This window comes from Marmota marmota, unplaced genomic scaffold (genome assembly GCF_001458135.2).
Source record: "Marmota marmota marmota unplaced genomic scaffold, marMar, whole genome shotgun sequence".
In the NCBI taxonomy this organism is placed as follows: Eukaryota; Metazoa; Chordata; class Mammalia; order Rodentia; family Sciuridae; genus Marmota; species Marmota marmota.
In genome coordinates, this window is record NW_026000130.1 from 10,030,254 (window position 1) to 10,101,076 (window position 70,823).

Sequence of the window (70,823 nt, forward strand, 5' to 3'; positions counted from 1 at the left end):
ACAACCAAGTACCTAGGGCCCTCAGTAACCCTATGACAGGGTTGGGGTAGGTGTCACTTGCTCATTTACTCCTTCCACTACACACACACAGACACACAGACACACACACACACACACACACACACACACATATTCTCTCTCTCTGTCTCTGTCTCTGTCTCTGTCTCTCTCTCTCTCTCTCATTCAATGTCTTTTTTCTCCTGACCCTTCTTCCGGATGCACAGACTGAGAACCCCTGAGGAGAAATTCTAGGCCACAGGCCCAGGGCTGCAGGAGGGCTCATTCTGCCTCTCTACCATCCTGGCTTTGCCAGCTGGACCCCTTTTGGTGTGTACTGGCTGCCATAGGCATCCATGCCACAAAGCCAGAATTTCAAGCCAGGGCAGAAGCAAGGGGTGGGGGAGGTGCTCGGGATTGGGCAGTAGAGGGAGGGTGAGCCCAGGGCCTGAACACTTTTGGAAGTTTTGGTTCCACAAGCCCTGACCCTCACAGACAGCTAATCACTTGCATCAAAAAGAGCAACAAACTGTGCCCTTCCTCCAGTTGAGAACTAGCCCCCAGTCTCCTAGGATGGCAGGATCTCCCCCATTCAAGGGCCCCAACCCAGCCTTGTGATGGGGGTTCCTCTACAGATCTTCTACAAGTCTTCTTGCTTGTTGACACCTGCTGGGACAGACTTCACTCCCTCTTCCCTCTCCCCTCTCACTCCTTTGGACCCAGGAAGAGGGCCAGTCCTGATTGAAGAATCCCCAGAATAACAAAACAGGTTCAGTGGTTCTATAGGACCCTCATTGGGAGGGGCAGAGGGACAGAGCTGCCCCGGCTGAGGAAACGTGTTCTGCAGTGTCTTTGCTCCCTAGATGCCCTCCACCTTCTCTGTTACCCCTACTCACTAGTGGCCTCCAGGGGAGTTGTCTGCCTCAATGGGCTTTTATAGCTCCATCTGTAGATGTCTCTCCCTCTCTATCTTTTTTTGTGGTACCAGGAATTGAACTCAGGAATGTTCTGCCTTTGAGGTACATCCCATCCTTCCTTTCTTTCTTTCTTTCTTTCTTTCAGACAGGGTCTTGCTAAGTGGCTCAAGTTAACCTCAACTTGTGATCCTCCTGCCTCAGCCTGTGTACAACCACGCCCCCAGGGTTCCATCTATGAATGGGGAGGAGGGAGGAGCCTGGTTGGTAGTGCAAGGGTTTCAGGCAAACCTCTGTTGACTGATGGGTCAGGGAGAGGTGTCTGAGGAATTTTGAAGGTAGAAAATGGGGGTCAAAATTTCACAGGAAAGCTGGGCCAGCCCCACCAGGCATCAGCCTTGACGTGCCCCCCAAACCACTGATTATTGACCCATGTTACAGACAAGAAAACTGAGGCAGGGAGAGGTGACTTGTTACACCCAAGGTCACACTGCTAATGGATGGCTGAGCCTGGACCCAAATCTAGGCCACTATTCTTCTGCCATGCCATACCCAGGAATCAGGCCCTGTGAGCTCCCCTTTACCAGGTGGAGTCTGGGTGCTGACCACCACCTAGCTCAGCCCCTGGTCTGGGAGCTCGCTTCTTCCTTACCTTGGCTGAAGCAGTACTCACTTTACAGACAGTAAGGCTGAGGCTTAGTAAAGAGTAATGGCCAGTCCTACTGCTCAAACCTCTATTGGCATATTTTACCTTCACACAACCTACAAAGATGACCTACTTGTTCCCAATTTACAGATGAAGATACTGGTTGTGGCTGGGAGACAGGCGTGTGGCTCTGCCTTTCTGAGCCCCCTCTCGGGGTACTATTCACCATAGCAAGTGGATCACTATCACCCTTATCTGTAACCTGCACCAGCCTGGTGTCCATCCCCTCAGCATTTCATACAATACCTGGTGCAGGTGAGACCACCTGAAACCTCTCACCTGAAGGCTGCCACCAAGGAGAAATGGAGATGCTGAAGGCAGGGCCTCCCTGAGGTCATACTGGGTCATCTGCCCTAGCTGGCTGCAGCCACAGTCAAGTACATCCAGGGTTTAACCTGTTTGTCATGATGTTGACCTCGAGGTTTGAAATGGGCGCCCAGGTGGATTCAAGCCCATCATCAGCCACTACTTTGTCCCAGCACTGGTGGGTGGGGAAGTGGTTGGAAGACACTGCACCTCACCCCCTAGGATGGGGACACTGAACAAACCTCCACTTTACTTTTCCTGGGCTTCTGCTCCAGATTTGGGTAAAATTCGGCCATAGTTCTCCTGGTTACCCACACAAGGAGCACCCACACCCCGAGGCAAATCAACACATGCCGATATGCTCACAGGCACACATGGTCATGCGCTCAGACACACACGTGCAGACGCATACCATGTTACACACACACACACACACACACACACACACACCCAAGGGACTTTGAAGGGGAGACTCCAGAATGTACAGATGGACATGGGGCTGAGGCTTTCTCACTCTTCTGTCTGTGTGTCCCTGATACCCTTCCCCCACAATACATGAACATGTAGGTGTGAAAGTGGGTTCTACTTATGGGCCCCAGCATGTGCCAAGCATGGAGAGCATAGCAGGCATGCTGCATGCATCATGTGTGGACGTGGGCGTGAAGATGGGGCAAAGACATGGATATGAACCCTGAATCTGAGTGCACCCATAATGTTTGTACATGTGCACACTGGGGCAGCACTGGCATGCATGTGCATGTGGGGCGTGCAAGTGTGCAGCCCACATAGACATGTGCACGTGCAAGGAAACGTGTGTGCAGCTTGCGGCACAGTGGACGTTAACAGGCCAGCTGGGATGGACACCTGGGACAGGTTGTGTGCCCACCCCAGCTCCCCCAGGCAGGGCATACCCAACCCACATGAAGCCCACCCTCCCTTGCCCCCACTGCGGGATCCTTGCACCCGGTGGGGGGAGGGGTCCCACAGGGCTGTCAGAGAAGACAGCCCCCCAATACCCCTCATACTTCTCAATCAAGTCCTGTAAGGGACCTCAGGCTGCAGACGGTGGGAGGCGTTGCTGCCTCCTCTCACCACCTTCCTTATGAGGGCAACGCTGGAACCTCCCTGTCCCCCACGCCCTCTACTGCCGCCAGCGTCCCCCTTCACCCCCATTTGGCCTGACCCCAAGAAACAGGAGGCTCTGAAGTGAGTCGGGAGGCCAGGAAGATGCCCCCACCTGCACTCAATACCCACGTTTCTGCAAACCCTGCTTATTAACCCCTTCGCGGTCCGGGTGCTCCGAGGCCGGACCCCACCCTTTTTCTGCAGGTGTCCCATCCATCCCTTTCTTGGTATAGGGGCTCCAAACTCTGAAGATTCCCTCCAAATCCACTTGCTTAGTATTCCCCCATCCTCCACCAAACCAGCCCCAGCTGTGGGACCAGAGAACTTAATTGCACCCCTCCCCACATACATTTGCAAGTATCCCATCTCCCATTCCTGCTGGGATCTACCTGCAGACACAGGTGGCTCCTGGGTGCACCCTGGGCATCTTCAGCCAATTGTCACACCAGTGTCTCTGCAGGCTGCATTGCACGATGAGGAATCCTGGGAGCTGGGCCTCTCTGAGCCCAGAGTACTCCTGGCTGACTGAGCTACTGCCGATTTGTAGGTCACTGTGCCTAGACCAGGGTTCAGGCCCCTCCCTGTGGCTGGAGGGTCCTAATTTTGAGAGCGTTTTAGTCCCCTTAGAAGGATGGAGCCCCAGTCAGCATCTTCTGGTGATATGAAGTAGAGAGACTTGGTAACTGGACAGTCCAGTGTTCTCTGCCTCCCCTCAAATGGAGCCACATGACCTCAGAGGTAGCCCTGGGGGAGAAAAGCAGGGCACAGGGCTCCCCAGGGAAAGCAGTGATCTTCCAGAACCATATTGCTCCCATCTGAGCATGTGGAGACTGGCAACCTCGTGGGTGTAGGGACTAGTGGTGGCATCTGTGCTGACCCTCTGGCCTGGTGTGGAGGCTACAGTGTCCAGACCCCTTCACTCCCCTGACCACACTTCTGGCTGGTTTGTCCCTGTTGCCTTTGTCCCAGCCTTGGCTTTCCAGGTCACTATGCAGTGTATTCAATTGCCAGCCACAGGGGAACTCAGACACTCCCAGGCCCTCTGTTCCTGGTCCCCCAAATGGGAGGGATGGACATCCACAATCATCTTTCCAGTGGGTGCTAGTAGCTGAGTTCAACCAGGCTGGACCTTGTGGTGGCTTCGGGGCGGGCGCCCTTCTCCCCGTGAATTCTCCTCCAACCATATGGGAGGTGTGTCACCCATCTTACAGATGGAGAACTCAAGACCAACTTCAGAGACAGTGGGAGTCCATGATTAGTCCTTAGGCCAGCACCCTTCCTCTAGGGTGCCTGCATATAGCAGGTCCCAGACCAGTAACTGAGCTCTGCTTGAAGGGCTACCACAGACCAGAAAACTGGTCATGTGATGCTAGATGACAGACTGAAGACAGGGCTCCAATCCCTATCTGCTATCCTTGGTAAGAGATCCGAAGAGGACATTTCTATGCTGACCACTCATGAATGGTTTTAATTATCCATGACCCAGGGCTTCCCACCATGACTAAAGATTTTGACTCCACCCTCTATAGGTTCAAAGCTTCTGCAGCAGCTGGGACAGTCATTCTGAGCACGCTGTTTCTGGTCCCCCAAATGGGAGGGATGGAGTAGGTGTGGAAGGAACAAGGAACCAGCACTGCAGTGGAGGCTTCTGATTCTGAAACTTTCTCCATCAGCCAAAGCCTGGTTGTCTCTGGATGCTCTGGGTTGGGCTTGGCCCAGCAACCTGCCCACAGGTTGCTGGGAGTAGGGCCAGACCTACAGAAGGAGATGGGCTGCCATGGGCTATGGGCAGTTTACCTGTGTCCCCCCCGTCTTAGTCAGCACCTTCCTTACAGGAAGCTGAACCTGTGGTAAAATCCCTGGTTATGGAATTAAATGCTGAAGGGGCTCATAGGAAGGGAGATGGCCAGAGGGGGAACTGAGCAGAGCTGTGTAGATGGTCAGTTTGCCTCCAAGAGGACACAGCGTCCTACTCAGGCTGTGTAGGAGGGTTTGGTAAGGCATATTTATCAGGGTGTGGGCAGGTGCTGGGCAGCATGGGGAGTGGAACACTCCAAAGAGGCAGACTTAGAGTCATCACCACCCAGGGCCCTAAGGGGGAGAGAGGGATAGGAGCTAACAGCCAGTGGGGAAAGTTAGACAGGGAATGAGCCTCTGGTTAAAGGGCACAACTAGCCCAAGGAAGTGACCTCTGGAGGGAGGAGCCAGAGAACCAGTGGAGAAAGTCTGGCTACTTACTTTCCTTTTTAGCAAAGTCTATACTGATTGGTTCCTGGGAAGACCCAGCAGGGGTGTTGAGATGACAGGCCTTTGGGCTGTGTGGATCTGAGTTCTCTGAGCTTTCTGGATCGATGACCCTGGGGATTGGGAGAAGGCATGGACTGGTGTCTGCAGATAGCTCTGTCCTCAGGGTTGAAATGAATGTCATGACCTGCCTCAGCTGGGCAGGTCATGCAGGACCACATCAGCACCTGTCTGAATGACTTTCTGCTGTCAGACCTGCTACACATGAGGTGCAGCCTCTTGCCAACTCACTCATTTTTCCACATCCCTTCACTGAGATCTGGTATTGCCATGTGATTGGCTCATCACCCACCCTTGCCACAGGACTCAGCTCCATAACCAGCCTGGTATGCATGAAAGGACCTTGCCCTGCTGGCGACCTCAGCCCTGAGTCTTGGCCTCTCTGAATTTAGCAGACACTAATCTTTCTGAGTATGGTCAGCTGATCACTGTCTGTTCTCTATCTACCTTTCTTGTCCACTGAGAGGACCATGTGGGACCCTAGGATAGAATACAGAATTTTCACTCAAATGCATAGTTCCATTCAGAATTCAACTTGGAGTAAGAGGATCCTTTATTGCCCTGGGCTGACAGGGACATAGTTCAGACTCCACAGGAGGTCACTGCTTTCAAGGTCTCCAGGTGCTTGTTTTCTTTCTGAGAGATAGGCTTGTTGTGGCTGTGCTCAGGCATTCCTGTGGGATAACCTCAGGCTTCCAGGTCCTCAGTGACCTCCTGGGGAGGAATGAGAAAGAAAGGGAATTTGCTGCGTGTGATCTGGGCCACTCCAGAAAAGCACAAGGGGAGTCAAGGAAGGAAGCTTGAACAAAGGTCAAGCTGCAAACCCAGACCTGCAGCCCCAGTATGCCAACTTGAGTGGGTGGCTGGGGATATGGTCTCAGTGCCAGGGATCTGGGATGCCAGTCTGCCATCTGCTCTCACAACAGAGAGTTGCTGTGTGCTTGAGGGAACTCTACCACCACCCATTTTACAGATGAGAAATGAAGGTAGAAATGAAGGTCTGGGGATTTAGGTAGATGAACATTTTGGCAGTCCTTCTTTGACCAACTATAGCCCCTGCTTCCTCCAGGAGCCTCTTACCATTCCTCCACCTCAGGGCTGTGGAGGGTTCATTGGCCTTTTGCTGTCATTAGACTGTATCCCATGAGGAATCCCACCCCTACCAGTCCCTCTGCTCAACTTTGGTGCATGTTAAGCCATAATTAATCAGCTTCCTCATCTCTTATTCATCAAAGTCCCACAAAGCAGCAACCACGCTGGCACAGGAAAAGGGCCAACAAACCAACCCTTGGCAGCATTTTTAAGAATCCCGCTGGGCCTGCTGATCTCTGAATCCCTCTGACCTCTACACCAAGTCAATGCCTCTCTATCAGATGCTATCATAGGTTCTGCCAAGCTGCACCCTGCCAGGTCACACATCCTTCAGACCCTTAGGAGAATTGTTGGGATTGTCAATGGGGTATGTGCATTACAGTGTTGGTCCTCACCTGTGGCCTGTGTGGCTGGTCTCCAGAATGGGTCTGAGCAGGGAGAGGGGAAGAAACTCAGGTTAGGAGGGACACACGGTGCTGACAACTGGACCCCAATGCTGAGTTTGCCCCTTCTCCTGGCTTCTAGAAGGATTGGTGAGTCCCTAGGGCTCCCAGACCTTGGGATGACCTTAGGCCACTCTGGTGCTCGCTCACTGGTGGTGGGTTTACAGCACTCAGAGAGTGTTGTAGAGATGTTGGCTTCTGAGCAGGCAGAGTTAGCCTGAGCCAGGGCTGGAGATAAATGGGATGGTTTGGGTGCCTGTGAACTCAGTCTTCTGCAGGGGTAGAACTCTAGAAGATGAGGTTCCCAAATGGTGCCCAAGGTAATACTGTGGTAATACTGTGGCTTCATGCCCTTTCCCTGTCCCTACAGGGAATGTAGATTCTTCCAGAGCCACCCATTTAGCAGTGACAGCTAAATTGGGAGCCACTCTTCATACAAAGAGTCTAGCAGACAGTCCAAAACAGGCAGTCAAGCTGGGAGCAGTGGTGCACACCTATAATCCCAGTGGTTTGGAGGCTGAGGCAGGGGGATTGTTAGTTCAAATCCAGCCTCAGCAATGGTGAGGTGGTAAGCAACTCAGTGAGACCCTGTCTCTAAATAAAATACAAAAATGGACTGGGGATGTGGCTCAGTGGTTGAGTACCCCTGAGTTCAATCCCTGATACACAAAAGAAAAAAAAAACAGGGTGGGGGCCGGGAGTTGGGGCACCTGCTAAGGGACCCCTAGTGGGGCCAGGAAGGCACACCTAGGGGTGGCCATGGCTGCTCACTGGACTGGATGGGAGTGGAGGACGTCACAAAGCTCTTCTGCAACCTCAGTGAGGGGTCTACTGCTGCCACAACTCAGCTTGTTTTAACCTCTGGCCTTGGATGCCACAGCTGGCCAGTGCCCAGCCTTCTTCTTCCCAGGGCTCCTTGGAAACCAGGGCCACTCTACTGGGTCACTATGATTCATAGAAATGAAGATCTCGGGGCTGGGGATGTGGCTCAAGCGGCAGCGCGCTCGCCTGGCATGCGTGCAGCCCGGGTTCGATCCTCAGTACCAAATACAAACAAAGATGTTGTGTCTGCCGAAAACTAAAAAATAAATATTAAAATTCTCTCTCTCTCTCTCTCTCTCTCTCTCTCTCTCTCTCTCTCTTAAAAAAAAAGAAATGAAGATCTCTTCGTTTTCCAGATGGAGAGCCTGAGGGCTGGCTCCACCGTATCTTGCTGAGACAGAAGGGCCAGCCTGACTCAGAGCTCAGTGGCCCCATACAAAACGTACCACAGAACTCCTCACCTTCATCTACTCCCTGTCTTTATCTGCTTTCTTTCTCAGTCATTTAGGCATCCAACAAATACTCTTGGAGTCTAGGTCCAGAACCCCCATATATCTGGAGGACCTGCCTCCCCTCATGTCTATAGTGTACAAGTAGGAAAACTGAGCTAAAAGGAGGAAGGACTTGACTCAGCTAGTCATTCCAGAACAAAGGATGTGTCCATGTCATGTGGTCACCTGGAAGCTCAAAGGAATGATTAGGATGGAACCTATCTGGCATCTGTATAAGTCATGGGACAGAAGTCTATGCAGATTGGAGACCAATCTGATCCTGGATTGAGCCTCAATTGATCCCTGCTCAGGGTTATGGGTGGTGCCAGAACTGGCCTTTTGGTGAAACAGAGATCAGTGTGGTTGGTACTAGAGCAGAGGCCTGTGGCTAGATCTCACTAGATGTAGGGCTGGAGTTCTCTTATATGTCCAATGATCCCTGTTGCTGGCCTCTTGCAAGAGAGGTTAAGGGGCTATGGTAGCAGGTGGCTTCTGATACTGGGGTATTTTTAACTAGGATTCCCACTTATACTCCAGTTTGGTTGCGGTTTGCTGCTAGTCTTAGATAGGCTTCTCCTAACTAGTATCAAGACACCCAGGATCTGTCCATCCCCTGACTCCTGCCCTTTGTTTAGTGCCCAACCCACCAACCCTCCAGCCATGGCCATTTCCCTCTAGGCAGCTGGCTTTTTCCAGGTAAGTCTCTCCTAGGAAGTTGGCTACTATGTTGAACTGGGGCCCGGGTGTGAAAGTGAAGGAGTGAGGAGAAGTGTAGGCACAGAGCCATGGGCTGCCTATGTCCTGGGTCCCAAGGTATCAGCTGCCACTCTCAATCATCCTGTCTGTGGGTCAAGTTTATGGGTAGGTTCCCACTGATGCTCAGGCTCTGAGCTGAGCATCTGTAGGCTTAGTTTAAAGGTCCATGGACTTCCCACCTTCCAGGTGTATTGCTTTGAATAGTCAGCTCATCAGAAAGGCTAGAGTAATTTTCTCTGGTCCATCTGAACATCCCTATCCAATACTGTTCACTGCTGTGGTCACTGGGCCTTTCCAACTGGTTCTGCAGGGCTGGGCCACCTCTGCTGAGGTGTGTGCATGTATGCAAAGAGGCCCACACTTGGGCTCACAGAACCTCATAGCTTGGCTAGGACCAAGAGAGAACATCCAGAAAGAAGATCCTCTATCTAGGCTATATGCCAAGGCTGTGGGCAGAACCAGAATCCAGCACCCTGGATAGCATCATGACTGTAGTCCACCTGCAGGGCCTGCTAAGTCCCAAAGTGCAAAGCTCAAGGGCTGCTTGTTCTTTGAATGAATGAGGAAGCCCTTCTAAAGCAATTCTGAAGTTCATATGAAACAAAAAAGCATAAGGAGAGAGGCTGACAATGTTGGATCCAAAAGTATGTTATAGTCTAAGACCACAATGATTAACACAATCCAAGAAGAGTCAGATAATGGAAAAGTCCAGAAAGATGCTTGAATTCAAGTATGAGAAGGGGACAGATCAAATCCAGGAAGAAAAGATGGATTATTTGATAAGTTATTCTAAATATGCAGCAAATATAGGGCAACTAAATTGACATTTGGGGAAGAGTTGGATTCCTGCTTCATTCCTTGGCACTAAGATAAGTTTCAAAACAGACCAAAGATTTAAGAAGTAAAAATGAAACTACTAGAAGAAAACAGGAAAAAAAACCACAAAACACTACAGTCTTAAATCATTCTAAGAATTATTAAAAAAAACCCTAGAAGTTATAAAATGAAAGATGGATATAGTCAACCTCTTAAAAATAAAAAAAGTAGATGCATGGGGGGAGAAACAAAATGAAAAGATAAAATGATAAAGTGAAAATATTGGCAATTCGTTTCACAAAGGACTGTTTGGGTTATATAGAGAAATCAGTAAAAACAACAATGCAAAAGAAAAATGGGAAAAGACATGAAATGAATTAATCAAAATAGGAAGATAAGAAAGATGCATATTTAAGTTATAATGAGATGTAGCATATACACAAACCCACTTCGCACACAAGGGCAGCAGGGCTTATCAAAGTAGTGGCTGGCTGAGTTCACCTGGAGGTACAACTGGAGAAGAGTGAGGGAGGGAACACAGTACCTGGGAGGGTGATGAGGGGAGAGCACACACAGATATTACTGTGGGAGGTAAGAAAGGGGCATTTGCAAGTACAGCTGGGGCTGAAGATGGATGTAAAGAGGCAGAACCCATTCAAAACAGAAAATAAAGTAACGTTCAAAAATAAAACAACTGATGCCCAGCTCCTCTTGCTGCTGCCAGTGATACTGCAGTGACATGGGCCATCCTGGCTGTTCTATCTACTCAGAGGTCCATACCAAGTGCTCCTGCTCACCCTCTTTATCTTCATTAGAGCCATATTAGCAGAGTCCTGCTTTAATTAATTTGTCTCTTGTCCTGGTCCTCAGAAGCAGTACCAAGTTCAACAAGGGGGCACAGAGGCCCACTTGGTCCTTTAGCTCAAAGCTCAAGCTCTTGACAGTGAACTTCACTTAAGCTTCTCCTTAAGGTTCCAGTAAACTATTCCCTCCTTACTTTGTCACACCTCTATTGAAACCAAGTATCACAGGTGACCAGCCAATTCCAAGCATTTCACAGACATGGGCTGGCAGTTCCTTTAACTTTCCAGCCTCGTTTTCTCTGATGGTGAAATGAAGTAAGACTTACTTCCTAGGAAGGAGAATTATCAGGAATGGGGAGGGCAGGAGGAGGAATTTAAGGGAAGGGGCATCCTTGGGGGGTGTCCCAGAGTGGGCTGGGGCTACTCAAGACTAAGTTTTTCAGGGCCTGGGTATGTTTGTCCATCAAGAAGGTGCAGGGAAACCAATTACTTGTAGCAGAGGGAAGTGATCCAGGACTCTCTAGAGGAGGGGTTAGATTGCTACTCCTTAAGTGCCTGACCTGTGATGGGCAAGGCCAACTGCCCACCTCTGCAGGAATCTGTTCTACCCAAGACCTGCCCAGCAGTCATCTATTCAGGTCTGAGAAGGGATGTCTGACAGGTCTGAGTTCTGGGTAATCACAAGGATAGCTCCAGGAATTATAGTGAAATAGGAATAACTGTTGCCCCCAAAGCAAGCAGGTATCCCTTTCCTACTGTCTTATCTAGTCCCTGCTGAGCTTTTTTGGGAAAAGATCACATTTTTCTGCTGAGGTTGGAGATGGGAGGATGGTGGTGGGAAGTGAGAACTGGGAGTTGATGACTAGGGTGTTCACCTCTAGAAGTCATTCCACCTGTGGGTCCCTGGTGGAATAGGCCGTATTCCCTGGCCCTACCCATTTGGTTCTAGGACAAGGAAATCCTGTGGCTGTGGCCTCAGTTTTCTGGATGGAAGTTTCTGGCCCAAACAAGCATCTAACCACAAACAAGGAAAGGCCCCATTGTACCCTCTCTGGATGCCAAGTGTGGAGTGGTTGTGGCAGCAGCCCAGGCACATCACAAAGGAGGAAACTGAGGCCCGATGCATAGTGAGTAAGGGTGACAACTAGACCTGTGATGGTTCTCTTGTCCTATTTTGTCAGGCCTGATCCCTGGAAAAGCTCCTTAGGAGGGCTGGGACAGAACATCTAGGGGAGGCCCAGTTGGATAAACACATTTCTGGGTTAACATGGGTTCTTGGGAAGTTTCAATGACCAGAAGTCATATCAGGTTAGAACTAAGAAAATAGGAATAAAGTATGCTTTACTTTTTAAAAAATATATATTTTTTTGAGAGAGAGAGAGAGAGAGAGAGAGAGAGAGAGAGAGAGAGAGAGAGAATTTTAATATTTATTTTTTAGTTATCGGCAGACACAACATCTTTGTTTGTATGTGGTGCTGAGGATCGAACCCGGGCCGCATGCATGCCAGGCGAGCGCGCTACTGCTTGAGCCACATCCCCAGCCCCAAAGTATGCTTTATTTGACAATAACTGGTGATATTAGCTAATTAATGGTAACATACCAGTGTAAGATGTTAACAATAGGGGAAACAGTGTGTGTATTATATGGGAGCTCTCTCTACTGTCTTTTCAACTTTTCTGTAAATATAAAACTGCTCTGAAATAAAAAAAGTTTATTTTTTATTTTATTTTATCCCCCAAAGATGAATTTGTTAGCAAAAATATGGGGTGTGCAAAACTAAGCAGTAGAAACATTCTGAGTTTCTGCCCTGTGTAGACCTGGCCCTGGCTCTGAGAGTCTATGCCCATATCCCTCCTGGTCAGGCCCATCTTGTACCCTTCCTTTCAAGGACAGTGACACTGGCCTGGAACACTTCTGACAGAAGATTTGATGTGTTTAATCTATCTATATGTCCTGCTGTTGAGTGTGGTAGTGAGTTCTGAGTTATGTCAGTTCTTACTTTGCTGAGGGCATCCTTGCACCTAGGACCTGGCTCAGTCCTCTTTCCTATGTGCTGAGGTCAGCCCTACCCCCATGGGTGAACTCATGTACAGACCACAGATGCATGCAGGTGTCCTTGTCTGAGCTTATGGAAGGTCAAGGGCAGTGGATCACAGATGGCCAGGCTCAGAACTGACAGGCCCTCTTCTTTGTGACAATGCTATAGTCTCCTAGGGTCTCTGACTTCATTCTATCTCCTCTGCAGGAAGCAGACCATGGTGGGAGATGCCCAGTCCTGAAGGTCAGATGGTTCAAATTCAAACCCCCTTTCATGTTTTGAATCCTTCCTGGTTTTGTTGCTCTTGGCTCCCTTGATAGAGCAGCCACCACATAACACAGGACAAGGAAGGCAGTAGTGCTCAGCCAACTGTGCCCACCCATGGAGGTGCCAAGTAGGGCTCTGCCTGTTGCAGGGGTTTCCCTTACTGGGCCTTATGCCCAAATTAGCCATGGTGGCATCTGGAAGCTCATCTCCAGGAGTGCAGAGGGTGGAAGAATAGGGAGGGCTCAGCTCTATTAATAGTCTGCTGGGTGCGTTGCCCTGGAATGCAGCCTCCCATCTTCCAGATATGTTCTGGGTCTGGGGCAGGCCTGCTGGAGAATCACACAGCAGAGAACAGGCACCCAGCCAGATGGGCAGAGACTCTAAGGAAGAACGAATGACTCTGCTGAGGCTGGGGATGTGCACTATTTCTCCTGCCAGGGGAGCCAGAGTCCAACCAGCCCAAGGTCTGCATATCCATTAAAGTTGAGTTTTAGAGCTTTATGTGGAGTATGACAGCAATGCCTGCAGATGGATGACATTTCCACTGAAAAGGGACACTAGTCTACCCCAGTGCCCTTTCAGGAGTGAGAATCCACTTCTGAGAGGTTAATGTAAAACGTTAAGGTCATGCTATATATAGTTTCCACAGTGCCCCATCCACTGGTTTGGCCTGCACAACCATATTAATTTGAGTACACACCCCATGTCTACTCCTGGGACTAAAACCAGGGTCATCACCTATGGAGCTGGTGAGAGCAAGGGCTAGCCTGGGCTTGACTGCTGAGGTGGGAGCTACCCTCGCCAGAGTTCCTGGGTTGGAGCACCACAGAGCTCAGTTCCCCAGACATATGTGGACATTGGTAAAAGGCGTGAATGACCACTTTTGTTATGCAGAAGAGAAAACAGGATCCAAGTTGTTCCAGACCTGCCTCAAGGGCCACTGTGAGCAGGTGACATATTCCAAATGGCCACCTCTCCCTCTACCATACTAAGATGGGTGGGAGGGGTCTGGCTGTCACCAGTAAAATTCTGTAGATTTTTCTAGTTGCATGAGTTGGAGGAGATGATTAAAGGATGGATTGTGGGAAGATAAAAAAGTGTGAGTGGTGCATAGGGTGGAGAGGAAGCGGAAGAACCTCAAAGACTCTGCTAGGCTCTTTGTAAGTGACTCACAGCTCCAAACTGCAAGGCACATGGAGTGTAGAGCGGATGGGCTATGGGGATGGATTAGGTGTCCCCTGAAGGTTCAGCTTACCCCAAATCTTGGGGTCAGACACTGGCTCCCTTATGCTGGGGATTGGAGGAAGGCTGAAATCCCCCTAGGCCCACATTCAGGGAACCATGCTAGGTACTCTTGGTGGAAAGCAACATACTTTAAGAGTGGTAAATGAGGCTCAGAAAGGGAAGAGAAAGGAAAAGCATCTCCATAGTTAACTGGATGCTTGCTGGCTGCTTATTCATGTTCTCCATGAGCCAAGAACCTTCCTGGGCTGCAGGGTGACCTAGAGGAGCAGTTTTCCTTAGGAATAGTTTTTCCTGCCTCAGGTTTTTTATTATATTAAACTTTGAATGTAAAAGTACACCTATTTCCAGGGTGGGGCCAGGAGTTATTCACCCACACCAAAGTGTGAACTAGTAGCTACATTTATACCAGTCCTGGTGGGGCCCAGCATTCAGTTAGATGAAGAAAGGAAGCAGTACCTGCTAGGACTTGGGCAACCATCCTGGCTACCTCCACCCTGGCCCTTCAGGAGAGGAGGGAAGCCTTGAAGTGCCAGGCCTTTGAATGGCCCATCTCCATGGCAACGTGTGGGCACAAAGGGCCGGGCCAGCGAGCAGGCATTGGCTGTGAAAGCTGGAAAAAAAAATCTTTTATTTATGGGGAGAGAGCACTGGGAATCTGAGCTGCACCCACGCCTATGGCCAGATCATGGTCTTGAGGTTATGTGTACCCCCTCTGCTTTGTAGCCAAGGATCCTGAGCTGAGGCCCACCCAACACACCACTGACCTACCTGGTCTGGCCAGGAGCACAAAGAATGGAGCATAGCAAAGAGCCCCAGCATGTATCCAGCCTGAGTAGTCATCCCAGAGGGCTCGTGGGGAGTCCTCACCATCTACCACACCCCAGTTTCTAGTGTAATGCCCCTGGGCAGGTGCTACAATGGGAACCTGCTGGACCAGCAGTGAGATGAGACCAAAATTGGATGCTTCAGAAATAGAACTCAGGCAGGGCTGCTTCAGCAGATTCCAAAGAAGAGCCTCAAAGAAATAGAGATCAAAAAGAACCAAACATGGGCAGAAAGAACCACCTGTGTAAAGGTCTTGAGGCAGATAGAGCTAGGAGTATCTAAGGATAGGTGGGAAAGTGGGGTGCTCAAGGGGGCAGACCTTGTCCACCATGGGAGTCTTGCATTCCCATGCCACCTTGGCCACAGGCTCCCTACGTTGGACAGAGGGGGCCCTTGGTCATTGGGCATTTTAGATCCTGCTTATTACAGGTGAGGCTGCCACCTCTCCTGGCTTCCAGTCACTGGCACTACCTTTCCCTCAAGCTCTTCCCTTCAGGACTCATACCCTATTCACTGAGCTACTCAAACATAGGAAAGCACTCCCAGTGGGAAATTTTGACATGAAACTTAGGGAGCAGTGCAGAAACTGCCACTGTGAAGCAGAAAATTTGTTTCGTTTTTAAAAATATTTGATCTAGATTGAAAGGAGAGAGTTCCCCCAGACCCACCTGTCACATCCCTTATCTCTCCCAGCCAGTATGCCCATGTCCTTTGAAAATATCTAAAGTGGGGCAATACTTTGTGATATTGGGAAAACCTCATGGAAAATTCAAAACCAACACATTCAATGAGCAGCACACGCATTTCATGAATTCTCTGGTGTTGAACCAAGAGAAGAAAGAAGGGATGTTGAAGGTCACCCATTCCCAAGGTCCTCAGATTTTAGTGAGGAGCCAAATCACAGGGCTGAAGGGGCTTGTGGGAAATGATGAGTTCCCTCCACCCCAGATCTGGAGTCAGGTGCCTGGGAAGCTACAAGACTCTTGGGAAGCCCCCATATCTGGGAGCCCAAAAGTCACAGTCTGAGTTTTCATTCCCTAGTCCTATATATGGAGGGCAGATGCTAGAGACAGCATTTCCCTCACACTGCCATTCTTTCTGTCAGCATCTGTATGGATACTGTCCCCTGCTAACATCTGTGTGGAAAGACTATTCCTTGGCACAGTTGTGAGTCCAAGGTGCCATACGCATAGGAACCCACAAGAAAACCTTCTCTCTTGGAACTGATGCTAACAGCTGCATGGAGCAGTGGTTCCCAGTGATGCTAAGAGTGCTCCATGACTCTTTTCTACCCTCTCTGCTCCAGAAATTCCCCATGGTTGGAAATGGGGACCACTGTGCAAAAGACCAACGGGAAGGGGAAAAGAAAGCCCCACTGTCCCTTTTTCCCCAAATTAGAGGGCATAATGGGAACTGCTTCCTGGGATAATGGAGACCAGGAGGCTCAGTAAATCTAACAACTGGACAGGAGATCCAGACAGGAGATCTAGCATCTGCCCTCCATATACAGGACTAGGAATGAAAACTCAGACTGTGACTTTTGGGCTCCCAGATATGGGGGCTTCCCAAGAGTCTTGTAGCTTCCCAGGCACCTGACTCCAGATCTGGGACTGGAGGGCACAAACAGCCAGCCAGGGAGAGGCAGGGACAGGGTATGGGGCTTTTTTCCTTGAGCTACAGTGCAATGGCAACTCTAGCAAATTTTTTGCAAGTGAAAGAAAGGTGCTTCTGTTAATGATCCTTCTTTTTCATTACAAGATGCCTGTCCTTGAAAATACTGCTGTTGGGGAAAGCAAAGCAAAACTCATTCAGATTGTCTCTGCAGGACCTGCTGAGATGTCCACCATGACCATCTCTCTCCCTATGGGGACTTCTCTTGGGGAAGGTTCCCAGAACCCAATAGCCCTACCTGAGTATGTTCAGGCTTGCAATCACCAAGGGATCTGGGGAGCCTAAGAGAGGTGCAGGCTCCTTTCTAAGTTGGACTATCATTTACTCAATAGGCACTTGATGTGGGGACTCTGGGTGGGGTGTTAGTTTCATAGCCAGAGGAGGCTCTGGTATATATTAAGTTCCTAAGAGGCAGCTTATAGGTTTCACTAGCTTTCATCTGAGACCCCAAGCCATGAACCCCAGGATCTTGCCTGGCTATGGACACACTGCAACACATGGGTCATGTTGGGCCCTGCCCTGCTTTCCTAAGTTATCCCATAAAGGGTAGGGAGCTTCAGGCTGCTTGTATGGGTTCCTGGAGGCAGGTATGGTGCCTAGAGGCAGTGAGCACCTGAGGATAGGAGTGTGGAACCCAGTGAAGAAGTGGGCAGGGTCAGTACTGCTGGAGCTCCTGGGTATGGGTCCTGAAGTAGTTGTGTGGTCAAGAGTGATAGGTCATGTATGTGTGTGTGTGTGTGTGGGGTGGGGGGAGGGTCTGCAGGGGTCTTTAGCTCCTGTCTCTTCCAAGTATGGACTTTAGGGTCAAAGTTGAGAGCAAATCATTCTGGGGCACAATGATCTCTAGGGAACACCTTCTGGGAAATGTTCTTCCACCTGTCTGCCTCTCTGGATGGACCTCCTTTGTGGGCTAGCATGGGGACCTTAGGGGCCACAGGGTGTGTCTAGAGTTCCATGTACACCAATGTGATTGTTCTGTGCCTATTGCCTGCCTGCTTGCCTGGCCCAGTCCCTACCTACTTCCTCAGGAGACCTGGGGCCTTGTGGAGCTGCAGGGAGCCAATTATCCTCAAGGCAAGGCTGCTACAGATAATTAGGAAGACAGGCTTTTAACGTGGAGCCAAGCTCTGGGGTGCATCCACTGCACCAGAACTTGGGGACTTGGCCACCTGCTGAACCCCGTGCCTAATTGGGAGCCCCCATGTGCTGCCATCTGTTTAAGGAGGTGGCATTTTTCTGACAACAGAGTGAGGAAGTTCAGTACTGAGGTGCGGCTGGGAAGATGAGGAGCAACTGAGTGGATGACTTGGGACCTGGAAGTGAAATTCATGTCCTTGACCTTCCTTCTCTCTCCCAGGAGCCTTTTCTCTTTTCTTTCTCAAAAAACCATAATTGTCTTTAAACCTGAGCTCACTGTAGTCTAGAACAGCCCCTTCTCCTACAGGTTGGGGAAGTGGCCATGCTCTTTCCCAGTCCACCTCCCTCCTAACTAGGTAGAGCAAAAAGAAAAATTAAAATGTTTCCTATTAAAACAGACAAAACTGTCTCATCCATATCTCTGATATCATGCCCCAGAATTGTCAAAACATTCACCACACCCTAGGTGTGACAGAGAGAAAGAAGAGGAGGAAGAGAGAATGTGTACAGGTGGAATATCTGCCCAGATAGAACAAGTGAACCCTGAGTCAGAAGTTTGCTTCTGATGGCCCACAGTGGGGGTTGGGACACATGGGAACCTCTGAGTTCAAACTCAGGACTTTAGCTCGGGGGAGAAGCACTGCAGCTGGCTCTTCCTCTGGGGAGAGCATGGCTCTCTTGGGGCAGCTCAGCCTCCTTCTCACAGGGTTCCCTGGGGAAGGGGTGTCCAGAGGAAGACAAAGCTGAGGATCAGATAGATCCAGCTCTGTTCCTCTTCCAGCTTACTGTGACCAACACTGAAAGGTGCATCACCTACCCTCAATCAAGGCAGATGTGAGGAATAAATAACAAGTGACCAGCACTCAGCAAAGAGCCTAGCTGGGGTGGGGTGGGGGAGAAGGGGTAAAGCCAGCTATGGTGGGGTATTTGGGCACACTCCAAGCAGGGGCAGACAGCAAAGGTGCTAAAACAGTTCTTTCCTCAGTGTCCCATGAAGCAGAGAGAAGCTTTGAGCTGGGATGAGGTGAGGTGGGGTAAACAGAAAGTTTACTGTGACTCTAAGAGACAGACGACTCACTGAAAACTGAGTGAGATCGTGAAGGGGATTTGTGAGGAAATTCTAAGTAAGGTAGATTTCAGGTTCTGCTTGCTCAGGGCTCAGCTCTGCTCCTCATGGTTCTGCTGGCTATGTTGCCTTCTGGGCCTATGTCACATTCTGGGCAGCTCTTCTTCATCTCTCACCCCAGCTATCCATTAGCCACCCTGAGATCCATCCTCATTGAACCAATCTGCACCATCACACAGCCTCAACAGAACCTGTCTGGCCTGGGTTCTGCTTGTTACTGACCAGCCTGTGGTGGGGGAAAAATCTGCAGATGAGCTCAGTCACCCAGGTCTCACTTCTCAGTGGTATAGGATTAGGCACAGATGCTGCAGATAGAAGGGACAGGTGTCAGTAGGGGACAGGGCAGGGCTACTCTTCAGTGTAGCAGGAGCTGCCAAGGGATTTCTCCAGAGCAGGTGGGAGCAGGAGGGTAGTTAGGAACTTCTGAGAAAGATGGATTCTGGGGGTCCACTGGATGGATGAGGAGGCAGAGAAAGGAAGATGGAGGTGGGGCCAGTGAAGGAGATGGAGGGTGATATTCCTGGGACACGTGGGCAGGAGAGGGAGTGCTAGTTTTAGATGGGTCATGTATGTGCATCTGTTGTAGGAACTGGCCACCAAAGCAAGTCCCAAAGAGTGGATGGGTTGGAGCCAGGACCATGAGCCTCACTGGTTATAGATGTGGATCCTAGTTATATATAAGACACTGGATGTGGTCACGAGAGAAAGAAGGTTGATGGTTTGCAGGTGGTCTCTGATAGATTCTGAGATATCCACCCCTGAGGATGAGAGAGTTAACATAGATGAATGTGGGTGGATGGGAAGGGGTGAGCTCTCTGTTACTGGATGCTACCAAGGGACTGACCCCCAGCTGAAGTTATGAGGCCCTGCAGCCCTCAAGGTGCTGACTGAAAGCAGCCTCATATGGGCCTGGCCCTGACCACCTTTATTGGGACCCTCTTAGGAAGAAGTTAACCCCTGAGGAGGCTTACACTTGGATCATCATGCTGCAGGCTTGCATTGGCCACCACTCTGGAGGCGCCATGACACAAATGTTGCTGACGGCCTTGCAAGCCCATTTGCTGAATAGGAGTCTTCATGCTGCACTGTGAGGAGGTGCATTTGGGAGGTGTGGTGCTGGGTGACATAAGTAAGTGCTGGAATCTCACTCGGTCTTCCAGAGTACAGAAGGGAGACCCAACAGTGGGTTCTGCGATGACCAGAAGAACATCCAGTATTGTGTCTCACTGGAGGGGCAGTGGTGGGTGTGCAGAGGGCCCCATGCTAGAGAAGTAGGCAAGAAGAAAGAGGCCTAAAGGGGAGGTGGCCTCCAGGCTGACAGCTGGGCTAGGTTTGCAAGTGGGAGAGGTGAAGCCTGATATCTTCCTGCAGTAGCCAGGCCAGGTTCTGGGGTGTCCTAAGGGATCTGACAAGGTCCCAGGGGCAGTAGGAAGAGCTGCTTAGAGAGATGTAGGTGAACTGCAGTTGGTACCAGCCAGACAAGTGTGATTTCCTCAACTTGGCAACTCTATGGACCTTTACTGCTCTCTGCTGGCCACCTGAGTCACTGCAGGCCTGTTGGGGCCTGTCTCATCCCGCCTGCTCACCAACTAGCCCAGTCAGGGTTCTTGATAAAGTTGAATCCCATCTGAGGGTGTCTGAAGGGGCCAAGAGCTTATGTTGACCCCTGTGTCTATTCTTTTCCAGGCCAGCATCTCCCAGGGGATCCTTTCCGGTGGATAGCCTGGGGGACTCCAGTGGTTAAAGAGGAAAGAGGGGCCCAGGGAAGCTGAGCTGCCATCTAAGGTCACACAGTTAGTGAGGCAGAATGCTCCCTGTTGGGGGAGAGATAGCAGCAGGAGAATCCTTTTCGTGGCCATGGCCCAGGGGACAGGAAACCTGCTGGATGCCCAACTGAGGCTCCTCATTCTGGCCCTTGGGAGAGGTGTCTGAGGTGAGGCCAAGGGCAGGATCACCACCTGCTTCCTGACTTCTGCCCTCCAATTGCATCCTGAATAGGGCTTTGTCTGCACTCCCTCCTACCATGGGGCTTGTCACCCAGACTGAGGGAAAGTTCCTTTATGGTGCACTTTTTCTGTGTGTCACAGAGCTTTGGACATTAAAAATTAACTCCATCCACCTTAATGGCATTTAATATATACAGTTAAAATTGGGCAGCAATAGCCAAGGGACACAGAAGCATGCTTAAAGTGAGATTGACACTAGGGATGTGTCCAGGCTCAGACCCAGGCTTAGCCTCCTGGGTCCTGGAAGAGATTGTGACTGGGGAGGCTGGTATTAAAATTGAGGGTCTGGCACACATTTGAGTTGGAGCCCCAGCCTGTTGCTGACATTGTTGCATGTGAAGAGCTTCTTGTACTCCCTGAACTCATTCCTGCTCTGTAGTGATTATTTGGTGGTTTTAATGGATACTGACCCTGACACCAACCTTGCAAGCATTCAGTGGAGGGTGGCTGCTGTCAGGAAGTATGACTGCTCTCCTTTGTAGTCTCTGGGGCTTGCTGACTCCCACAGTGTTATGATCGAATGCGGGACCCCCAAAAGACCACCAGAGACCAAGATCGATGTAAGCAGCAAAGAGGTGTTTATTGCGAGCTAGCTCAGTCCTCCGCGCACACACAGCAACTGGTGACTCTGAGAGGCCCCGAACCCAGGGTTTGCAGCAGTTTTATACACTCTCTGGGGAAGGCAGGGACTTCACATACATCATAGCATCTCTTAGCAAATCATCACACACCACGGGAAAATCATAAAACAACCCTAAAACATGATTAGCACATTCACTGGCGGGAACAAGTTGGGTAGGGGTGATTGGTTACTACAAGAGGGGGATTCATTTGAACTGATTGGTTTAAGCCAAGAGGGGTGTTCGTGCTGAACTACATGGTTTCCCAACACCATAAACTACTGGGAGGGTCATCTGGCATCCCAGGTATTTCCCTGTCTCATGATGATTGGTGGCTGTTAGGGGATTGCTAGGTGGTCCCCACCTAGCCTGACTGAGTCTGGGACACCTGGTGCAGCAGATCTCTCCTGTTATTTATAGATAAACAACTTAGCAGGGTGGGAATGTGCCTAGGAGTGCTCTGTGAGTCTTTCCAAGGACAAAGGTCATGTCCCTTCCTTGGACAGGCTTTGCTCTGAGGTAGAGGCTGGTTTTTCAACAGGACGCTCCTACCCTGACTGTGTGCTGCCAGGACAAATGCTGTCCAATTGTCTCTGGGCTCCTTAGTGCCGGATGGATGGATGGATGGATGGGATAGGACCATTGCATTCAGGGAGCAGTGGTTGGAGCTAAGCTGAGGCTGGATCTTTAACTGTGATGGACTTGGGGGTTGGAGGAAGCACTGTGGATTCAATAGGTCTTGTTGGATGAGAAGCCCTTTGTGATCTAAGCCTTCATCTCTGCTCCTGCCCCTGGTCTTTAGTAGGGGTGTCAGTGAAGCCAGAATTAGACAGGTAGTCAGTAAATCAACTCAGGTTGGATCAAGGTAGCCAATTTTGAGTGAGAGAGGGAAGTTGGAGACTGTCCCCTGAGGGATTGAAATGTTAATTCCTCAGAGGCCTTCCTCTACCCTTATCAAGAACCTGCCTCTGCTCCAACCTGTTGCTAAGGTAACCTGTTTCAGGAATTGCCCCTCCTTACAGGGAGGTTGTTAATTAATGTGTCCTTATTTGCTCCATCCAGCCCTTCCCCCTTCAGCCCACCTTTTGGCCAACCCACGGAGCATTCCTAGGGCTAGTCACCTATTCAGGAAGGAGAGAGATAAGGGGAAGAGAGCAGGAGAACCAAGGAAACCTAGGACAGATTAAAAAGGGCTTATCCTGGCTTCTGGAGGTACCAGGACACCGGCTATGGCCCTCTTCTTCCTCCCAGGAGAAGTCTATGTTACCCTTTTAAAAATAAACCCTGCTTTATATGCTTGCCTCGGTGTGCTTCTCTAATGTTCAAACGTCAACATTTGGGGGAGCAGAACTGGTATCATCAGAAGTTTCCTGGTTACTGCTGCTCCTGGGCCCACCTACTGGTTGCTGGCTGAGGGTGGGTGCAAGTGCTGAAATCTCTGGGTTAACCCTTGGGCCTCTTAGTTAATGGAGAGCCATATGCCTGGTGTGGCTTGTTCAATGTCTAGAGAATGCATCCTGCCACTTGGGGCCATCCCAGGGCTAATTCCTGGATCTTTAGTCTCCAGTAAAGACACAGATGGACCCTGGGAGGAAGCACCAAGAACACAGAACTAGGACAGGTGAAAATTTCCAGAAAAGAGGGAGGACATGACCCATGGAAGGGAGGCAAAGCCCAGTATAAATGCACCAAGGAGAATGTATAATAAAATGCAGGGTAATGCACAGGGGTCTGCAGTGACAGAGTAGCCTCAGGGGTGTGCACAAGTTTTAAAAGTGGGCACACATGCATACCTCCTTTCCCCACAGGATAGCGGGTGTTCTCATTCCTCACACACACACACAAGGATCTAAGAACATGTCCCACAAGTGCATGAGTTTGTGCACATATTTTTGTGTGTATACACATGTGTATGTGCATGTGCATGTGCATCACACCAAAGAAAAAAGACTGGAAATATACCCAAATGTCCTTTCTGGCTTTTGTCCTGGGTGCTGATATTTCAGATCAGGTCATTCTCTGCATTACTATTCCCTGTATTTTATCACATTGTCTCCTGAAGCATGCCTTAGCTTTATGATCAGAAACAAAATGAGCTTTTTCAAAACATCAGCCTGTGTTAAGAGCATGCAAAGACCTCTGGGAGGCTGAGAGAGAGGGGTTTGGGTGGTCTGGAGCCAGGTTCCTGGAATCTAGGAGTGGAAAGGGTTAAGGTGGAAGATGGTAGTTGCAGTAGGATGTGAGGGACAGGGGCAGGGCTCTGCTTTATTTGCTTTCTATTTTTTAAGTTTTGTTTTAATTGACAAAATAATTGTATATATTTACTGGGCACAATGTAATCTTTTGATACATGTATACATTGTGTAATGATCAAATTGGTAATTAGCATGTCCATCAACTAAAATATTTATCATTTCTTTGCGAGAACATTCAAAAATCCTCTCTTTTGAAATACATGCTACAATGTTGTTAACCATAATATGCAATAGAACACTAGAATTCATTCCTTTTATCTAACTGTAATTAGTACTCATTGACCAAAATCTCTCCATTCCTCCTCCCTCCTATCCTTCCTCTGGTAACTGCTGTTCTGCTCTCTTACTTCTAGGAGATGAACATTTTTAGCTTTCACATATGAGTGAGATCATGTGGTATTTTCTTTCTGTGCCTGACTTACTTCACATAATATAATGTTTTCCAGGTTTATCCAAGTTGTTTCAAGTGACAGGATTTCATTATAGTAGTTGAGCAGGATTCCATTGTGTGTGTGTGTGTGTGTGTGTGATATTTTATTATATATATATATATATATATATATATATATATATATAGTCTATTCATTTGTTGATAGACAGTTGGATTGACTATATCTTGGCTATTTGTGAATAGTGCTGCAATAAATATTGGAGTGCAGATGTCTCTTCAACATACTAATTTCATTTCTTCTCTATATAAACTGGTAGTTGGATTGCTGAATCTAAAATTCCTATGGATCTACAAATGACCCAGAATAGCCAAATCAATCTTAAGCAAAAAGAACAAAACTGAAGGCATCACACTGTCTGTTTTCAAAATATACTACAAAGCTATAGTAGCCAAAACAGCATGGTTCTGGCATGAAAAGAGACACATAGACGAATGGAATAGAATTGAGAACCCAGAAATAAATCCACATATCTACAGCCAAATGATTTTTCACAAAGTTGCCAACAACACACATTGGGAACACTCTACAATAAATGGTGCTGAGAAACTTGGATATCCAGAGCTCCAATATAGAAATGTGTGTTTGTATATAACACATCTCTTAAGGACACCCCACAGCCTGAGTGAGACCATCTCCACCCACCCTGCCCTGGCTTCTTCTGGGCTGACTTCATTATGGCTCCATTGGTGGGCTCAGGAGCCCTGCTCTGCCCTCTGACACCCACTCCAGCATCTTCAGACCCACCACTTCCCCCATACTCTCCAGGGCTTGCCTAGGATAGCCAAATTTAAACCAGGTTTAGATCCCCAGAGAGGGCACAGGGACTCCAAATGCTGTGTTCTCTTGTTTCTCTGGCAGGCCCTCCAGATGGGAGCATCTGGATAGGTAGGGGACATAGCACCCCTGCACTTTCATCCTTGCCCTGACCTAGCCTGCTGCTCCTTCCTGGGTGCAGGAGTAAGAAGTAGTTTCTTGGCTGGGTGTGGTGGTGTACTCCTATAGCCCCAGCAGCTTGGGAGGCTGAGGCAGGAGGATTGCAAGTTCAAAGCTAGCCTCAGCAATTTAGTGAGGCCCCAAGCAACTAAATGAGGACCTGTCTCAAAAACAAAAAATAAAAAGGGCTGAGATGTGGCTTAATGCACCTCTGGGTTCAAAGCCCTATACCAAAAAAAAAAAAAAAGTACTTGGTTCTCTGGTTCCTGTGGTGGTTGTACACTAGTCTATCTCTTTGAGGTATTAGAGGATTCCTCTGGCTTCCTATGTCACTCATATACAGATGGGATTAAACGTTAATCAGAGGCAGGGAAAAGTTTCCCTATATACTGTTGTCTGTGATGACAGGGTCTGTCACAGCCCAAAGCCATTTCTCAGCCCTAATCCAGCAAGGCAGGACTTAACTCAGTGATGACCGGAGCCAATGGCATTTGCACATGATGACCCTTGGGTTAGGCAGTGCTTTTTGTCTACATGGTGGTGACTCCAGCAGGGGCAGGATACACAGGAGGATGACAGCCTCAGGTGCCATATAGGGATAGGGAAGCCAAGGTCAGCATTACTCAGAGCTTAGCAGTACAGTAAGTTTACCAACAAAAAAGGATAACTTTACTGAGGAGGGAAATCCATGTTGGGCAGAAAGACTAACCACAAATGCCCAAGGGCTCAAGGGCCAGGCACATCTTGGGCTTCACATGTTAGGAGCACATTCCCATCTGTGTTAGAACCCACTTAAAGGATGGCCAGGTGAGTGGCACTCAGCTGTTAGTCTACCTAGTCTCTGAACATCCCCCGGTGGAAGAGAATTAAACGCCACTCAACTCAGAACCCCACTCAACTCACTTCAGGGAGAAGACAAAGGCCAATATCAGCCAGGCCTCGCCATGTAATAAATAAATCCCAGAAAGCTTAATAAATCCTAGAAAGCCTGGCTTGAAATCTGCTCGCGACAGCAGGACACATTTCTGACAGCCCTGATTATTACATATTACAAAATAAGTTATGGGGTTATTTCAGGGCATTATTACTTTTATAAAAAATGATAGAGATCTTTATAAAAGAACAATCAATGAAAACAATTACTATAAAAACTAGAGTCATCTTGAGTTGGCTTGCCATGTCCTGGCTCCCTCTCACATGTGTCCTGTGTAGATAGGCTTTACCCACAAAGGTTCTTCCCTCCCAATTTATCAGGGATGGGTGTCCATGTCGCTGTCCATCATCTTGGGACACCTCATGGTATTCTGAGCCCACTGCCCCCTGGTAGTAGACATTTAAGGAAACTTGTGTAAACTTCCTTGCCAGAAGCCTTGGCTCTGGCCACTACCTGGAAGGTTAAGATCAGAGGCTATGGGAGAGCCCAGCCATGTCAATCTGGACCAAGCATGCCAGTATAGGGAACGAGGCAGGCCAGGCTCTGACTGTGTCACTGGGTACTAACTACTGGCTATGACCTGGAGATGATGTGCCTCCTTCCGGGGCCCCAGGAGATGGCCCCTACAGGAGAGGCTCTGGGATAGCAAGAGAGAGGACAATTCAGTTGTTGTGTGTGAAGCTCCTGTTGACCCTATCCCCCCACACAAGGGACCTTCTCTTGGTGACCTGGTTGAAGGCACTGGTTCCTGATGTTGTGACACACCTTGTTGTGGGGGGACACTGGGCAGAGATCCCCTGACATTTTCCCATGTCAAGACATCCAGTAAAGACTGTGATTTGGCACTCCTGATTTTGCTTAAAATCTTGCTATAAGCCCTAGGGGGAAAGTGTACCTCCTCTCTAAGCCTTAGTTTCCCATATATAAAATGGAACAGTAGTTGTAGTTCCTGCATGGGAAGATTGTGAATACCATGCATATCAATAGACAGTACACCTTGATTTTACAAGAATCTGGGGTGGTACTTTTCTTCATACATACATTGAAAGTGATTATATAAAGTGGCTAAATGTGATTGTATTCAGGAAACACAGTGGTGTGTTGGGGGATCTAGAAGACAATCTTAACCTAACATAATGCATTAATATTCTACTAGCTCTGAAAAAATGCATAAAATGACATAGCTAAATAGAACTCAAGTAGGATCTATAAATGCCAGCATGAAGTGGATAATGGGATAATGTGCTGGTGAGGGGATTTACAGTGTTCAGGGGGAGCAAATAGGGACCTGAGTTTGACGTAGGCTGGTAACAGAAAGACAAGCCCCAAATTAAACAATTGTGAATGAATTCCTCTTCCTACAGACAGAATACATATACCAGTAGAAGCAGGTACAGAGGAAGCAGCAAAATGCCACAAATCAGAATATGTGCGGGAAGCCATGACAGACAAATATTTTCAGGAAATATGGGTAAGAGGCACGTGGCAAAAGAACAACTTTGAAAGCTCCAATGTCATGCTCGAGGCTGAAGTAGAACCATATTTCACTGTACTGTACCTATACAAGAAAGAAAACGGGCGTGGTTTTAAGTGGGCTGACTGTCTGCACAAAAGGGGGGTCCATAAATGTCCTGAGTGGCTGGGCTGGCTGCACAAAGGTCTTTCTGCTAAGATCTATCCCCTGGCTGCTTCCTTCTCTGGAATTCCTGGTCCTGACTCAATCTTAGGGGGCAATCTGTGGCCATGCTGCCACTATGCACTGAGTCTGGATCTTGGATCTGCCACAGCTGGAGGACAGAAGCCCATTTTCTTGATTCCAATGCTTGCCCTACCTAGTCGGCCTCCTGGAGGACCCTCCTCCCCACTCCCACCAGAATTCTCTGGACCTGGGGTCCATCCTTCTAATATGAGCCAGCAACTGGCATAGAGTGGGGTTACCTGCCAAGAGTTCCCAGCAGAGGGCAGAACCTGCCCCTCAGCCTTTATGGAGTGTTTGTAAAACTCAACTGTTTCATTTATTGTCATGTTCAGTTGGCCCACCCTGGCTATAAACTTTCTTGAAGCAAATACTGTAACTTTGAACTCTTTGCTTAAAAGCACACGTGCACGCTGTCGTACACACACACACACACACACACACACACACACAGCAAAACAGCTTTACTGAAATTCAAATCACATACCATATGGTTCTCCCATTTCAAGGGCACAATTGAGTGGTTTTTATTGTACAGTCAGCCTTCTACATCCATGGGTTCAGAATCTGTGGATTCAACCAACCAAGGATTAAACGTATCTGAAAAAAATTGCATCTGCACTGAACATGTACAGACTTTATTTTTCTTGTCATGATTCCCTAAACAGTATAGCATAAAAATATTTATATAATATTACATTATATTAGGTATTTTAAGCAATCTAGAGGTGATTTGAAATCTACAGGAGCATATGCATAGGTTATATGCAAATTCTATGCCATTTCAAATAAGGGATTTGAGCATATGCCAATTTTGGTATCCATGGAGAGTTCTGGAACCAATCCCTTAAGCATACTGAGGGATGGTATAACTGTATTCACAAGGTTGAACAAATGTTATTGCTATCTGGACCCAGAATATTTTCATACCATTAACCATCTCTCCCTCTCTTTCCATTCCCCCCCATTTTCAGGCAATCACCAATCTATTTTTATGGATTTGCCTTAATGAGATTTTTGTCTCTATAGATTTCCTCATTTTGAACACTTAATATATATGGAATCACATAACATATGACCTTTCATCTTTTGCTTAACTTAGTGCAATATTTTTAAGGTTCATGCCACTCCACTCATTTTTCATGACTATGTAATATTCCTTTATGTCAATTGACTACTTTTATTTACCCATCATTTGTTGATGGACTTTTGGGTTGTTTCCACCTTTTGGCTACTGCGAATAGAGCTTCTATCCCCAAAGCTGCTTGTGTTGGCCTGTGGGGACAGGAGATAATAATTACTCCTGGTAAAGGTGGAGATTAACCAATATTCACTAAAATTGACAGAGCATCTTCAACAAACTGTCCTGCTGTGAGTCTATTAGATTTTAGAATTACAAAAATACAGTTGTCCTTTGATACTTGCAGGGTTTTAAAATCCACAGATGCTCAAGTCTCTTCTTTAAAGTGGCATAGTATTTGCCTATAACTTATGCACATCCTCCTGTATACTTTAAATCATCACTACATTATGTATTGTGCTTAAAACAATGCTGACTGTAGTTCTGCCTCATGTAGGTAGGAGAGTCATACTAGGTGTCTCACCTCATGTCTTATTCTAAAGCTTCCTACCTGTAGATGAGGCTCAAACACCAAGAATTCTAGAGTGATACCAGGGAAGTAGGCAGAGCAAGAAGCTCCAGGAACCCCTGCTTCCTCTAGAAAACAGTTGAACTAAAACAAACATTTTTTTTTTTTTGGTACTGGGGATTGAACCCAGGGGTGCTTTACCACTGAGCTTCATCTCCATCCCCCCCCCTTTTTTTATCTGGGGACAAGGTCTCCCTAAATTGCTCAGGCTGACCTCAAACTTGTGATCCTCCCACCTCAGCCTCTCTACTTTCTGGGATTACAAGAGTGAAACACCACACCCAGCTAAAATGAACTATCTTAAGGTACAGTCAGCCCTCCATATTCACAGGTTCCTTCTCAGATTTAACAAACTAAGAATCATATATTTTCAGGAAAAAAATGTGTCTATACTAAATATGTACAGACTTTTTGTTGTTGTTGTTCTCATTCCCTAAACAACACAGCATAACAACTACATAGCATTAATATTGAACACTCCTGGGGATTGTTCCAGGTGGCTGTGGTGCTGGATCCAGTCTGAGTGCAACCAATGACCACTTTGTGACATTGCCCTTTGTTTTAGTCAGTTTTTTAGGGGCTCATGGTTTCAGAGGTCTTAGTCCACAGACTGCTGACTTAAGTCTATGGGGGGCCTTACAGGGAGGTATTCCTTAAGCTGAGCTGAGTAAGAGGAGGAACAAGGGTGCAGGATCAGTGATTATATTAAAGTGAGGTTCCTGGGGTGGTTTAGATGAGATCAACAGGATCATCTAGAAAATGGGCTAAGCATGGTGTTTGCTCTTGGTGGGGAAGGTCAGGGTCAGGGTAAGCTTCTCCCACCTTCTCAAGCATGTCCCTTGTATTAATGGACACATGCACCTGCCGAAACAGTGTTGTTTTTCTTGACACATGATACTAGGGTGGAGCTGAGGCTCAGAATCTTGGGGTCTAATACTGGTTACCAGAAACAGACACTCTGGAAAAACAAGGCAGCCCAGGCTGGCATGGCTAGTCCTACCACAGGAGAGGAAATGGCATGGAAGGGGTGTCTGTGTAGAATCAGAGTTATTAGGAAGCTAATGGGCCCTGGCTCCAACCCTGCCTACAGAGGGTCCTGACCATCTAACTCAGGCCTGGGTACTGGGTGAAGACCAGGTATAATCCAGAGCAATTCAGGGACCAGGGCAGGCCCTGGAGAAGTCTTGAACACATAGTTACCAGCCTAGATCCTGGGACCTAGGCTGGTCAATAAGGACACATCAAGATATCAGTGAGTGTGACTGGGACCCAGCAAGTCACTACCAACAAGTGTAAGAAGAGAAGGGGAAAGTGCCTAAACCACCCTAGAGATCAGGGCCTTATAGGCAGGTGTTCCTCAAGTTGAGCTGAGTAAGAGGAGTAATCAGGTTGCAGGGAGAGGGATCAGTGCTCTAGAGTAGCATGCTAACAGCATGAAGCTCTGAGGAGTGACTGGCAGAATGACAAGCATATGCAAAAAACTTATGGCGGGTGTGGACAGGGGTCTCCAGGAGTCAGGGTGATCACCTTGAAAGGAAAATGGAGGAGACTCTGGTGGCCCAAGCTGCTCGGCGGGCGGGGCCTGCCTTTGGACGCGCACCATTCCGGAGCGCGCGGGGCGGGGCCTCTGGAGGAAAGGACCCGGCTCGGAACTGGGGGTGGGGTGGGGGGCAGGCGGAAGCAAGACCTNGGGGGGCGGGCGGAAGCAAGACCTCCGAAGTGAGGGCGTGGCTCCAGGGCGGAGCCTCCTTGTCTGGGTGTACTTAAGCTGTTCGGGATCGTAGAGACTGCCCGCCATGGCTTTGAGGCGTGTGTTTTCCCTTCGATCCTGCTCTCCCCGCACACCTCATCTCGCCCCGCTGTCCACTTCGCCCGCTACCCGCGAGCAGCCCGCCGCGGGTCCCAGGGCTGTACCGGGATGCAGGCCGGTTGAGGCCGCGAGGCCGCCAGTTCCCGTGGTGGACTTCAGCAACGCGCAAAAGGCATACCGCAGCCTGCGTACTTGGGAGCTAGCGCGCAATCTTCTGGTGCTACGGCTGTGTGCCTCACCCACGCTGCTGGAGCGCCATCAGCAGGTGTGCGAGTGGGCGGATGGGTGGGCTTGCAGGTGGCTAGGGGCGGTGCTGGGGGCTTTTGCTGTCCCGGGAGCCGTTATGGAGTTAAGCTGGGGCCACTGAAATATCGCCTGAAGCGATGATTTGAAGCCAGGAAGGGAGGCGTTTCCTGCATTCCTTTTCGGACCTTGTGAATTTCCCTACTCATCATTTAAAATTAAAAACAAAGACCAATGAATGTTTAAGATATGTACCACTTGCAGGAATACAAAGTTATCACCCTGGAATTTAAAATCAAGTATCTTTCATTTTGCTCAAAGGGAATTCTGGCAGAGTTCCACAAGCTGTGACCAGTCACTTCCCAGACACCGTCATTCTGAACAACGCTGAAGAAAATAGAAAATCACCTAAACACCCAAATTTAAACTTTAAGAAGTGTGGGAGTCTTGGGGAATTAACCAGTTTAGAGGTATTAGAGATGACAGTTATTTCAAGGTGACCCTGGGAACAATTTGTAGGGGTCTGGTTGTTGGCCCCCGGAGTCTGGAAGGCTGTGTAGGTAGTGGTGGCTTTTTCGGGTGAGACTTTGAGTGCATCGTGTTGCCCTCAACTCCACTGGGAGGCAGGAGGAGTAAAAGAAACACTAAGTCACACTTACAGCTTAGCCCAGGCCATAGCAGGTGGGATGTGAGGGCAACACCCTTGAAGTTAGAGTCAGGTGCTCATCAGAGGTTTTGGCTTGGATCCTTGGGGGAGCTTCACAGTCACACTTGGAGCCAAGGTGGCAGGAATGGGAGTGTGGTAGAGGAAGAAGGGGTGGAACTTGGAACTGGTCTCCTCTAGGAGACCCAGTATGTTTGTGGCAGATGGTAATGTCCTGAAGTAAAGCCCACCTGGGGAGGAGGGTGAGAATGGACATTGGAGGTAAAGGATTTGGTAGAGCAGGTGGGGAGGACCAGCATTATAAGGGGCAACTGGAAAGGAGCAGGAAGTGCTGTTGGCACTGTAATCAGGAGGAGGCAGCCTTCTGGGGCAGGAATGACGGGAGGGAGTGGTCAATCACAGGGACTCTGTGACAGGGCAAAAGCTATATCCAGGTCTCTCAGTGGTATCACAAGTGACTGGTTGTGGGATAGGGTCAAACAGTACAGAAGCCATGCCTGCCTGTGACTAAAAGGGAGTGAGAGAGGGATAGAAACTGTCTTCCCAGAGATGCGCCATGCTTCTCTTTACCTATCAAGCAGTGGTCAGGCACCCCTTTGTGCCTTGGGGTGGACTCTGAGCTGGCCCCCTCAAAGGTGGGGTCCAGAAAGGAACAATGTGCTCATAGTCATAGGGAGACCAGAGTAGATGGAAGACTAAAGGGGTACTTTAGTACCCACTGTTCTGCTCTAAATGAAGATTGACTTATGGTTGCTGTAAGTGAATAAGCAAGCTGCTCTTAATGATCTTCCTTATAAAATTGATAGTGGCCTAGGTGACCTAGTGAGACCATGTCTCAAAATAAAAATAAAAAAAAGGGCTGAGGATGTAGCTCAGTGGTAAAATGCTTACCTAGCATGCTCAAGGTCCTGGTTTCAATATCTAATACTAAAACAACAATGACAGCAAAACCCCCAAAACCCACCCTAAACAACCTGATGCTGTTAGGCCCACTTTGGCCCTAAGTGGTTGAAGTTTATAGGGAGGTATAAAGAAGATTTCTCTGCTGAGAAGGGATAGGCTGGATGGCCCAGTCAGCTTCTTCCCTTTGCCTTCCAGCTGCTTCAGATAGCCAGAAAACTTCTTGGGCAGAAACTGTTTGACAAGCTAATGAAGATGACCTTCTATGGGCAGTTTGTGGCTGGCGAGGACCAGGAGTCCATTCAGCCCCTGATCCGGCACAACAAGACCTTTGGTGTTGGCTCCATCCTGGACTACGGAGTGGAGGAAGATCTGAGCTCCAAGGAGGCAGAGTGCAAGGAGATGGCGTAAGGCTTACCTATCTAGAGTTACACAGGCATCTGGTAGTAACCCCAAAGAACACTGGGTTTTTTGGGAGCCATGTTCAGCTGCTGAACTTCAGCCTTGTCTAGGTAGAGGCCAATGCTAGATGAGCCATCAGCTTGATTACAAGTGGCCCTCTTGGGTTCTGCCAGTAGTTCTTGTGTTTTTACTTTCTGCAGATGACAACTCTGGGCTTCCATGGAAAGGCTGGTGTAAGTAAAGCCCACCTGGGGAGGAGGGTGAGAATGGACACCAGTATGCCTGAACCCAGAGGTGGTTAAGGACTGGGGACTGAACACTATGGATCTTGAGCCCAGTCTAGCCCAACACTTGGTCTTATATAGTTTGCAAGTTATGAATGGCTTTTGCATTTTTAAGTGGTTGAAAAAAAATCAAAACAAGAATCATGTTTTGTGACATGTAAAGTTTTATGAAATTAACATTGCTTTTGCCCTACAGGGGCAGAGTTGTGTAAATGTGTGGCCTCCAATACTGAGAATATGTGCTGCCTGGTTGTTCACACAAACATTTGTCCGACACCCCCTCCCCCGCTCGCAGGAGGCTGCTCTGGTTTCCTGCTCTGCTACAGTCTCTCTTCCCAGGAATTCCTGATTGGCTAGTGGGTCCACCATTCCACCCTTGCCTGGCCTCAGCTGGTCTTGAAATAGTTTCCTAATCTGCAGGTGACTCTGCCTAGAGGGTGTGGAGTCTCCCAGGGTTGGCCTCTGCCCAGGCATCCATGGTGAAGGGAATCACAGCCAGGAACACTGTGGTTAGGCAGGCCTGGAGTCCCCTCCTGTTGTCACTAAACTTGTTGCAAGGCCCATGCCCTGGGCAGGGAGTGTAGGGGGCATATCTCACTGACCTGCCCACTTGGGCAGTAGGATGGAATGTCAGGATGATGTTGCCCTCTACTTCTTGAGGTAATAGCAGACACACCAGAGGCTAGCTTTTTTTTTTTTTTTTTTCTCCCAAAGTGCTGGTGCCTGTGACTCTCCAGGACAGGCTTGGATTCTGGGCCTGACCCATGTAAGGCTCAGGACATGCCCTCTGTGGAGCAAATCAGGCCTCACATTTGTTTTGTCCCGCCCCAGGTAGCTGCAGGGAAGTAGGGTGGGAAAGGCAGTCACATGAGGCCTCTTTCCCTGGGAACAGAATGTATCTGCCTTGTCTCAGCATGCTGGCCTCTGGCTCATTGGCCTGGGGAGCCCAGCCCCTTGCCTTGCAACTGGCTGTTTTGAAGGCAGGGTGCTCTAGTCCAGCATCCCCTGCGAGCCTCCCTTCCCCCTGGGGACTTGGCTGCAGCCTTTACTGAAGCTGCCTGTTGAATAACTAATGGGCTCTGTGGCCTTGGTCCCAGACAGGGTGATTTCACAACCGCAGTTTCTCAGGCGCCTTTGATATGAAAAGAATCCTTTCCTAGAGTTGCCCCTCTGGCTTCCTCCATGCTTGGCAGTAGTTGGAGCATTTGGAGGTGGGCTGGCCTGTGCCTTGCCTGGGGACTGTCCACCCCACTTGTAAATCCACTTCCCTCACTCTGCAAAGGCTGTGCCTCTGTTAGGTTGCCTGCTGTTGATGGCTACTTGTCTGCTTGGGCTCTGAGACCTAAGTGGTAGTCGCTTCTTGACCTGACAGTGTTGATACAAAAGCTCAGTCCTTGTCCCTGATGTTGACCCAGTACTGGGACAAGGTTTTGAGAAAAAGGTTTTATTGCTTTTTTAGCAAAGTAGAGTACACAGGGGATTTTTGCCTCAGACACTGGAATTCTAACTGCCTGGGGGACAGTAGGCTTTTAAAAAGGGATACAGAGGCTAAATTCCTCAAGTGCCCTATCAGGAGTCATAATGTATTTGTAGCCTTGAGAGTTAACCAATTCTCAGACCCATTGGTGCCAGCCCAGAAGTCTGAATTTCTTGATTGCTTTGGCCAATGAGCTGAAGAACAGATAATTTGTCAACTTGTGACAGGAAGAAGGTCAGTCTTGCTTTCCTCATGGTTAGGAATGGGGAAAGGAAGAAGAAGAAGGAAAAAAACCCATGTCAGTTTTAAAATAAGCCACCAGTAGTCAAGCAGAGAGGTTTACATTTTAAGCATAAAGGTTTATATTTAAAGCCTAAAGTGGAGCCATTATAGGGTGACCACCATCTAATGCCAATGGTAGATAACAAAGATATACACCCAATTCTGCTGCTTGTTGCTTTGCCTTCAGAGGAACCCAGGCTGTAGGGAAGGACTAGATTTTCAGGCACCACTCCATACCATCACATGGCCTGCAGGACTCAGTGGGTAGTCCTGGTCAGGAGTGACTAGCAGTACGGATCTGCTTCAGTGTCCTTGTGATAACAGGTGGTGGTGGAGGAATATCAACCTTCCTTGTCTTGTAACAAGGCCCATAGATTGTACTCTGGGAGAGAAGCAGAGGCCACTACCATGAATTAAGACTGTGGTAAGGAGGGGACAGTAGTGGTGGTTCTGGGCCTGCCCCTGGACTAACCATGAGAAGAATTGAGTCAAGGTCCAGCAGTTGTGTATGCTAGTTAAAACACATGCTATATAAATTGTGGGCTGTGCAGTTTCAGAACCAGATCTTCCTGTTGGGGGTCACCCAGGTCCAGAGGCCCAAGGTCAGCTGTCCCTTGCCATGAGACTTTCTACTCTAGGCAGTACTCAGGCTGCCTCCTCTGCCTTAGCATATAAGGCATGGGAGTGTGTGGCTTTTGTCTTGTTCCTGGGCCTTGATTTAAAGGGCTAGGGGTTTGACCCTGCCAGTTCATGCCAGAAGCCTTACAAGGAGGCCAGGAAGCTTCCTGTCACAGACAGGAGGTCTTTGTGGGACCTGACTACTCCCTTGTTACAGAGTTAGAACATTGTCACACAGTCACAATTTACCCTCTTCTTTTCTGTTACATCTTGTCAGCAGGAGGCGCAAGAGCAGTAGCTGCTTGCCTACCTCCTGATCCTGGATTGTGGCTTCATGGACTGTGGTGTCATGAGGAGTCCCATTCCTCTAAGGGCTTGGGTCCACCACGATTTTTGGGTTTTGACCTGGATATTCTGGCTCAAAGTCCACGGATAAAGGTCCTGGGTTAGGAGCCAGGGCCAATGGGGAGGGCTCGTCATGTGGCTTAGTGGCCCAGGCCTTGCTCTGTGATCAGTAAGGTTAAAAGCCACTAATGGTGAGACCCTTTGATACAAGAGGCCTTCTGAAGGTGCAATTACCAAAGGTGCAGTTAACTGTCATCTGTCCTTGCTTTCCTGGTTTGACCTTTCCATGGCTTTACTTTTGCTTCAAAAGATGGTAGGGGTATGGGTTGGGCCATAGGCCCTGGAGACCCTGTATGGTGCTGGCTATGAGGTTGAGTTCTCTCTTCATTAATTAATGAATAAGTAATGAATAATTAATATATAACAGCTTTAAATACAAAATCTGAGATGTAAAAAGCCCAGTGTTTTAGGATTAAGGTTAAGGTGAGCATCCCCATTATTTATAACAGCCCAAACTCTTGCTATCCCAATGGCATAGCATTGGAACTGAGCACTAGAAACTGGTTGCCACATTAGGGGGGAGAATGGTTAATGGGGGGGGGGAATGACATCAGAAGGGGGTACAGTGGAGAAGGGAAGGACAAGTGGCAATAGGGTAGGGAAGTTACAGTGAGGCTAGTTGAAAGACTGTGGGGAGGACTGTAGGCCTGACTGAGCCTTAGTAGAAGGGCAAATGAGCTGGGCCAAGGGCAGCCAGTGTCTTGACCTCAATGTCCTGTCTTATTGAAGACTTTGGGTGTTCTGGGATACCTTGTGAACCTGGGAGGCTTTTTAAACAAGGGGATAGTGAGATTTGATTTGCATTTTAAAAGAAAATTCCTGGTTGCTGCTTGGAAAATAAGTCTAAGGGGCAAGAATAAAGCAGGGAGGCTGGCCCTGCAGGTTGTGGTTGTGCCTGCAATGGGGGAAGGATCCCAGAGCTCTGCCCAGGTGTCCTCAGAGGAACTCAGAGGCTATGGACATGGAGGTAGAAGCCAGAGCAAGGGGATTTCACTGTTGGAGTTGGGCTTCCTGCCTCCATTCCTCTGTGCCCTCTGTGGCTCTGTGTTCCCATTTTTCCTGGGAAGAAGCATCACCTCCTTGCTAGCTTTTTTTCAAGACAAAGCTGCATGTCCTGGGCTGTTCTGAGAATCTCAGTGGATAGTTTTCTTACTCTTTCTCAGTAGGGAGGAGCTCTATCCACATGGTTTCATGTGGGCTTCAAGGGCTCCAGAGGTCACTGTCCCTCCTTGGCCCAGTGGTCACACCCAAGTTGAGCTGTGCTTTGGAGCCAGCCCTCAGTCAAGATCATGATCAGGATCAGGCCCACAGCTCAGCCCCAGCCTCCTCTCCCTCTTCTGCCTCCTGTTACCTGCAGGCCTAGGTATTATGACCCTGACCTTTGCCTCTTTCTCTTTTCTGCAGGTCCTATGCCTCTTCAACAGAAAGGAATGGCAGCAGTGAGTAAGAGGCCACTGTTTATGAACAGATGCTCTCCCCCACCCCATGCACCCTGGTGGCCCAGGAGACATATGGGTTCATGGCCTGAGTAAACGCTGGGGTAAAGATTAAGTCCTGAGGCTCCTCCCTGTACCGGGGCTCCTGGCCTGGCTCTGTGTATCCTCACACATTGGCAAGTGACAGGCCCTGAGTATTTCTCATAGCCCTTTCATATGGACTTAGTCTTCTTGGCTTTTAGTGTGTGACAATCCAGGTCTTTGTGATGGAGGCTTGGCCTTCCTGACCTGGTTTGCCCCATGATGAGGCTTGCCAGGTGGAAATGTATTATAGCTAAAAGAACAGCAAGGGAAGGGGTATATGACCAGCTGAGAGAAAAAGGCAGCTTTGAGGAGTAGAGAGCTGCAGGGCCCATAGCACAGGAGTGCTGATTGAGTCCATCTGAGGGTGCCAAGGACAAAGTCATTGGATTGTTCATGCTGGGTATAGGGGGTTTGAGCTATACCTTCTAGTAGAGCTGGTGGCTGTTTTTAGGCCATGTGTCCACTTTTCTAGGCATGAGTAAGAGTGAGAAGCAATATCAGGCCCATCTAACCTTTGGAGACCAAAGGGACAGCGTCATCAGTGGTGCCCATACTTACTTCTGTGCCAGTGAAACCAAGTATGATAGCCGCATGGAGACCCTGTTGCACTGCATAGAGGCCTCAGGTAGGGTGATTTGGCTACATACTTGCCTGATCCCAGCTTGGGAAGATCTTTGGGCAAGTGGAGATGAGATACTGGTTGGTGAAGAAGGCTGGGTCTGCAGTGAGAGGGCTTGGCTGTCACACTCAGTTTGTGCTGCATCTAGCCCTTTCCTGAGACAGTGCTTCTTTCTCTACCTCATGTTCCTGCCCTTTCTTTGGGAAGTGCCTGAATGTGGAGCACTGGGAGATGGTCCATGATGGTGGACTGAATTACCCTCTGCCCTGGGTCAGTATTTGGTTCGGCTAACGATGCCATATCCTCTGTGACAGGGAATCCCTCCCTGGTACAGCCTACTGGGGGCTGGGAATGGGGGTGGTGAGTTAAGCCATGAGGTCACTGAGCCCCAATGTCCTTAATTCACACGAGATCCCAGCATAGTCCCCATGCCATCCCTAGCAGTCTTGTGTATAATGGCAGCAGGTCTTATGCCTTCTGAACCTTTTAAGTTCAGGAGTGAGTGATGCTTCAAAGTTTCTGCTTAATGGGCTGGGGGGATCCCTAGTGGTCAGGTCAATGCTCAGTCATTTTGGTGAGGGACATCTTCTTGCCTCCTGCCTCTTTTCTCTGGGGGCAAAATGAGGTAGGGGGAGGGCAAACAGAAGCAAAGATGACCTGAGTGCCCCACCCTCTTCTCTACTTGGTATGTCTGTGTCCTGTGACCCATACATGGATATCCTGTGGTGCTGATAGCATTAGGGAAGGAAACTGAGGCAGGGAGAAGCAGGGACACCTTTGGGGCTTCATAGCAGTGTGTAGGTCTTGCTGCTTCCTTTGGCCACCATCTTTCTGCATTATGTGGCAAACAAAAATGTTACCAAGTCACCCCTTCCCACCTCTGTGGTAGGGTCTCTGGAGCAGCCAAGTGCAAATGTGTTTAGGGGACTGGATAGCAACATGATTAGGGAACTGGCTGCAGAGTCAGCAGGGCACAGATTCCTGGTGCTCCTTCTCCCATCTATGTATCTGTTTCTTCATAGTTCTTCCTTTGGCTTCTGACAGGTAAAGCCAGTGATGATGGCTTCATAGCAATTAAGCTCACTTCCCTGGGTAGACCCCAGTTTCTGGTAAGTGCTAGAACCTTCTATCTCCAGAGAATTTGTAAGACATTTGGGCTGCTGTGGGCATTAAATGATAGCATATGTGTCCATATTCTTGAGTATATAAGGATTAATACAGGATACAAGTCCTGTCTTTAGGGTATCAGAGCTTTAAAGGGTCTGGGAGAACTGGGTGTGTGCTATGGATACTGACTCAGGCTTGTGTTTGCAGCTGCATTTCTCAGATGTACTGACCAAGTGGAGACATTTTTTTCACCAAATGGCTGCAGAGCAAGGGCAGGCTGGGCACGCTGCCATGGACACAAAACTGGAGGTGGTAGCACTACAGGTGGAGTGTGAGGGGATGGTCACCATGGGGTCTTGGGGAAGAACCTCATCCAGTGGTAAGTGGCTGTGGTCCAAGGTGGATCCCTGGAGCAATTCTGAGAGATAGCCCATTCTACTGCTACTGTCAGCTGGGGAGGATGGAAGAAAAAGAGGACCTGCCATGGGCTCTATTTCTGAACAAATACAGGAAGTACTGGCAGAGGGTTGGGGAGGTAGCAAGAGTGTGGAGGAGCTGAGGGATGAGAACAGGCATCAGTAGACAGATGTGAATAGACTCATCTGTGGCATAGTAACAAGTCCAAAATGGATTCCATTCTGCTAATGATGTAATAAAGTCAAAAGAGGGGGACATTAGTGGATAGGGCTCGGAGACATCAGTGCTGACTCCTCCTTCTTACTTCTAAAGGAAAGCATTGCTAAGATGGGCATTGCATCCAGGGCTGAGATTGAGAACTGGTTTACACCAGAGACCCTGGGAGCATCTGGGTAAGAGCAGCATCCCTGACTGAGAATAAGGGGGACTACTTAACTACCCTGGGGGTAGCCTTGGTTCCAGCTGAGTTTTAGCAGCTTCTCCAAATCCTGGTTGCTCCTTTAAGAGGTGATAGTGCTGAAGGGACCACTTCTCTAAGATGTACTAAGTAGGAGTGATGGGAACCTGGGAAATCCCTGGGGATAGGGCTGGGCAGCATGGACACAGGGCTTCTTCTGGAATTATCTGAGTCCCAGAAAAAGGGTATTGGCCCTTCCTGAGACTTGCACTGGTAGGCAATGAATCAGAGTCCCATATCCCATCCTCAGGGCCAAAGACTGAGACAGAAGTCACCAGGGGATCCCATTCATATGTAGTGCTCAGCCATCCCTATCCATTGTAGCTTACCTAGTCCCTCTAAAGCTGCATCTGCCTCCTACCTGGTCTCCTACCTTTGGCTTTTCCCTGAACCTAATCTGTTAGGGCATCAGCTATAAAAATGCCGATGCCCTAATTCAGGAATGTTCACATTTTGGTTTTAATTTTTTAAATAGAGAACAATATTTATATTTTAACTTCAAGACTGAAAACAGAAGTGAGTTTTATGGTAGCTGGGTTTGGGAGTGCTCTTTTGGGGAATGGGTTGGCTTTGGCCTGATACGTCCAACAATCTGAGCACCCATGGGTAAAGCTGTGTGGCTGGATCAAGAAATATCTTTTGGCCTCCTTTGTTGATGTGTGTTTTCCCACAGCACCATGGACCTGCTGGAGTGGAAAAGCCTCATTCGCTGCAGGACTCAGCTTTCCAAGCACCTGCTGATCCCCAATGTGCAGGTAATGTTTCCCTCTCACTGGGTCCTGGCTGAGAAGAGAATTAAGCTCATCACATATCTCCTGTTTTCCACCCTGGGGACACAGTGTGACTGAGACTACCATTTTCTCTGGCCCCACAGGGGAGAGAACAAACCCACTAGTGTCCTCAGAGTGCTGAACAGAGACCAACATGGAGCCTTGAGGAGCCACAAGCAGAGGATATCTGGGTGTTGGGGGGGCACTTCTTCAAGTCATCTAACTTTGTTTGTTAGGTCACCCAAACCTCTTTGGCCAGAAATGGCAACAATCATTTTATTCTCTCTCATAATTCTAGGTTTATATGGCTCAGCTGGGTGGTTCTTGTTTGAGGTCTTCCATACATTTGTATTCAGAGGGTCATGGATCTAGTCATTGTGGAGGTACCCCACCTACATGTCCAAAGGCTGATGCTGGCTGTTGATTGGGTTTCCTCCCAAAATGGTGACTGGGTTCCAAGGGCAAATGTTTTCTAAGATGAGGGCCAGGTAGAAGCCATGTTGCCTTTTCCAGCCTAGTTTCAGAAGTCATATGGTGTCACTTCCTGTCAAGTTTAGTTTGTTAAAAGCAAATCATTAGGCTAGCTTACATTCACAGGGAGAGGAATGAGACTGTTTGAAGCCCCTCCTATGCTGGGATTTGAAGGTGGAACATTTTCTTGGGAACATGTTCTGCAGACATTCCTTCCATGCTGTTCAGCCCTGGCCAGTTGAGGGCCCAGCCCCCAAACTTTGAGTCACTGACCTAGAGCCTAGAGGTGTGGCATGTTCAGTGCGGTTCTACTTAAGAGTCACTGACACCTGGAGACTTAATCATACATATGGCCAGGGATAAAGTGTTTGTGTTGAGTGAGGTGAAGCTGCTGGGGGCCTACAGAGGGACATGCTTGTCAGCACTACCAAGAACTTCTCTGCCACATTAGCAGGAAAGTGGCAGGCCCTGGTGCTGCATTGTCCCCCCAGGTTGGGTCTTGCCACTTCCAATTTCCAGCCCACTGCTTACCTGCCTGACTTCTTGAGGGCCACCATCTTGGTACCCCTGCTGCAAGTCAGTCTGTTCCCCATAGCTATCCTGTCTGCCTGTAATCATGGGTTTTTCCTTTGGAGTCCTCCCTGTTCCTGACTGAGCCTTTCCAATTGATTGGCTGGTCAAGGTTCACATCCTTTGCCTTGAGTGGGAGCAGAAAGGGTTCTCCCCACAGCTATGGGACCCCCCTGAGGGTCCTGGGGAAGCCATAGAAGCAAACACTTTGGGCCTAGCTAGGGCCTGGAGCTAGCTGGCACGAGCACTAAACTCCCTTCTGGTACAACCAGGCTCCAGGTATAGGACAAAGAGCTGGCTAGCTGTGAGATTCCAGGGCATCATATCACTGTGTCTGGTTGGCCTAGGGCAAGGTGCTGACCTTCACATGCAAAGGTAGTTGGGGGAAGGCAAGATAAAGAAGGCTGTCTGATTCTAGGGCAGGCACCAAGGTTTTGGCTGGCTCAGGTGGTCCTTCTGGCCTTGTATGAGAGGGTAAGGTGGTACTGGTGGGCTGAGTGTAGCACTGCTGACACAGGTGTGATCTGGGTCTCTAAGTGTAGCCTCCCTGGCTCTACAGTGTAGTTTGACCATATGCTGTACTCTCAGACAGGACAGCTGGAACCCCTGATGTCACAGTTCACTGAGAAGGAGGAGCTGCAGATGATGAGGATACTGCAGAGAATGGATGTCCTGGCCACGGTGGGGCGGTGTGAGCCAGCCCCACGTGGGGTGGGGGCTGGGGCTTCAAGGACCCTGGGACTTGTGCTGAGGAAGGGCATCTGTCTCACTTGAGCCATGAAGTCTCTCCTGCCCTTTGCACCTCTTAGAAAGCCATGGAAGCAGGGGTACGGCTGATGGTGGATGCTGAGCAGACCTATTTCCAGCCAGCAATCAGCCACCTGACACTGGAAATACAACGCAAATTCAATGTGGAGAAGCCTCTCATCTTCAACACCTACCAATGCTACCTCAAGGTATGGGCCCCTGCCTCCCCACTTCCCTGTCTACCTCTAGGCCTTGACTATAAATCCTCTGGTGTGCAGCATGACCAACTACCCTGCAAGAGGTATGGTTTTCTGAGCTCTGTGGCATCTGCCTGGCCCTACTCTGAGCAGAGGCTGGGTGCAGAGGAAAGAGAGGAGAGAGCAGGCTATGTTCCCAAGGGGAGGTCCCTCTGTAGCAGTTATCCTGGTCTGGGCCCTACTGTCCAAGAAAGAAAACCCTGCCCAGTGGCTATGTCCAACCCTGCAGAGGTAGCGAGATTGGGGTGATTGCTTCAGAGTAGTAGTAAGCAAGACCTCTGAGACCTGTCGCCAGTCCCTGTTCTGGGCTTTGGGACTCAGACAAGAGTGTTGGCAGGGATGAGAATGGGGAAGGCAGAAGAGCTTTTTAAGAATCCATCTGATGTACTTTAAACCCCCTTTATGGATGATCATTTCTTTTTGTCTGCTTTTAGCACAGGCCTCTTTAAGAATTTGATAAAAGGTCTGGGATCCTCTGTAGAAAAAGACTTGTGCAGAATTTCGCATGTCTTGAGGAAGCCCAGAGGTACTTTAGGATAGGACCCCAAACTGAACCTTAAGCCTGAGGGTGCTAAGTTGCTGGGGGCCTGTGTAGATCCAGAGCTTATAAGGATGAGCCAAGTATCCAGACATAGGATGGTGTGGAGGTCCAGTCAGGTGGCCCCAGCATGCACCCTGATCCCAGCTGAGGAAACTCTGGATACCTGGCACCTGGGCTGACCCCCCACAGGGCTGTCCCAGGCCAGAGGAGGATGCATGAAGGTGGCCTTGTTGTCACCCCTTCTTGGGGACAGATCTGAGGCCCATTCTTACCTACAGTTGTCTGCCAGACTCCCAGAGTGGCACCTCCCTCAGGCGGCTTCTGCCTAGTCCTAGGTGTCCCAAATTGACATACCTTGGAGCACCTGGGCCCTAGTAAGTCTCTGTTCTGGCCATCAGCTGGGGTCCCTGTGACTTGGCCTTGGTCCCACAGGATGCCTATGACAATGTGACCCTGGATGTAGAGCTGGCTCGCCGTGAGGACTGGTGTTTTGGGGCCAAGCTGGTACGTGGTGCATACATGGTCCAGGAGCGTGCCCGTGCTGTGGATCTTGGCTATGAGGACCCTATCAACTCTACATATGAGGCCACTAATGCTATGTATCACAAGTGAGTCAGCCCTTCTGTCTTGTTTCCTGGGAGACGTGGGGAGTGAGGACCGTAGAAGACCATGCTGCTAACCCCATTCAGGTCTCCTTCAGGGCATAAGTGATATTTCTTCTGTTTGTCATTTATTAAAAAACATGAAGGCGTTTCTTTTTTTTTCTTTCTTTTGGTACTGGGGATTGAAACCAGGGGCACTCTAAGACTGAGCTACATTTTAAAATATTTTATTTTGAGATAGGGGCTTGCTCAGTCTGAGGCTGGCCATAGCATCTGACAGAGAAAAGGGAAAAGTTCAGAGATTTTATTTCTATCTAGTTTTAAACCTGGGTTGTGTTGCATGGGGTGAATGTGATACGACTACACTAGGGAAACACCTCTTTTTAAAAAGAGGTGTCTACTGAACAAAACAAAAACTGGCCTTGATATCACAGCTGTCTTCTGTTGATACTTAGTGGAGAAATGTGCAATGAGCCCAGGGTGCCCAGCCCTCTCCATGATGGTGTCCCTACTCTTTGCTTTTTAGTTCACATGGTGGGATTGTTAATGGTTGTGCACCTGCTATCTTTGCCGTTTATCTTGGAGATCTTTTTGTGTAGCACAGGCAGTCCAACTGCATGATTTTTCTCTGAGGTTTTATGTTCTTGTTGCAAATTCTAAGGGACCCTGAGTGTCTCTGCAGCTCCTTTCCTGGCAGCACAAGCCAATTGTGCACATCTGTGCTGTGTATGTGCCATGCCCATCAATGTTTACACAGTACACTCTGTCCTTTGCTCTTGTTTTTTTTTTTTTTTTCATTTAATGGTACATCTGGATCCTCCTGTGTCAACAGAGCAGTTCTATTAACAGTGGCACGTGTTTAATACAGGTGCACAAAGTTATGTGTCCAGGGTCTATGATCTTTTCTGGTTATTGTAATAGGATTCACTGAACATCTCGTCCTCCTCATGTTGTATGCATCTGTTGTGATAGGTTTTGTGTCTTAGGCACAGTGTCACAAATTCCTGGGTCAGAGAGAATGTACTCCAACCCTGATGGTTATCCTCACTGCATGATGACCATACTGTTGAGAGTCTTGCTGGTGAACAGGGATGCTTACCCCACACAAGGCCCCCAGGCATCACTTCCTTTTATTTCCTCAAAGGGCTAGGAAGCGAACTGTAGGATCCCTTCCCAGAAGCAAAGCTGCAGGTTCAGGCAAGCTCCCTCCCAGCCCCTGTGTAGTGACAGTAATGTTTGATGTGAGGAAGTCGCACCTCAGCTAGTTCTTTGTGAACTCTTGAGTCCAAGCTGTTGCTCAGTTTTTCTTGGCTGTTGATCCTTCCCCTTTATGAGGTGCTGAGGAATGGAGGGCCAGGACCTGTTTTTGTTCCTCCTGATGCTGTGGGTAGGTACCCTTGGGAGGAGCTGCTTACTGGATAGCTCTGGGCCTGCAAGGTTAGCAGTGAGGGGTACAGGCCTGGGACCAGGCTCACATGGCACTCTCCCCAGGTGCCTCAACTATGTTCTGGAGGAGCTGAAGCACAATTCTAAGGCTGAGGTAATGGTAGCCTCCCACAATGAAGACACCATTCGTTTTACCCTGAGCAGGTAAGTGCTACTTGTACTGGGCTGTTGGGTTCTCCAAGGCTGGGGAAAACTGTCAGCACTCCAATGGTCAAGGAGCTCACAGTAACCCATTAGGTGCTATAGGATAATATCCATGGAACAAGCTGGTATGGAGTATTTAAGCCCTCTGGACCTAGCTGGTATTCTTGATGCTGCTCTGCCATTACTTTAGATTTTAACATTAATCTTGACTTTAATTAAAGTTTCAAGTTCAAAAAATAAATTGTTTTAGGTGATTTAAATTCTTCAATGAAATGTCTAAGGGTGATGTTAAATCTCAGTGCCCTTCAGGAGAGCTCTCTGATGTGCTGCCTCATCTGTAAACAGTTTCCATTAACATTTAAAATTGCATTTAGAACTTAATACAGTCTGTTTTCTCTTTAAATGCTTGTCCCATGGAGCACAACTTTGGGAGAAATCTAACAAGTCAAATACAGAAATAAGGTGAAGTAAATTCCTAAGTATTCCAGAATTTTCACCATGGTTCCATCTCTCACACCTAGACCCCAAAGTGCCCTAAGGTATAGGTGTATGTATGGGTATTCTGGAGTACAGGTACAGATGTGCCAAATCAGGACACCTGATACAGGAAGCTAGTGATGAAAACATGAGAATCATCAATGTGTAGGTATTTTAAAACCCAGAAAGTTCTGTATGATCCTATTAGGGATGGTATGACAGGAGAGGGGGCCAGATAGTTGGGGGTCCCCACCCTAACATCGGAGCTTTGATGATAAAAATATAATGTGAGCCACAGATGTAATTTTAAATTTTCTATTAACTATGTTAAAAGAAAAAGATGAAATTATTTTCCATGCTAGGATGCACTTGCCTAGCATGTCTGGGGACTTGGGTTCTATCCCCAACAACACACACACAAAAATTTTCATTCTTTTTTTGTACTAAATCTCCCACACTCCATATTTGACATTTGGCAGCACATCTGAATTCATACCAGCTACCTTCTAAAGACTTGGGCTGCTGGTGGCTGTATATGGGATAGAACAGCTGTGGAGATGGGATGGAGGAGCAGCCAGCAAGGGGAGGACAATGGTTGGAGGGGACAGAAGACCAGTCACCAAGCAAAATCCCCTTGGGCTCTAAGACAGCCCAGGAGCTTCCCGGGGTCAGGTGCAAGCTCTTGGGGTGGGGTGATCAGGGGGTCAGGATGTAGAGGTGTGGGGGAGGTAATGGGGAAAAAGAAGGGTTGAGGAAAGGGGAACAGTGCTGGCCACGTACCAACGCCTACCCAGGGAAAGCCTCCCTCTAGGAGTAGGAGGGAAGCCTAGCCTAGTCTTGCTGGCAAGACATAGTTGGGGGGCAGGGCAGAACTCAAATGCTCAGCCCCACCCTGCATGGGATAGATCCTGGAGGGAAGGGGTTGGAGTCTGGGTGTGGCAGAAGGGCCTCAGAGATAAGACTGGGGCCCTCTACCCTTCTCCTAGGGCAATAGCTTAGGGTTGACTCCTCACCAGTCTGGTCTCATGTTTTCATAGGATGGAGGAACTGGGGCTGCATCCAGCTGACTACCAGGTGTGCTTTGGACAGCTTCTGGGCATGTGTGACCAAATCAGCTTCCCCTTGGGTGAGCTGGGCATTCCTGGGTGGGGTGGGGTTTGGGGGACACCCTGGTGGGGATGCAGAAAGTGGAAGTCACACCTGTGTCCTTGCTGTGTGTATAGGTCAGGCAGGCTTCTCTGTATATAAGTATGTACCCTATGGCCCTGTGATGGAGGTGCTGCCCTACCTGTCCCGTCGAGCACTGGAGAACAGCAGCATTATGAAGGGCACCCAGCGGGAACGGCAGCTGTTGTGGCAGGAGTTGTGGCGGCGGCTCTGCACTGGCAGCCTTCTCTACCGCCCAGCCTAACTGCTGTGCCACCACCATAGTTACTCTACCACCTGCTGCCATGTTATTCTGTGACCTCCCAGAGCCCTGGGAAAAGGAATTTAGGGGTGTAAGTCTGGGTTGCTCCCAGGCTATCACCACCAGATTTGCCTTTTTATACCCAAGAATTTGAAACCTGTTGGAGGTGGGGAGGGCTGCCTTAGGTGGTTCCTGCCCCACCCAGGATGCAGATATTCAGGCCTAGGCTGAGTCTGATGCCTGCCTGAGCCAAGGTATTGTCTAATGAGAGGGCCTGGGCCCCTACCTCTTAGTTTAATGGGACTGTCTGCTGCCAGGGTCCAACCCATATACCTGAGCCTCATGGGTGGGTAGTGGTCCAGCTGGAAAGCCTGCCTGGTCAATAAACTACTATTCTACATCTGAAAACCCTCAATTCTACCATGGTGCCCTCACATGAAATTAGCTTGCTCTGGGCAGCATAGAGGGAATGGCTTGGATGGAGAAGTCTCACTTTCAAGTTCTAGAGATCATTTCTACCATGGATGGGACAAGATATACTTCCCAGATGGCTTCAGTGCAGACCTAGCCACCCATGACTTCAAAGTCCAGACTTGCAGTCTACACAAAGGCAAACAGATAATGGGACTGGGCATCCTAAAAAGAGGGGAGCCCCAGGAAAGGTCTCAGCCACACTGTGGTGGCTGCATAAGATGGGTACTGCTCTCTGCTATCTCCAACACTGCCACAGAGCTATCAGGAAAGGACTGTATGTGGGTTGTGGCAGAAATGAGACACAAACCAAGTGCACGTGCCTTTATTTCTTTGGGTCACAGGATTTGTGCATTGGAATTCTTTTTATTTGGGGGCTTCAGCTGCCAAAGGAGAGGCCAAGACCAAAACAAACTCAAAACCTGGGGCCTGGCAAGGTTGGGATGTGCCCATGGAATGGGGAAGGTATAGAACCAACAACCCTGCTCTCCACCCAGCACTGGGGGAGACAGCGGGTAGGCTAGGCCTCCCTCCTTTTCATGACACCATCCTAGTGCTTGCACAAAAAACCCAGGCAAAGGTGGGTGACAGGTGCAGCCAGATGAACCTGGCTTGATCTTAGAATGGTGATGCTTGCTGGCAAATGGGCATCAAATTTGACAAGTGGCCAAATACCAGGAAGATAAGTTCCTTGCATCTTTCTGGTGATGGTAGTCAGGGCTGTATTCCCAGCAATGTTGGTAGTGGTGGCCAGCAGGGATCCCCACCTGATCACAGGGCTGTCTTCCCTGTCTGGCAGCCCCTTTGTTGCAGCTTCCGGATAAGTTCCAACAGGTTCATCTGTAGTGTCAGCTCCTGGAATACAGAGGGGTCCTCCATGAGGGCCAGATGACACCTGGTGCTCTTCCACCCTGGCCTAGAGGCAGATACCAGGGCCTACAGGCTCACCTCCTGTGGGCCATGGGACTGGCCTCCAGGTTCTTTCTGGAGTCCCACTTCCTTGCTATCCCCACCTACCACTGAACCTGAGCCTAACTCATCAGGGACCAGGAGTACAATCCTAAATGTATTTGGCCTTCAGGGACCAATGATAAGGGCTGCAGCAGGGCCAAGCACTGACCTGAGGGTTGGTAGTCACATAGAAGCCAGCTACCCCTGCCTTCTCGAGTGTGCTCTGCTGGTCAGCCACTTTCCGGTCCAGCTCCAGGACAATCTTCCGGTCCATTGCATGTTGTTCCTCCCGGATCCGATGCTCTACTGCCTGCCGCAAACAGAGTGAGGGTGGCTCCAGGCTCAACCACCACACCCTTCAAAGCCTCAAACACATGATTTTGCCTGCCACTTCCTCTTGAGTACCTTGCCCATCCCCAGTGACACTGGCTCCAGGACCACAGGTATCCTCACCACACCCAGTCTTCACCTTTCTCAGCCTCACCAGACTCGGCAGCAGAGAGGTTCTAAGAGGCTTCCCCCAAAGCCCCAGCAGCCTTGGACCTAGTGTACATCTCTGTAGCCACCACCCATACTCTCCCATGGCTTGTTGATTATGTATGTGTCTCCAATTGACTCTGAGCTCCCTGGGAGAAGGATGGACCCCTTTCTGGCTATCCCTGTCACTCCACCATTGTATTTGCATGCATGAGGCCTCAATGTTCCCCATTGAGCGCCTGCTCTGTGTGCACCCCAGCCCACAAGAAGCTACTGTTTTAGAGAGTAAGAGAATCACAGCTGGGCTTTCACTCCCTACCCAGCCCTGGCCCATGGCAAAAATCCGTGTGTAGCCACTCACCAGGCTTCTGGTGGTCCAGGCCTCTGGTGGTCAAGACTCAGAATAGCTGCAGCTCCTGAGCCACCCTGAGCTCAATTAGCAGAACCAGGTAGTCCCTGCAAGGAAGAGCCAGGCCTGGCCATCCCACCCCTGTCCCCTACCTCTAGCTCCCGATGCTGAGCTGCCTGGAGCACAGGTAGGTTGTGGGGCCGGCAGGCTTGCTGGGCTTCTAAGTGCTTCTGCCGTAGGGCCTGCCTGAGAACTGGGAATGGAGTCGAGTCATTAGGAATAGCAGGTTTTGGGGAGAGGGGAATAGACCCAAAACAGGTAAGAATGGAGCCCAGAGCATACCTCAATTCTTCGTGTCTGCCCCTTCAGCCAGGCCTAAGGCTGGGAAGCACCACCTCATGATCCCACCCTGCCTTAAGCTCTATGTGAAAGAAAGCTATGTGGAGTCTCAGTTCTCCCAGGTCTGCCCTCACCCAGGGCAGGGTGCCCAGAGCACCTTTCTGCACATCCAGGGGACTCCAGAAAGTACAGGGAACTGAAGGAGGATGGAAAAGGGAATATTGGTATAGGGTTGAGGTCAGAGCTACAGCCTAAGCTTGGAAGACCAAGGGTGGTTGGAGGAGGTGGGTGGGTGACTTGAGGTCTGAACACTTATAGGCTCAGATGATAGAGTTTTAGTTGTGCCCTGCCATCATCTATGGGAGACCAAAAGAGATAAAGGACTGGGAAAGGAAGGGAAGAAGATTGCCGACTGCCAGCTGTGTGGCTGTGCTGTTCCTTCCTTGGTAATGCCCTTCAGGGTAACAGAACTACCCCTCCCCATTGGCATCTCCCAGGTATTGCACAGCAGCCAAAGAAGGGAGAAGGGTGGGTATAGACCTGGGAGGCCCCCAATTGGGTTAAGCCTGAGGTATCAGGAGCCAGCAGAAGTTCTGTGCTGAGGAGTTTATGTTGTTCCAAAAGGATTTCACCTTCCACCACTGAGCAAGGCTCCATGGTCCCTGCTAAATCATGCCACACACATAGATGGGTGCAAACTGTCCACTCTGATGGGCTGATCAGAGGACAGGAGCACCAGATGAATATACAGCCAATGCCCTACACCTTACTGGTCTAAGTATCAAACAGTCATGCCTCCCCAGCAGGGAGGGGTTGCTGGCAGGACAAGAAAATGCAAAACCCCACACTCTCTAGGAAGAGCTCTCATGTGACAGCTTTTCTCATGACTGTCCCTGAGGTTCCTGGCAGGTAACCTGGCCCCTGCAGTGCATATAGCTATCTCCAATCCCATTTCCTGGCATTCTCTGTATACCACAATGGTGATAGTTGTCACAGTAAATGTGTTTGAAATCAGAAGACACCTTCAAAACACCTCCATAAACACAGAGGCAAGAAAGACACTCTGGTTTTCTGGTTATAGTGTACATTAAGTGGAAGCAGGACAAAGAGCACAGATAAATGCAGGGAAATGTCATTTTCTTCACTCCATTTATCAAATGTTGCTGTAAATCCCAGGCAAACTCCCAGATTCCACTGGTAAGCAAAAGAAAACGTTAAGGAGAGAGCCATGCCAACTACCTGCTGAGAAGGGGCCTGGCTTTAGGAATGCCCAAGGAAAACAAAGGCCAATTACCACCTGTTAAAAATTATTTGAAGGAAAGGCAGAAAGTCAGCACAAGCCTGTTCTCTGCTGGCCATACCAAGACCTTGCTCAAGCCTTCTGAAGGACAAGACAAAGGTTCTAGAGAGTTACCAAAAACTATCCCACTTAAAAGCAACCAGGATTCCATGAATAAATGGCTGATTCCAGGATTGAGGCAAGGAAGTGCTGGAAAAATAATGGGAATACATCAGATGGAGACAGCCTGAAGCTCTCAACATGGCAAACATGGCACAATTTGAGCATTAAAAAGAATAAATTAGGAGCTGCGGCTGTGGCTCAGTAGTAGTGCACTTGTCTGACATGTGTGAGGTATTGGATTCAGTCCCCAGCACCACATAAAAATAAATAAAATAGAGGTATTGGGTCCATCTACAACTAAAAAAAATTAAGAAAAAGAATGAGCTATGTATTTTGGATCTGTGAGCTATGTGTACCTTGTACGTCAATGAAAATGTTTAAAAATACAGTTGCTCAAGCATTTAAGGAAGAAGTAATACCAACTCTTCACAAACTCTTATGGAAAACTGAAAAGGCCACTTCTCAACAAATTCTAAAAGGCTATCATTACCCCAATGCCCAAACTAACAAAAATATTACAAGGCAACTACAAACCAATATCTGTCATGAACACAGAGGCAAAACTGCTTAACAACGTTTTAGCAAGTCAAATCCAAGATAGACAAAAATTATAGTACATCATGACTTATCCCTAGAAGGCAGTTCATCTCAGGAATTTAAAAAAACCAATGTAATTCACTGTAGTAATAGAAAACCCACCTGATCACCTCCATAGATGGAAGAAAAGGACTTAATAAAATCCAACATCCATTTTCAGTAGTCATACATTAATCCTGGGGCACATGGACATTGCCTGCCCTCATGGGTTAGGGACCTTGCAACACTAGGAGGATTTTTTTTTGGGTCTGTCACCAACATTTATCCTACATCTAATCAGGCCTCAATCTGCTGTCCAGTTTACAAAAAACAACAGTGTGGAGAAACAGGTTAAATGATAGCATGAAGAAACAATCAAACAGATGCAGTACAGGGACATTTTACAGGTAGAATGCATTGGATTCTTCAAAAAGTCAGCCTCTATAAATGTTAGGAACTATTCCAGAAGAGATTTAAGTAATCAATTGCAGGATATGAACCTGGACTGGATCCTTAATTATAAAGTGACAATTTGAGACCTGTTAGGTAATGTGACCATGACACCTGGAATGGTTCACTGTGGTTGTGTAGGAGAACATTGTTCTAGAGCACTGTTTCAGTTCTCTCAGGGTCAAGGTTTGACCCTAGGGCTGTCTGCAGACATGTCTGATTGTCATGACTAGGGAAGGGTGCCTCTGTCATCCTGTGATGCACAGGACACTATCTCATCATAAAGATTCACCAGTTTAAATGTCAACAGTGTTGGATTGAAAATCCTGGTATAGTGGAACGCTGAGGACTTCTGGTGAAGTGCTCAGGTGTTACATAAACGAACTATGGCAAAATATTGTTGAATCTAGGTGGAGAGCAAAATGGTATTCATTATACAGTTCTTTCAAATTTTCCAAATGTTTTAACTCTTTTTTTATAACAAAGTTAGGAAAAAATAAAATAGCAAAGGTAAAAATATAATGGTGTATGGAGAGCTCCCTATTATAATTTTCAGCAAGGGGCTCTCAAGCCCTGAGGGGGACACACAGGAGGAAGCAAGCCTGTGGATCAAATGGAAAGCTGTTGGAGTTGCTGAGGGTGCTATAGGGTTCAGAGCTTAGGAATTCTATGAACAGCTGGTGTGGTGCCCTGTAGGGCCTTTGAGGGAACTGACCCTAGAGTGCTGCAGAGATGTCAATGAACGTTTATCCGCTATGGGGTATGGGTGTGGTCAATGGCCTCCAAGCAAAGTCCTTGGGCCTTCTAGTTTAGAAGTGGGCGGAGAAACAGGGTATCCTAAGCAGGGGGTTTCTGGCTTTATGTCAGGCTCAGAAGGAGGTTGTGCAATTAATACTGGCTTGATTCAATGGCCACCAAAAAGACACTACAGAAAGCTCTGCATCCTTGATCTGGTCAACCTGAGGTGTCTCCTGCGAGGGACCCTTAGGAAACCTACAAAGGTCAAGCACTCCCGGGGCTGGCCGACCTGGGAAGGAGTTTGCGTTCTCCCGCCACCCCTCCGCACCTCGGTGTTCGTTCTGTAGTCGTAGACGCTGGTTGTAGAGGCTCTTTTCGGTGAGATGCTGTATCTCCAGTAGCCCCTGCACAATCTCGAACACGGTGCCGTCAAGGAGCGCCAGGGCTAGGTCGCTGAGAGTGGTATAGGACAGGCGCTGCTGAAAGGAGCTGCAGGCAGAGCGGCGCGGTGAGCGCGGGCGGCACTTGGGCCACTTAAGCGGCCCGCCCCGCCCTCCGCTGCGCACCTGGGTAGCTCTTTAACCAGGCTCTGCAGCGCGGACAGCAGTTGGTAGTGCTTTTCTTGCTGTCGGGCCCCGTCCACCGACTCCTCCAAGGAGCTGGCGTAGCGCTCCATGGCGCCGGCGTTCACCAGCTGCTGGCCACAACAACGCTACCAGCTCCCTTCACGTCAGCTTTGAGCGCGGTTCGAGCGACCCTTTTTACGTCATTCTTGAGCGCCGCTAGTCTGCCCGCCTGCGCGTCCCTCCCCTTGCGTCAGCCCATACCCGCCTTCTAACATGGGTGTCTTAAATCTCACAGCTTCTGGTCAGTTGACCCTGCCGCCGATCCTGCCTGGATATCGGGGTATTTCAAAGAATTCCTGTCCGGTTTACACAGAGTCTGTGCGCACCAACTCTCCACCCCCTCGCCCGTGGAAGGCGCGAATTTTAAGACTTGGCTCTTTCTTCACCAGTGGTCCAACAAAGGAAGCCCAGTGCTACTGTCCACAGCCACCTCAGCCTCATGCCATTTCAGGTCAAGCAGTGGGGTGGGCTTGGAGTCTGCGTTCCCTTTCCTGCTAGGGTTTAGACTGTGATAAAGGACATCACTGGAGCTACTTATACCGCCGGTTACCTTGAGGAGTCCTTGCTTCCCCAAATACAGCAGAGATGCACTCAGAGGCAAGTGTAGAGTGGAAAGTAAAAAGCTTTATTAAAGGATAGCAGAAAAGACGTCCCCTGAAAGGTGGAATCCGTAGGCTGGGGAAGTCTCATCCCTTTTATATCTAAGGCGTTCTTTTGTCCTCCTACATTCCTGTTTTTTATCTTGCTTATTTCCCTTCGTCTTGCATGTTGGGGGATGTAGATGAGGAGGCCAAAAGATGGAAAACAGCTGGGCCTTGGGGCAGGAGGGTGGGGGGGAGGAGTGATTAGGGCCAGAAGGGCCTAGGGTGAATTGATTAGCACCTTCGTGTCTGCTGGGAGCTGCTTCATTTACAGTTCTTTAGGATGGGCGGTGGCGGGGGGGGGGGGTGGGGGGTGGGGGGCTTGGGAACATTAACATTGCAATCTCCCAGGTGTAGTTTCTGGTTTATTCGACTCAGCTCTGACTCCATATTTTTCTATTAGATTCCATATCAGACCCGATTTACCTAGCTACACTATACCTATCTTTAAATCTGGCTTCACCCTCTGGTTAGAATAGTGGGGAGACTGAGTCCCAATCTGAAGCTGCCTTGATTTCTCAGTGCTGCCCATTCTGCATCCTGAACCGGGACCAGGAGCCCCCCTAGCTTCCTTGTGTTACAGCCCCACCTCCCACATCCCATAGGCTGTGGGCTTTGAAAGGAAAGTGACCACAACACTCGGAGCAACCAAAAGATCTTTATTGCAGCAGTGCAACAAAGAGAAAGGAAAGAAGGAAAGAAAGAGAGAGAGAGAGAGAAAGCAAGAGAGATAGCAAGAGAGAGGGGGGCCTGGCAGGAGGGAGTTTTTATAGCCCAAATCTAATGGGGCCTCTGGGTCTGCAAGCTGCCTTGTTGGCCCAAGGGGGGTTGAGTGTTCAGACTTGAGACAAACAGGTGATAAAGGACCAGATAGAGGGGGGTTTGAGTGCGTGGGCTATCTTGCAGCCAACATCTGTTCAGCCTGCCCTGCAGACAACATAGTTCAGCCTGCTCTGCACCCAACAGGCTTGTCCCCAGCTGCTGTGCTGGGCACTGAGGGGCTTCTAGCTGGCTGGTGCTGAAACAACAAAGAACAGCCATCAATGTGGAGGAATTCTGATATGGGCTGCAGAAGGCCAGGGAGAGAGTGAGGCCAGGGATTTGCATTACAGAGACCTCTCGGATTTGTGCTGAGAGCAGTAGTGGCCTCTGAAGGATTTGGAGGCACAGACACAGTCGGATTTGCTGTTCACAAGTCATCTTCCAGCTGCTGTGTTGAGTGTTTGGCATTGTGTGAAGTGGCCCTCTTTCGACTTGGGGGTATTGAGGGAGAAAAGTAGGAGAGTTATTGAGATTTCTAGGATCACACTGAATTCCCTAGATGGTCTCCCAGTTTTCTCTAGGATTCGTTTCCTCAATCTTAGCCATTGTTGGCTATACTCCCTATCATGCTCATGACCTACTTCGAAATCTGAAATGAATATAATGAATAATGGCAATTGCTGAGGCCATTGCCATGGAATACATAGGGAGGGCTAGAGGCATGACTGGAACTTGTGAGAGCCAAGCCTTCTGCTAGCAGCTGGGGCTGGGCCTTGGGGGAAGGTTTGGGGAAGGCACTAATTGGTTGAAGGCACCTGCCTGAGGATGTTCAATCTAGGTATACTTTCCACCTGTGTCCTCATTTTTATGAAAAAGAGCCTAGTAGGATGTGCATTTATGAAAGGAGTCCATGTGAGACCTGGAATATGTACTGGGCAGCCCCATGTGATAAGGTTTTGGCCTTTGGCCTCTTTACTCTGTCCTGGGTCAGCGTCTGGGGTGGGGGCCGTGAACTACAGCTAGAGTGGATCAGGCCTAGATTATGACACCTACAGTTCACTTTGTTGGCTGCTGCTGCAGGAAGGCCCTCCAGCAACACCTCTTCTAACTGGGGCCAGTGTCCCCAGCTCAGCAGCACCCCTCCTGTGTGAGTCACTGAGGCATGGGAACTCTTAGTCTACCTCTGACTGTCAGGGAAGGTCTGATCTGGAAGAATGGGTTCAGATCCCCCAGAATCCCAGGAATGGATGGTTTGGTGATCATCTCCCCACTAAGTGTGTGTTTAGGAACTGGTGGCAGTGAGGCAGGTGTGCAGATGTGCAGTGGGGTTACATATCCCCTGTGTATGTGTGGACATGGTGGGGCCATGTGACACTTCATGTTGGGTAGTGTCCTCTTTTCACTGTGTAGTCACCTGCTCCACTTGGCCTCCCAAGTTCTCCCTGCTGACTGGTGATACTTTGGACTGGTGTGGAATGATGGTGGTGTCCTTCAGGGACCTGCAGTTTTCCTATTCCTGGCAAAGTTTGATATGCTTGGGAAAGCACAATTTGAGCCTGTGATATGAAGAATGTGTGTGTGTGTGTGTGTGTGTGTGTGTGTGTAGGCTTTCTGGTGTGGTTTTTGTGTCTGTCTTTGAGAGTTGCATGTGCCTCTCTGTGTTTCTGAAAGGAAAGTGACCACAACACTCGGAGCAACCAAAAGATCTTTATTGCAGCAGTGCAACAAAGAGAAAGGAAAGAAGGAAAGAGAGAGAGAGAAAAGAGATGAACAGGGAGAGAGCAAGAGCAAGAGAGAGACAGAGAGCGCGCGTAAGAAAGATAAAGAGCAAGAGAGAGAGAGCAAGAGAGAAAGAGCAAGAGAGAGAGAGGGAGAGAGAGAGGGGGCCTGGCAGGAGGGAGTTTTTATAGCCCAAATCTAATGGGGCCTCTGGGTCTGCAAGCTGCCTTGTTGGCCCAAGGGGGGTTGAGTGCTCAGCCTTGAGCAGGACTTGACACACACAAACAGGTGATAAAGGACCAGATAGAGGGGGGTTTGAGTGCGTGGGCTATCTTGCAGCCAACATCTGTTCAGCCTGCCCTGCAGACAACACAGTTCAGCCTGCTCTGCACCCAATAGTTTCTCCATGAGTTTTCCTGTGTTTGGTGTATGTCCCATCCTATGAGTGCAGAAACAGCCTTTGCATGTATCCTCATAGGCTAGGCAGGCAAAGATGTGACCTACAGTTGACATGAGTCTTCATTAGATGACTGTGCGCAGCCTAGAATTGTGCCAAGTATAGTCTGCACAAAGCTCCCTCTCACTCAATCTCAATCTCACGAGACAACTTTTCATCACCTCCATCTTTGGTTCTGAAGAGATTCACTGCTCCATTACCTCAGAACAGAGCTGCAATTGATGAAATTAAACCAAAATCTCAAATGAGATTGCAATATCAAATGAGCTCTTTAGGGCTGGGGATGTGGCTCAAGCAGTAGCGCGCTCGCCAGGGATGCGTGCGGCCCAGGTTCGATCCTCAGCACCACATACAAACAAAGATGTTGTGTCCGCCGAAAACAAAACAAAAAAAATAGATATTAAAATTCTCTCTCTCTCTTTCCCTGTTTTTTGTTTTTTTAAAAAAAAACACACAAAAAACCAAATGAGCTCTTTACCAGGAACTTTGGGTATCCTACAACTAATGCTGTTTAGCCCCGTTTGTTTCCATGTTGTCCTTTTTGACACGTGGTTTGTGTTGGGAAAAGTATAAATGGCAGCCATACCCCAGAGAAAAAACCCCAACATGGCGCCTAAGCACCTCTTCTTCCTACCTTCTTCTTTTCTGCAGTGGCGCAAAAAGTTCCCGCCCGTGTGAACTCTCCCGCCGGCGCCAATTTCAAATCTCGCTGGCGGGGAACCTTAGCCCCAATGAGAACTAATTCCTGGGCTCCGGAGCTGATATCTGAAAGAACTTGCCAATAAACGGGTTGCCTGCCATTTATCTAAACCCTACCATCTCCCCCTTAGTTCTATATAAGCACACTGCTTTTTGCAATAAAATTGGAATTCTCCCGGCGAAGTGTCTTTGTGTGGGGAATTCTTTCAGTTTGTGGACCTGTGATTTAAGTCTTCTCTTTCTTTCACTAAATAAGTAATAAATTCTCTAGCTTATGGTTTCTTTACTGGTCAAATTAGTCAGGACTTGGCCATAACATGGTAGCTAGAGATGAGCAGCAACCTCTTAGAAGACAAGGGACTGCATGGGCTAGGTCAGGTTAAGACAGCCCCTGGGCATAACTTTTGCCTAAATGGTGGTGGTAAGGAATAGGGGTCCTCCTACTGTACCACCTGCTCAGTGTCAGTGACTCCCTAGAACCTGGGGATAGTGTATGCTGCAAATTCATGTAAGTGTTGGAATGTTGAGTGGCAAGAGATGGGATTGAAACCAGTGACCTAATTGGAACCTTGTAAGTGTATGTTGAGGTCAAGTGATCAGCTATTTTAAACCCAGAGTGAACCTACCCTAGTTGAGAATGTGTGCCTGCTGGATGGAGCAAGTTGCTGCTCTGTGAGCCCCCTGACCCCAATTCCCTAAGTTTAATCCCCACCATGGAGTAGGAGGAAGCTTATCATAGGTATGTTTGTTTAGAAAATAAAAGCAGTATATATATATAAAAGGGGTTCGGTACTCCAGTTTCAGGTATCCACAGGAATCTTGGACTGTATCTCAGGGATAAGCGAGAACTACTGCATGAATTTTGTGCAATGTGGAAGTTCATAAAGTTAGAATCCTTCCTCTGATGTGTGTGCTGTTCACTTCATACATGATGCCTCTACTGGGAAGCTGAGTAGAGTTTCTCAAAATGATATATGTAGATTCAGAGCACTGAACTATTAGGTAGTCAGAGATACACCTCTTTTACAAAGAACTTTATATTCTTCATGCAAAAGCTGCAATTTCTGTGAAAGCAGGCCCATTTGTCCTGTGGAAAAGAGACTACTTGTCTTTGGACTTTGCCCTGCATGCTCTAAACAGAATGACACTATTGGATCTTTAACTTTCTCCTCTTGTAGGTTGATCCAGTCACAAGGCTCTTTGGATAAAGGGCAAATGAGACCCCAAGTGAGGACAACCAGCTGGGTCTGGAGCAAAGCCTTGTTCGTATCAATGGACCTAGTTGCTTAAGTTTTTTGTGAGAAAGGGCCAAGTGATCCTTGACTGTTAAATTAAAGATAAGTCAAGGAGGGCCCCATAAAGTTGAGAAATGCATTCTATGGTTGCTGCTCACTACCTACCACTGGTAAAGTGAGATTGCTCCTTTATGACTGGCAGTGGTGAATATTAATAAAATACTCCATGAAGCTCAAGGGCAGTTAATAATACAGATATTCAGGTCCACACTCTGAAGTCTTCTGGGTAGGAAGGAGTGGATATCACTTGATTGCCTAATGATAGGCTCCATGTGTCAAGCCATCCTGGCATTTTCACTGTGCTAATGACATGAACATAGAAGAATGAATTTTTTTAATGTTTTTATTTTTTAGTTTTAAGTGGACACAATATTTTTATGTGGTGCTGAGAATCAAACCCAGTGCCTCATGCATGCCAGACGAGTGCGCTACCACTTGAGCCACATCCAGAGCCCTGGAAAAATGAATTGTAAACTCCAACTAGGGGTGTGACAAAAGGTCTTCATATTTATAGTGTAACATTGCACTGCCCAGATGGAGTTCTATCCATAGAAGTGCTCAGGGACAGTAGGAGGAATAGCTATATTTTCCCAAGGCCAGAGCAACCCCAGTCTGGGTTTATAAAGGAAAACATGCACACTCAGATTATGAATTGGGCACTGTATTAGTCTTTTCAGGTTTCCATACAACATACCACAGACTGGTCATCTTAACAAAAATTAATTTTCTTAAAAGTTCTGGCACCCCCACTGAATGCCCAATGCAATGGGCCTGCCTGATCAAGGCGTGTGGACAGGTTTTTTTTTTTTTTTTTTTTTCCCTGAGGTCTATTTCTTGAGTTGGAGGTAACTATCTTCTCTTACAGGATCATACCTCTATGTTTGATGTATCTATATCTCTTCTTCTTTTTTTTTTGAGAGAGAGAGAATTTCAATATTTATTTTTCATTTTTTTTTTTTGGCGGACACAACATCTTTGTTTGTATGTGGTGCAGAGGTTCGAACCCAGGCTGCATGCATGCCAGGCGAGCGTGATACCGCTTGAGCCACATCCCCAGCCCCTCTATATCTTTTCTTATAGGACAGTTATAGGGTGGGATTAGGTCCATCCTAATGACCTCATTTAAATTTTATTACCTCTATAAATAACCTATTTCCAAATATAGTTGCATTCTGAGGTATTAGACATTAGTATTTCAACATATGAAGGGGTAGTGTTAGGGGACAATTCTGCTTATAACAGTCCCTCAGGATCACATTGACAAGTTTGTTCAGTTGGTAACATCAGGCTATCAGCAAAAGTAAATCTTTTTTTGACCTTAGAGATAGCTCCCAGAAAGGAAGATTGAAAACAGACCAAGGGAAATGTCCCTCCAGAGAAAAAGAGACCAGGAAGGCTAGACTATGTGACCATGTAGGACACCAAGGGGTCTTTCTCTGTCAAGTCATGAGCAGGCCACCCATTTGAAGATCCTGACCAGTCTTGATATTTACTCTGGACAGTCTTGAGGGGCACAAAGAAGACTTAGACCCTCTCTTTTGCTTTTTTTTTCTTTTTTAAAGAATTTAACCTTTATTTATTTGTTGTTTATTTGTTTTTATGGGTGCTAAGGGTTGTACCCAGGGCCTCACCTGTCCTAGGCAGGCGCTCTACCACTGAGCCATAATCCCAGCCCCTCTTTGTTGCTTTTATTGACATTGCTACAAGACATTTACACCACCCCTCCCCAGGTCTGAGAACCAGGGCAGAAAAAGGTATAAATTTCAGTCTGAGGGCAGGAGAATGAGAGGAGGTATTAAGAAGTTGAGATTTACAGTTGTGAGGGAGAAAAACAAGAAAAAATTTCCTCTGTCCACTTTTGTTCTATTCAGGCTTCAACAGATAGGGTGATCCCCATGCATATTAGGAAGGGTAATCTAGTTTTCTGTACCCATTGATTCAAATGCTAACATCATTTGGAAATACTTTCTGCTATGGTTTGTATATGGTTTGAGTGTGTCCCCCAGGGGTTCATATGTAGGAGGCTTGGTCCTTAGCATGGTGAAGTGGGAGGTGATAGAATCTTTAAGTGGTAGGAACAAGAAGGAGATAATTAGGTCATAGAGGGAATTAATTCCTTGGAAGGAATTAATACTGGTCTCATGGAATGTGTTTATTTTCATGAGTGAGTTAATATTAAAGAGCAAGCCTGGACCTTGACTCCCTTTCCTGATTCTTGTCTTGCCATGTAGTCCTTCTTGCATATGCTTCTGCTATGATACCATCTGCTATGAAGTCCTCACCAGAGGCTGAATAGATGGGGCCATTTAATCTTGGACTCTCAACCTCCATAACTATGAACTTAAAAAACAAACAAAAAAACTCCTTTTAAAATAAAGTGCTGATCCACAGACATTTTGTTATAGTGACTGAAAACTGACTCATACCATCACAGACACATCCTATAATGATGCTTAATATGAGCACTCCATGACGCAGTCAGGCTGACACTGAGAATGAACCATTATAAACCCATATAGGAACCATATGGCTTATGCTCATGGAGCAATCCCCAATCTTGCTAAGAAAAACTGTTGGCCTTTACTATATTCCAAATATTGAATATTGAACATGCCCTAAAGGTTCATGTGTTAAAGGCTTGGTCCCCAGGATGTTATTATTGGGAGGCTGTGAAATCATTAGGAGAAAAGGCCCAGTGGGAGGTCTTAAGTCATTGTATCTATGGAGAGGTTTTTAGGACCCTGTATTTTGCTTCTGTGTCTTTCCTTCTGGTAATTAGGTATGCAGTTTGTTCTCTTGTGTGCTGTCTACTGTTGCCATCTGGCACCTCCCATCAAATGCCCAATGCGATAGTCCTGCCTGATCTTGGACTGGAATCTCCAAAAACCATGAGACAAAATAAACCTTTTCTCTTTAAAAGTTAATTATCTTAGGTATTTTATACAACAGAAAACTGACTATATAGCCTTAATATCTCCAGCAAAAGATGAGACACAGTATCTGAAATGACTACTTTGATATTAGAGGCAGTTTACGCCTCATAGGAGGATCTTATTCAGCCCATTACATCTTTTAAAAGGCAGACACTTGAATAGGGACTCAGCCAATAAAACCTAGAAATTGTTCATAAAAACCGTGTACATGGCTTTTACACTTGGGCCAGTCAGCCCCAAGGAGACTTTTGAGTTATGGCAGTTATTCAGACTGCAAACTGTGGCAAAAGATATGGCCATTAGGCAGAGCACCCCCTGGGGTTTTGGACATGGCATGGTCCTGACATCACTGCTTGATAGAACATATTTAGGGGGTCATTACTGGCCTATTAGTGGATTCGGGTGTGCACTGACAGTATATCAAAGAAAAAGCATGTTGTTTTCACTAATATCTCTATCATGGGACTGGTCATAGATGAGGATGCTCACAAGGTATTGCCCAACACATTCACTATAAGTATACATTGTATGTTCATGGGGAGAATTAAACTGGCAGTAATCAAGTGTCAATTGACATGAGTAGGTGGATAGTCAACTTTCAGATACAGGGGCCAGGCTATCAACTCCAATTTCTTGGAATCTTTAGTACTCTGAGGTTCCTGAGGATGCCTAGGCCCGATTTCATGGATGTTTTATCTTAAATCCTGGAGTAGTGTGCTGACCTGCTGTTGCTGGTGTGTCATCCCAAAGAAAATGGTTTGTCCCACACATGGGAGACGACTGCCCTAATGGTGGAGTGTGGTACTTGCCTAGTTACACCATCCCTAGATACATCTGGTAGGCCTAGTGAAGGGTGTATCAGGATGTGTTTTTGTGTGTTTCTGTGTCAGGTGAGGTAGGCACGTGTGTTGAGGGGATGTTTGCCTTGGTGTTGGGTCATCATCATGAAGTCCAGCTGTGGGTCTGACATTATCATTGGTGTTGAGTCCATCTGAGGATCTTAGGCTAATATCAGAGATGAAGCCAGTTTGGGGCTGTGGAATAGTCCTGTTGCTGGCCTGATGTTACCCGCTGCATTGAGGGTAAGCCTAAGTACAGATCTGAAATCATTTTTTGGGGAAGCCAACCTTGTTGCTGATGTCATTATCAGGTATGAGCTTTCAGGATGAGATCCTCATCAAGGATGAGTCCAGTTAGGGATGAAGTCATTATTGGCATGTGAATAGCCTGGGATTGATGTTATTAGGCAGTGAATCCATGGTGTGTTGAAGTCATTATTGGGAATGATTTCAGATGTGAAGCTATGGTCATAAATGATATCATATGACATCAATGGGGTGTGATTGTGCAGACCTGAATTATCTTATGTCATCCCTAATCTGAAAATTCAAAACCCAAATGATTCAAAATCCAAAACTATTTTTGGTACTGGAAATTGAACTCAGGGGCACTTAACCACTGAACCATATCTCCAGCCCTTTTTGGATTTTATTTAGAGACAGGGTCTCACTGAGTTGCTTAGTGCCTCAATATGTTACTGAGGCTAGCTTTGAACTTGCGATCTCCTGAGCCACTGGGATTACAGGCATGTGTCACCACTCCTGGCTTTATTCTTTTAAAAATTTATTCTTTTTAGAATACATGACAGAATAGTGTATTTTGATATATTATATGTACTTGGAGTACAACTTTTCGTTCTTGTGGTTGTGTATGATATGGATCAAAATCTAAAACTTTTTGAGTGTCAGCATGACACCACAAACGAAAAATTTCATATGATCACATGTGACTATAGTAAAAATGCAGGTGAACTGAAATAATGTGTATTACTTTTAGGCTATGTGCAAAAGGTATATATGAAATAAACAAATTTCATGTTTAGACTTGGGTCACATCCCTAAGATATCACATTATTTATATGCAATATTCCAAAATCTGAAAAAAAAACCCACTCTGGTCCTAAATATTTCAGATAAAGGACATTCAACCTGAGTATACCATATGGTATCATATGACAGCCAAGAGAATGTATGCTGACTTGACTTACATGAGTCACAATGATATGTCACTGTGGTAAATATGATATTATGTAAATATGGTATTATAAGGTAGCTGGGCACAGATAAGTCATGTCCTTTGGTATTCTACAATACCATATGACAGCTGAGAGAGGGAACTCAGTTTCTAGCATGTCATTTTCAAGGGCTTTAGCTAAGCTGGGGTGGGGTGGAGTGCTGAGCTGCCACATTTCAGAGTAGTTGACTCAAGCAACACCCCAAAAGTGAAAGTCACAGTTGAGTCTTTAGTCACTTGCTGCAAAAGTAAAAGCAAGAGACCAAACTGGATCTACATAGATGTAGGGGTTGTTTCTTTGCTGAATGAGCCCTGGATGTTGTTTATGGATGGGGAAGAGGCAAAAATAGAGAAAAGGGCTAGGAGCAGAAATATACTGGGTCCTGAATCTGAGTGGTGTATGGGTCTTTAGGATTTTCCCCTGCCCTGGTAAGGAGGTCACAGCAGAGGTACCTGAGGAAGGCCCCTGATAAAGAGTCCTTAGGATAAAGTTTCCTGGTAAGGAATGCAGATGTGGGCAGGAATGTCACCAGCTAGGGGACCCCAGTCCTCAACTACAGCTCCCTTCAGAGCCCACCTAGCACTGGCTGCTAACCACATCTGGCATGGAGAAGGGAGATTTATCCTATGATTCCTACCAGTTAAGACCTTTGTAATTGCCTGTGGTTGAGATTGAAAAAAAATTACACATACTTCATTATGATACTGTGTGACTGTTTATTCAGCTTTTTTTGATGCTGTGACTAAAAGAGCTGACCAGAACAATTTTAGGAGGAAAAGTTTATTTGAAGAACTCATGGTTTCAGAGTTCTCAATCCACAGACAGCAGGCACCATTCCTCAGGGCTCAAGGTGAGACTGAACATCATGGCAGAATAGTGTGGTTTAGGGAAGCAGCTCTCATGATGATCAAAAAGCAGAGAGAGAGAGAGACTCTATTTGCTAGATATAAAATATATACCCCAAGGCCACACCCCAAGGCACTTACCTCCTCCAGCCACACCCTACCTGCCTTCAGTTATACTCAGTTAATTCCCATCAGGAGATTAATTCAATGATTAGATTAAGGCTTTTATAATCCAACAGTTTCTCCTGTAAATCTTCTTGCATTGTCTCGCACATGAGCTTTCTTTCTTTTTTTTTTTTTAAGAGAGAGAATTTTTTGATACTTATTTTTTAGTTTTTGGTGGACACAACATCTTTATTTATTTTTATGTGGTGCTGAGGATTGAACCCAGCGCCCCGTGCATGCCAGGTGAGCGTGGCTACCGCTTGAGCCATATCCCCGCACATGAGCTTTTTTGGGGACACCTGACATTCAGAACATAACAGTAACATGTGATATAATGTGATAGTCAAAACAGAGGACATACCTCACATGATGGTGCTATGTAACATATCCTATGGTAACTGAGAAATGGGATGAAGACCTGAATCTCATCATGGTACCCTGTTGCCTATGACAACACATGTGGGACCACAGACCTCTTATATTATGTTACTATGTCATGTAAGATATCAAGAGATAGTTATGAAAGGGTTGGAGGCTGTCACATTATGTCATGATGTCATAGGATAATAGAGAACTGAATTATGTCATATCATGTCACTATCATATAGAGTAACTTAAGAAGCCAGCAGCAGGAATATAGACTGGAGTTTTCATTTTTTTTTCACTTTGTCACATTTATATCATATGACAGTCCAGAGATGGTATGCAGACATGAACCACAGTATCTCAGAGGAATGACTTGTGACATAATCCATGTCATTATTATATAATGCATATTATGGGTTAGATATGAGGTATCCCTACAAAGCTTATTTTTGAGACTATGTAAGAACATTTAGAGATGAAATGATTAGATTTATGAGTATTATAACCTAATTGGTGGCTTGACCTACTGATATGGATTAACTGGGTGGTAACTGTAGGCAGGTTATCTGTATAACATAATGTATATGTTCTATAGAAGTAGGTCAGTGGGGACATGTTTTTGGGGTTTATATTTTGTCCCTGGTTAGTATAGCTGTCTTTCTGCTTCCTGGTTGCCATGTCCTGAACTGCTTCCTTCTACCACACTCTTCCACCATGATGTTCTGTCTCAACTTGGGCCCAGTGTTGGCTGACCATGGCTCTTGAGATCAAAAGCCAAAATAAACTTTTCCTCCTCTAAGTTGTTCTCATCATGTCTTGGTCACAACAACATAAACCTGACTAAAACAATGTGTCAGGGCTGCAACTCTGTCCTCAACTAATTTGTGATCATTACATTGACAATGGGAATGAGAAATGTGTCCCACTCTCTCAGTTGTTATATTATATCATACAAGGCATAGTGACTTAAGTGTGTCAGGTCTGTGTCCTCATCTTACATAATATAATGTCAGTTTACAGACAAGAGATGGGACATAAGACCTGAGAAACATATCACTAAGCAATATAAAAGGCTTTCAGTTGAGATACGGGAGGTAGACATGCTGATATGACAATCAAAAGAGGGACACAGAATTGACTTACATTATGTTATATAAGTTATATGAAAAGTAAGAGGGGGACACACAATTTTGTCACTTATTGTCATGGATGTAACATAGACATCTAACAATAACCCAGGGGGAGGGAATGCAACCCTGATTTCCATTGTGTCACTATGCCACTTATGATATATCAAAGATCATAAATTTAGTTGCATTGTGTCACTATGGCATATATTAAAGCATATGATAGAGGTAATGCACCCCAATGCAGGTCTATTTTAGTCAAAATGTTACATATGATATATAGCAAGTGAGTGAAGGAGTGCAGTTGTTAATTACCTTAGGTCACATTGTCACATATGATATGATAGCAGAGAGGGGGATGAATAACTTATTAACTATGACACATGTTACATTATGACACTATATAAAAAGTGATATAAGATGACAGTTGATGGGAATGTGAGGATAAAGTCACATTTTGTCACTATATTGAATGAAATGTCACACAACAGCCAAGAAAGGGATGCAGACAAGTCACATTTGTGAGAGAAAGATTGGTGGTTCATTTTCAAAATAAAGTATTTAGCCTTAATTGGGAGTAAGATCCAATTGTAGCCATTTTAATTATAGCCCTTCCCTTTTCTTGCCCCCAATTTAAAATTAGCTAATTGTTTCTATGAGGACTGTCATTGGGATTTTGATCATAATTGCATTAAATCTATATATTGCTTTAGGAAGTATGGTCATTTTGATAATATTAATTCTGCCTATCCAAGAGCAAGTTGGATCTTTTCATCTTCTAAGGTCTTTTGACTTCTTTCTTTAGGGTTCTGTAATTTTCATTATGTAGATCTTTCACCTCTTTCATTAAGTTGATTCCCAAGTATTTTAAAAAAAATTTTTTTGAGGCTATTGTAAACGGGGTAGTAGCTCTGAGCTCCTCCTAGGGAGGAGGGACCCGGCTGCATTTAGGATAAAAACAGGTGGACTGCCCGCCCAGGTGTTATTGCTAGCCAGGTTCAGCAGCACACTCTTCTGGCAGAAGTAAAGTTTTCTTGCCAACCTACTTCTGAGCGTGTGTTTCATTTCTTGGGCACTTTAGTATTTTTAACACATTGTATTATTAGATCCCATGTATAATCTTCATTTTTAAGAGATATAGGTTCATGAATGCCTGTATCATCTTAACTCTTGGAACCATGTGGTTAGACATGTATAGTACACATGGTACTTTGTTAATACATATTTATTCTATATTTAAGAGAGAGATTCATGAATGATTGAGAGTAATGTTCTCAATCATTATATCTATGAAGCATTGTATTTAGATGTGCTACATTCTTCTGTGCTACACAAGTTTATGTTTAATAGCATTAGGCATGTCCATGAATGAGCCTTACATTATCTCTGGGAATTAATATGTTTACCATTGTTTATATAACACAGTCGTCTCTAATACATGTTTTATTTCTGTTTATTAGGGGTAGATTTGTGAATGACAATAGTATTTTCTCTATGAAACCTGTTTCATACAGTGGACATTGCAGTATTACATTCTTTATTCCATATTTGGACACTACACAACAGAGTTAATTACAAAATTGTTGGAGTATTTTCAGGGAATCAGGAAAGAATTTCCAGTACCAATTTCAAAATGCTAATTAATATTGTCCAGAGATTGGACTCTTTTTCTTGTGATGCCTTCTCTGTAGTATAAACATGCTTTTGACTTGGTTCTGTACCATGTGAGGTACATATTGGCATCATCAAATTGGTACTGTTCGACTGTCCTGTCATAATATACTTTTGTGTTAAAGTCACTCGAGTGGTGAGTCGGAGGTCCATAAATGTATCCCTGGGGGTGGGGTGCTGGAAGTATGCTGAGATGAAGACCACATCCTGGCCACAGGTAACTGACAGCAGCTCATAGTCATGGAAGCTGGAGTGGAGGGTGCTGTCCAATAGGTACAGGCCTGTATCCCTTTTGAAGCTCTGCTTCTTCAGGATGATCTTTCCCTCATGGTTCAACCTCAAGTAGCTATAGTTCCAGGTCTGGATATGACCCTGAACCACATCATCAGCTTACAAGCAGTTTACTCGTGCCACTTCCTGGGAGTCCAGAAACATTAGCAGGGCCCTCATATAGGGAGCTGCTCTCCAGAGAACAGCCATTATTGGGGCCCTGAGCTCCTGGTCTTCCTCCTGTGCCAGCAACACTGTGGCCTGGCTGGGCAGGCCTTGCCCCAGCAGGTGGAAGAGAGTAGTGGGATGATAAATTTAAAGTGTGAGAGAACTGGACATAGTGGTACATGCCTGTAATCTCAGTGACTTCGGAGACAGAGGCAGGAGGATCACAAGTTCAAGGCCAGTTTGGGCAACTTAACTAGACTCAGCAACTTAGCAAGACCCTGTTTCAAAATAAAAAATAAAAGGGTTAGGGATGTAAATTGAACCCCTGGGTTCAATCCTGAGTACCAAACAAAAACAAGAAAATCCTCTAACCCAAAACCAAAATAAAATGCAGAAAGAGAAAACCTCTTGCCAACTGAGAAGTTTACACCCCAAAAAATTGTCCTTCAAAAATGGAGAAATTAAGGCATTCTTAGATAAACAAAAACTGAAGGAATTTATTGCAATCAGAACTGGCCAGAATGCTATATTGAGTTCTTCAAGTTAATATGAAAGGATGATACACAGTAACTCAAGTCTGATGAAAATATAAAATAAAGGTAAATATATGGATGAAGAAAAAAACCTGTTACTGTAATTTTGCTTCATAGCTCAATGTATAGAATATATAGAATATATTTATAATATATATTTATATAGAGAATATATTTAGAATGCATAGAATATTTTATAGAATTTGAAAGATAAAAGCATGACAATAAGTATAAATCTGTTAATAGTTACAAGTTATATAGCACTATTATTTGTAACAACATAAAGTGTTGGGGGCAGAGTTTTTACATGAGATTGAAGTTCTTATCTATTTACAATTGATATAACTTTAACATGTTTCATGTAGTTCCCATAGTAATCAAAAAGAGAATAACTAGAGAATATATACAAAAAGAAAGAAGAAGAGAATCAGAATGGTGCTACAAAAATAAGCAAGCAAGCAAGTAAACAAAAACACAACTACACAAAGGCAATAAGGAAGGAAAGATGAACAATAAATTCTCCAAGAGCCAGTAATCACAGCTACTTGGGAGGCTGAGACAGAAGGATTGTAAATTCATGGCCAGTTTTGGGAACTTAGTGAGACCCTGTCTCAAAACAGTAAAAAGGATTAGGAATGTAGCTAAGTGGTT

At 47.3% G+C, this 70,823-nt stretch overlaps 2 protein-coding genes across 4 annotated transcripts; one reads left to right on the forward strand and one right to left on the reverse strand.

Moving 5' to 3' along the window:
• The first annotated feature begins 31,195 nt into the window (after nt 1-31,195).
• Prodh (proline dehydrogenase 1) lies at nt 31,196-48,476 on the forward strand. Of its 2 annotated transcripts, none has more exons than XM_048785172.1 (14): nt 31,196-31,505; nt 33,246-33,454; nt 37,920-37,954; nt 38,508-38,660; nt 39,699-39,763; nt 39,969-40,085; nt 40,491-40,570; nt 41,309-41,390; nt 43,035-43,127; nt 43,256-43,402; nt 44,424-44,599; nt 46,085-46,183; nt 46,603-46,645; nt 47,698-47,786. In XM_048785172.1, the coding sequence occupies exons 1-13, from the start codon at nt 31,227-31,229 to the stop codon at nt 46,622-46,624; spliced, it is 1,557 nt and encodes a 518-aa protein (XP_048641129.1). In that variant the 5' UTR covers nt 31,196-31,226; the 3' UTR covers nt 46,625-46,645; nt 47,698-47,786. The 2 variants fall into 2 exon arrangements, with proteins under 2 accessions (XP_048641129.1, XP_015355938.1); XM_015500452.2 differs by lacking the exon at nt 46,603-46,645 and adding an exon at nt 47,884-48,476 and having other exon boundaries at nt 31,197-31,505.
• Nucleotides 48,477-48,867: 391 nt separating this feature from the next.
• Nucleotides 48,868-54,578, reverse strand: LOC107154738 (DiGeorge syndrome critical region gene 6 like). Of its 2 annotated transcripts, none has more exons than XM_048785173.1 (5): nt 54,388-54,578; nt 54,111-54,310; nt 50,469-50,569; nt 49,660-49,800; nt 48,868-49,394 (listed from the first exon to the last, which is right to left on the reverse strand). In XM_048785173.1, exons 1-5 carry the CDS (start codon nt 54,495-54,497, stop codon nt 49,311-49,313), a joined length of 636 nt encoding a protein of 211 aa, XP_048641130.1. In that variant the 5' UTR covers nt 54,498-54,578; the 3' UTR covers nt 48,868-49,310. The 2 variants fall into 2 exon arrangements, with proteins under 2 accessions (XP_048641130.1, XP_015355940.1); XM_015500454.2 differs by having other exon boundaries at nt 54,150-54,310; nt 54,388-54,575.
• Between the last annotated feature and the right edge of the window lie 16,245 nt (nt 54,579-70,823).

Coding starts and splice junctions, on each gene's coding strand:
- Prodh (XM_015500452.2), top strand. CDS start 31,227: ATGGCTTTGAGGCGTGTGTTTTCCCTTCGATCCTGCTCTCCCCGCACA. Junction 41,391..43,034: donor TGCTGATCCCCAATGTGCAG/GTAATGTTTCCC, acceptor CTGTACTCTCAG/ACAGGACAGCTGGAACCCCT. Junction 43,403..44,423: donor CCTACCAATGCTACCTCAAG/GTATGGGCCCCT, acceptor TTGGTCCCACAG/GATGCCTATGACAATGTGAC.
- LOC107154738 (XM_048785173.1), bottom strand. CDS start 54,497: ATGGAGCGCTACGCCAGCTCCTTGGAGGAGTCGGTGGACGGGGCCCGA. Junction 54,311..54,387: donor CTGGTTAAAGAGCTACCCAG/GTGCGCAGCGGA, acceptor CTCTGCCTGCAG/CTCCTTTCAGCAGCGCCTGT. Junction 49,395..49,659: donor ATGTGACTACCAACCCTCAG/GTCAGTGCTTGG, acceptor TCTGTATTCCAG/GAGCTGACACTACAGATGAA.